The 68,784-nt window shown below is 29.5% G+C and overlaps 11 protein-coding genes and 1 long non-coding RNA gene across 30 annotated transcripts; 6 read left to right on the top strand and 6 right to left on the bottom strand.

Annotated features, from left to right (window-relative positions):
- The first annotated feature begins 404 nt into the window (after positions 1-404).
- On the top strand, positions 405-3,339 carry LOC112729510 (metal transporter Nramp2). Its single transcript, XM_029291006.2, has 4 exons — positions 405-1,062; positions 1,230-1,366; positions 1,764-2,416; positions 2,867-3,339. The coding sequence occupies exons 1-4, from the start codon at positions 443-445 to the stop codon at positions 3,092-3,094; spliced, it is 1,638 nt and encodes a 545-aa protein (XP_029146839.1). The 5' UTR covers positions 405-442; the 3' UTR covers positions 3,095-3,339.
- A 479-nt stretch (positions 3,340-3,818) lies between these two features.
- LOC112726394 (pentatricopeptide repeat-containing protein At1g69290) lies at positions 3,819-8,290 on the bottom strand. 9 transcript variants are annotated; one of them, XM_025775761.3, is made up of 5 exons: positions 8,136-8,261; positions 7,251-7,367; positions 4,908-7,043; positions 4,496-4,550; positions 3,819-4,163 (listed from the first exon to the last, which is right to left on the bottom strand). In XM_025775761.3, the coding sequence occupies exon 3, from the start codon at positions 6,985-6,987 to the stop codon at positions 5,008-5,010; it is 1,980 nt and encodes a 659-aa protein (XP_025631546.1). In that variant the 5' UTR covers positions 6,988-7,043; positions 7,251-7,367; positions 8,136-8,261; the 3' UTR covers positions 3,819-4,163; positions 4,496-4,550; positions 4,908-5,007. The 9 variants fall into 9 exon arrangements, with proteins under 9 accessions (XP_025631546.1, XP_072066189.1, XP_072066191.1 ...); XM_072210088.1 differs by having other exon boundaries at positions 3,819-4,150; positions 8,136-8,258; XM_072210090.1 differs by having other exon boundaries at positions 3,819-4,150; positions 7,251-7,346; positions 8,136-8,253.
- A 2-nt stretch (positions 8,291-8,292) lies between these two features.
- On the top strand, positions 8,293-11,177 carry LOC112726396 (1-(5-phosphoribosyl)-5-[(5-phosphoribosylamino)methylideneamino] imidazole-4-carboxamide isomerase, chloroplastic). 2 transcript variants are annotated; one of them, XM_072210092.1, is made up of 7 exons: positions 8,293-8,665; positions 9,229-9,400; positions 9,742-9,827; positions 10,013-10,114; positions 10,371-10,504; positions 10,647-10,695; positions 10,875-11,177. In XM_072210092.1, the coding sequence occupies exons 1-7, from the start codon at positions 8,477-8,479 to the stop codon at positions 11,049-11,051; spliced, it is 909 nt and encodes a 302-aa protein (XP_072066193.1). In that variant the 5' UTR covers positions 8,293-8,476; the 3' UTR covers positions 11,052-11,177. The 2 variants fall into 2 exon arrangements, with proteins under 2 accessions (XP_072066193.1, XP_025631554.1); XM_025775769.3 differs by having other exon boundaries at positions 8,316-8,665; positions 9,193-9,400.
- A 6,784-nt stretch (positions 11,178-17,961) lies between these two features.
- On the top strand, positions 17,962-20,641 carry LOC112726397 (tyrosine decarboxylase). Its single transcript, XM_025775770.3, has 2 exons — positions 17,962-18,694; positions 19,536-20,641. Exons 1-2 carry the CDS (start codon positions 18,025-18,027, stop codon positions 20,498-20,500), a joined length of 1,635 nt encoding a protein of 544 aa, XP_025631555.1. The 5' UTR covers positions 17,962-18,024; the 3' UTR covers positions 20,501-20,641.
- Positions 20,642-23,603: 2,962 nt separating this feature from the next.
- Positions 23,604-28,604, bottom strand: LOC112729511 (cytochrome b561 and DOMON domain-containing protein At3g07570-like). The gene is made up of 4 exons (XM_025779686.1): positions 28,184-28,604; positions 27,286-27,566; positions 24,409-24,547; positions 23,604-23,761 (listed from the first exon to the last, which is right to left on the bottom strand). The coding sequence occupies exons 1-4, from the start codon at positions 28,602-28,604 to the stop codon at positions 23,604-23,606; spliced, it is 999 nt and encodes a 332-aa protein (XP_025635471.1).
- Positions 28,605-30,712: 2,108 nt separating this feature from the next.
- LOC112726398 (cytochrome b561 and DOMON domain-containing protein At3g07570) lies at positions 30,713-39,563 on the bottom strand. 2 transcript variants are annotated; one of them, XM_025775771.3, is made up of 6 exons: positions 39,290-39,563; positions 38,452-38,860; positions 35,984-36,192; positions 34,556-34,961; positions 31,864-32,150; positions 30,713-31,056 (listed from the first exon to the last, which is right to left on the bottom strand). In XM_025775771.3, the coding sequence occupies exons 1-6, from the start codon at positions 39,470-39,472 to the stop codon at positions 30,811-30,813; spliced, it is 1,740 nt and encodes a 579-aa protein (XP_025631556.1). In that variant the 5' UTR covers positions 39,473-39,563; the 3' UTR covers positions 30,713-30,810. The 2 variants fall into 2 exon arrangements, with proteins under 2 accessions (XP_025631556.1, XP_072066195.1); XM_072210094.1 differs by having other exon boundaries at positions 39,286-39,422.
- A 283-nt stretch (positions 39,564-39,846) lies between these two features.
- On the bottom strand, positions 39,847-43,867 carry LOC112726399 (ribonuclease 2). Its single transcript, XM_025775772.3, has 9 exons — positions 43,192-43,867; positions 42,796-42,824; positions 42,299-42,372; positions 41,840-41,941; positions 41,727-41,730; positions 41,306-41,397; positions 40,831-40,992; positions 40,594-40,684; positions 39,847-40,180 (listed from the first exon to the last, which is right to left on the bottom strand). Exons 1-9 carry the CDS (start codon positions 43,437-43,439, stop codon positions 40,128-40,130), a joined length of 855 nt encoding a protein of 284 aa, XP_025631557.1. The 5' UTR covers positions 43,440-43,867; the 3' UTR covers positions 39,847-40,127.
- A 2,118-nt stretch (positions 43,868-45,985) lies between these two features.
- On the bottom strand, positions 45,986-48,235 carry LOC112726400 (uncharacterized). Its single transcript, XM_025775773.2, has 4 exons — positions 47,922-48,235; positions 47,454-47,665; positions 46,862-47,129; positions 45,986-46,470 (listed from the first exon to the last, which is right to left on the bottom strand). Exons 1-4 carry the CDS (start codon positions 48,168-48,170, stop codon positions 46,171-46,173), a joined length of 1,029 nt encoding a protein of 342 aa, XP_025631558.1. The 5' UTR covers positions 48,171-48,235; the 3' UTR covers positions 45,986-46,170.
- A 1,187-nt stretch (positions 48,236-49,422) lies between these two features.
- LOC112729512 (uncharacterized) lies at positions 49,423-49,958 on the top strand. Its single transcript, XM_025779687.1, has 2 exons — positions 49,423-49,619; positions 49,790-49,958. The coding sequence occupies exons 1-2, from the start codon at positions 49,423-49,425 to the stop codon at positions 49,956-49,958; spliced, it is 366 nt and encodes a 121-aa protein (XP_025635472.1).
- Positions 49,959-52,797: 2,839 nt separating this feature from the next.
- LOC112726401 (TMV resistance protein N) lies at positions 52,798-59,662 on the top strand. Of its 9 annotated transcripts, XR_011869000.1 has the most exons (8): positions 52,798-53,137; positions 53,937-55,497; positions 55,979-57,071; positions 57,217-57,762; positions 57,866-57,905; positions 58,010-58,067; positions 58,278-58,539; positions 58,808-59,662. XR_011869000.1 is itself a non-coding variant. In XM_072210096.1 (7 exons), the coding sequence occupies exons 2-7, from the start codon at positions 54,986-54,988 to the stop codon at positions 58,968-58,970; spliced, it is 2,778 nt and encodes a 925-aa protein (XP_072066197.1). In that variant the 5' UTR covers positions 52,798-53,137; positions 53,937-54,985; the 3' UTR covers positions 58,971-59,662. The 9 variants fall into 9 exon arrangements, 8 of the variants coding, with proteins under 8 accessions (XP_072066197.1, XP_072066198.1, XP_025631565.1 ...); XM_072210096.1 differs by having other exon boundaries at positions 57,866-58,067; XM_072210097.1 differs by lacking the exon at positions 57,866-57,905.
- Positions 59,663-64,376: 4,714 nt separating this feature from the next.
- LOC112726403 (uncharacterized) lies at positions 64,377-65,872 on the top strand. Its single transcript, XR_003165251.2, has 3 exons — positions 64,377-64,560; positions 64,999-65,302; positions 65,389-65,872. It is a non-coding gene; the product is annotated as an uncharacterized lncRNA (long non-coding RNA).
- Positions 65,873-66,341: 469 nt separating this feature from the next.
- Positions 66,342-68,313, bottom strand: LOC112726404 (uncharacterized). Its single transcript, XM_072210098.1, has 5 exons — positions 67,703-68,313; positions 67,441-67,525; positions 67,153-67,328; positions 66,882-66,951; positions 66,342-66,616 (listed from the first exon to the last, which is right to left on the bottom strand). The coding sequence occupies exons 1-3, from the start codon at positions 67,850-67,852 to the stop codon at positions 67,270-67,272; spliced, it is 294 nt and encodes a 97-aa protein (XP_072066199.1). The 5' UTR covers positions 67,853-68,313; the 3' UTR covers positions 66,342-66,616; positions 66,882-66,951; positions 67,153-67,269.
- Between the last annotated feature and the right edge of the window lie 471 nt (positions 68,314-68,784).

Consider the following 68,784-nt stretch of genomic DNA (forward strand, 5'->3'; position numbering starts at 1 on the left):
TGGTGCGATTTATATATTAATAGAGACAAGAGTTTTAAAATTTGGTTTAAGAGAATCTGGAAATATTGATTCCTTTTATTTAATTTAAATAAAAAAAAAGTCTTTATTTCTAGTTTTCTACTGCTACTACTACCAAATTTTTGTTGAATCCTATATATTTTGCCCAAATTTCGTTACTTACATTCAACCACACAAGAACTGAAATCACGCCACAAAATAGCATAGGATGAATTGAGAACTTTATCAAGAAAAGATAACATATATACTATAATTGAATCATGTTACAAATATAGGATGAGGTTTGCATGATTGCACTAAATTTTCTCAATCTTCTTCTCCTACCTAACATCAAACCAAGATCATCAAAGATAACAAGAATCAATAACCTTAGTCACATTAAGTCAAAGATTATTATTATTATTATTATTCAAGAAAAGAAAAAATGAGTACTCAGTCACAACAACAAAAGAAACCACAATTTGAAGATGAAGAAGAAGATAATGAGTTGCTACATTCGGACAGCGAGACAATGCCATTTTCCTCACCATTCGCGAAACAATCGGCGGTTTTAGAGGATGAAAATGCAGAATTTGTGTATGCAGCCAAGGATAAGGTCCAAATATTCGATGTAGAGTCGGCCAGAAGTGGTGGCGCCGGGTCCATGGTGGTGCCACCGTTCTCATGGAAGAAACTCTGGCTCTTTACAGGGCCAGGGTTACTCATGAGCGTGGCATTCTTGGACCCGGGCAACCTAGAAGGTGACCTACAAGCTGGAGCAATTGCAGGGTACTCTCTGCTTTGGCTTTTGGTCTGGACAACCATCATGGGAGGGCTGCTTCAAGTCCTTTCAGCTCGGCTAGGGGTCGCCACGGGGCGCCACCTGGCCGAATTGTGTAGGGAGGAGTATTCCAATTGGGCAAGGTATGTTTTGTGGATCATGGCAGAGATGGCATTGATTGCTGCTGATATTCAAGAAGTTATTGGCAGTGCTATTGCTCTCAAGATCCTTAGCCATGGGATTTTACCAATTTGGGCTGGTGTGGTTATCACAGCCTTTGATTGGTATGTTGATCAAGTTAATAATATTGTATATATGAAATCTTTTAATTTTTTATTTTTCGTTCAAAACCATAGGTACCTTCTTATCAGAGACAATTATGTTCTAGTCGAGTTGGACTACTTGGATGACAAATGTCTTAATGATTTATTTTGATTTTCTTGTTGAACAGTTTCTTCTTTCTGTTTCTTGAGAACTATGGAGTGAGGAAGTTGGAAGGTGTTTTTGCAGTTTTCATTGGGACCATGGCATTTTCCTTTGCATGGATGTTCTTTGATACAAAGCCTAGTGAAGAAGAACTTATCAAGGGTACAAAATTATCCTTAGTCATACAAAAATCTAAAGACAAATTTTAATATTTGAAAATGACAAATTCATCTTTCAATATTCAACTGACAAATTTTTCTCTTTCACAAAGTCCTATATAGACAAAGGGTAGAAATTCAGGTGCAGTCGACTTCACGTGAAGTATAGGTGAGAGCCGATAGATGGTTTGACTGATTTGACTAAATTTTCATCTAACGGCTCTCACCTATTAACTTCACGTGAAGTCGACTGCACCTGAGTTTTCACCATAGACAAATGAAAAATCATAGTTGGATCATGTTTGACTAAACTGCTTAAGATAATACGTGTCAAAATCTTAACTATCATATTTATGCACATATTATTGCTTCTAATTAACATATTTTGATGGTTCTTGCAGGCATTTTGATCCCAAGAGTTAACTCAAAAACTCTTCGCCAAGCTGTGGAACTCATTGGATGTGTTATAACACCACACAATGTCTTCCTCCACTCTGCATTGGTGCAATCTCGGGAAATCGATATCCGGAACAAAGGCCAAGTTCAAGAGGCTCTAAACTACTACACAATCGAGTCATCGGTGGCGCTTTTCATCACATTGGTGATCAACCTCTTTGTGATAACAGTTTTTGCCAGAGTGTTCTATGGAACAGAACAAGCCAATGGAATAGGACTAGTGAATGCAGGGCAATTCCTTCAAGAAAAGTATGGAGGAGGTTTGTTTCCAATTCTATATATATGGGGAATTGGTTTGTTAGCAGCAGGACAAAGCAGCACAATTACAGGAACATATGCAGGACAATTCATAACTGAAGGGTTTTTGAAGCTAAATATAAAGAAGTGGTTAAGGTCATTGATTACTAGAAGTTGTGCTATTGTTCCAACTATGATAGCTGCTATAGTTTTTAATACATCAGAGAGTTCTTTGGATACTATGAATGAATGGCTCAATGTGGTTCAGTCAATTCAGATTCCTTTTGCACTCATTCCACTTCTTACATTGGTGTCTAAAGAAGAGGTCATGGGAACTTTTAGAATAGGTCCTATTGTAGAGGTAAGCTTTGTTTGCATTCTAACTTTGAAAAATAAATAATTCTAAATATATCATGTTATATATAAAAAATCAGTCACCAATTAAATTACTATATAAAAATACGTAGTTTTAATAAAAAAAATTATTATGCTACATTAGGTTTAATTATTTTGATAATTGATTATTTTGTTGAAAAAATATATAAAGCAATATGTATGAAATATACACAAATATATAGTAATTGACTTTTTTGAATATTTTTTTAATTCGAAACTTTTGTTCGAGTTAAATCGTCAGGATGACGTGGCATAAATATTGATCATTGGACCAATGATTTGGTCAAATCACATTTTTAAATAACAATTGATTTATGTCAAAGATTCTAGCTATATTTTTTTGTTTGTATATTTGTTTGGAAAGACAATTTATAAATTTCTTATTGATAACTTTGTGTCAATTTTTGTGATGCAGAGAGTTTCTTGGTGTGTGGCTGTACTAGTGATAATGGTGTATGGATACATGTTGTTAGGGTTCTTCCTCTCTGAAGTGAAGGGATTGCTGTTTGGTTTTCTTGTATGCATTGGCTTTGTAGCATGGATATCATTCATTGCATATTTAGTTAAACATGGTGGAGCCCTCTCTTCCATCATGGTTAGGCCCCCAACTTCAAGAGGCTTTACCCTAACCACTAACAATTAAGTATTTGGTCCGATCTAACTTGACCAGTGTTGTTAGGTTCGTTTAAAAGCGTAGGGTGAGTTTGGATTAGGGTTTTTTATTCTTTGAGAAATAGTAGAATTTCTCGTCTCAAGTGATTTAGACATGTGAGAAAAAGATTAAGAGAGCATCCAGTTAGAAGGGTATAGACAAGTCGCGAATAGTAGAAGAAACCCAAAAAGACCATATATAAGGTGATCAAAGAAGATTTATATATAAACAATCTCTTTCGATCTATGTAGCCGATTCTTTCTAATGAAAAACAGACCATTATTGTATTTTTCTTTTTCATAAAATCTTTTAAACATAAAATATTAAAACTAAAAATAGAAAATATTTGTTCAAATTATGTAGACATAAATTATCCTTTTATGCACAAGAAGGTATCTTAATGTGTAAGAAACTTAGCCCAATTAGTAGAGTCAAGGTAGATATTAGTACAAATAATAACAGTTGAATTGTTAAGAATTGCAAGAGAATCATGTTGAGAATGAATAATTTAATTTTCTCCAACTGATAGTCTCTAATCTCTCTTTGATTCAATACCTTTTTCTCACTAATACACTATTTTCAGATACTCGTAATATCATTGTAATATGAGGTAGCCTAAAATTACTTGTATATTTCTAAAGAGCAATAACACATTTTTGAAAAATATATGTAACTATTCATCTTATTTTTTTGACAAATTAAAGCTTTTAAAACATTAAAAACAGAACAAATGACTAAATATTATTAGAATACACTCTAAACATAATAAACTTGTCTCAATCAAATGTGATTACTATGAAAGCATGTAAGATATGAAGTCATTTGTTTGCTTCAATTTGTAAACTTAACATGGGAGAGCACAAAGATAGATAAATCTAAATTCCTCAGCTCTCTCAAACTAACAGAGACACACACAACACGACGACTCTGAACCTCAGCGTCTCTCTCCTCTGTCCCTTACTCGTTGCCACCGCATGGTCGGTCACCACCTCGTATCCGCCCTTCTAACCGGCTCCTCTATCTGGCTCGTCTGTGCGCTGCCAATCTCTGCTCGCATATGCTTCAATTAAAGCTATCATTAGCTCTCTACATAATATACTCGATACATGAAAGAATAAATGAGAAGAGGAGGGGGAGCCCCATCATAAAATGTCCATACATATTTTTGGGTAGTTTTCATCTCAACTAAAAGAGTACTAGGTTTTCAGCTTCAAAACTGTAGATAAAAAGGAATGAATGATGATGTATCCTCCTAATTTTTAAGTTAAAACTAACAATTAAGTCATTGGATTGTCTGAGTATACTACCAATAAATATGATGATCAATTGTGTATTTGTTAAAAATATGCCGAATTTAACAGCTATTTAACAACCGGTTCCAGCTTTACTCACTTTATATTGCCATTATCCATTATAACATCAGCATTGCAGAAACTCATCATCTTGCCTGCAACAGAATATAAAAGATTTCCACATCAACACAAGATTAAGAGATCATTGATCTCTAGTCAATCCACTACCGCACTACGTATGGCAGTATATAATGTGCCTTAAGAATAAGGCACTTCATCCTTCATATTTCATAACAAGAATATTATTCTTAAGGAATAATTAAACCACATACACATAAGCAGCCCATTGATTCAGAGAATTTACGCAAATAGCTATGAGAACAAATTTCCAGATTAAGTTTGATAATAGCAGCCAAAACACACTTGCATTTAACCCAAAATATAATGAGATAAACTTATTAATGAAAGATAATCAGTTTGTTTAGTATAACTTGTGAAATCAAGACTCATACCTTTGAAAGCTCAAATCCTTCCTCGACAATCTTTTGAGTTTGGTTCTTCCAGATGAGAAGAAGGTAAATGCCTGAGAAAGTAGCTGCCAACATTTGAAGTTCATGAATTTAAGCCAGCCCAATTCTTGAAAGCAATGACTGCTTCCATTTTTCTGGAATTTCTCTTTCTTAGCTTCGCAACTTTGAGCTTTTTGTGAGTCTCCAGGAATGCTTGCTTGTATCTCCATTTATCAACAAATATCTTCATCTCATTGGACTTCTCGACCACCTGCATAACTGCATCGAAGAAACCTCCTTTGACCATAGCATACAAGAATGCATCAACAAGGCTGTGGTTAAATTTGATCCCCTTTTGTGCATCTCCCGATAGCTTTCGCTTAACCTCATTCCACAACATCAGAACATTGAAATATTTCTCTGCCAAGACATACCCATTAATCAGTGACAAGTATGTCTGATCGTTTGGCTGAAACTGCAAGAATATCATTCTTCTAAAAGTCCTTCTTGCATCTTCTAGTCTCCCAGCTTTGCAAAAAGCATGAATAATGGAGTTCCAGTCATGCGTACCTACTTGAATCCGAGGATCCTCAACCACCTCATCTAAGAAAGCTGCCATCAACTCAGGACGATGATGCTCCATCAAACACGTCATGATAGTTAAGTAACTCCCTTTCAAGTCAGGAACCCTTGCCTCTCTCATGTCCCTAAACAGCGAAAAGGCTGACTGAAAATCTTGGATGGATATGGATGCTTCTATGAGAGCATCATAGGTTTCAACATCCAACCTAAGACCTGAACCACTAATGTCCATCACCATTTGAGTAGCCTCAGCAGTTCGACTTTCTTTGCAGTAAGCCTTCAAGATTGGTACATAAACCCCCAGACCAACAGAGCCACCCAGAGCATTCATTTCATCAAGAATGCTGTGTGCTTTATCAGATAGTCCAATACTAACACATGCACTAATAATACCATAACCTATAGAATTATCAACTACAACATTTGAAGGCTCGAGCTTCTGAGATTCAATAATTAAATTAGCTAATCCTTTAATATCTCCCTTCTGAAGATACCCCTTAACCACTGCAACGAATGTTTCCTCACCAAAATTCCATTCTTTACCATCTTTAACATTCAAACTACAGAGAATAGATGACTCAACAGAAGCTAAATTGCCCGACTTAACATACCCACTAATCAAATTAGAATAGAACCCCTTCTTGGGCAAGAAACCAAACTTTCTCATCAAAACCTCCAACTCATCTATCTTTTCATGTGATCCCTTCAATGCATACAAATAACCAAGAAATCCAAAACTGAATTCGTCAGGTATAACACCCAAATCTGACATCGTCCCAACAACTCGTTCAGCATCACTCACTGACTCAAGCTCACAGCAGCAAGCTTCCAGTGCTGCATTGCAAGCAGTGACATCAGGCTTCATGAACTCCAACTTCTCATCCAAGACAATCCTACAGTTCTCCTCAAAGACTCTCAAGAAAGCAACAAGGCTATTGTTTTCCCTGCTGATCTCAACAAGGACACTCCCCCACACATTGAAAGGGACAAAGAACCTATTCTTGAACATGCACTTCACAAGGGCAAAAGCAGGCACAACAGTTTTGGCACCCTTCATGGAACAAAGCATGGAATGGATAGTTTGAGACTCCAACACCATGGGGTTCCTCTCCAGGACATAGACAACAGAGGCATAGGCCCTCTTGAGGTTAAGGCTATCCCCATGGGAGGACAGGTGAGTTATAAGGCTATTGGTGAGGGGCTTGCTAGGGAAGGCATGATGGTTGGTGAGTGATTTGAAGATCTTCCAAGCCTCGTCAGTGTTACTGGTGATGATGGACTTGTGTAGGGTGGTTTGGAGGGTAGCAACCTGGCTCGGGCTTAGGGACTGTGGTGGGGAAGTTGGCAGGTTAATGGACTGTTCATGTAGGGAAGTGGTTTGGTGGTTGTTTTTGATGGAAAAGACTGAAGGTTGGAGAAAGGAGTAAAGAGAGGGAACTTCAGGAGTAAATGCAGTGGAGAAAGGTCTGTGGGGAAGAATGCACAAAGCCTTCTTTGTCATTGATGATCAAGCTCCTACATACACTTTCCTCTCAACGACTCTATTTTGTGTTGTACCTAATAAAACAAACATGATGCACAATCTTAGCATGAAGCTGTATGTCAAGATAGAACAATCCAAGACACTAGTCAATCCACCATTGTCTGGACTTGCTTTCAATAATACAGGGTAACTGAGTGGCTTATTTTAGCAACAAACTAGGAAAACACAACCCAGCTCAACTCACAATTCAGAGGGTAGATTAAGCCATTGAGGGATTGTACCTGTGAAGCAGGGGTGTGTGATGAGTGACAGCACCACAGAGAGAGAGAGAGAGAGAGAGAGGGCAAGTTCAGATTTTGGCATAACAGTTTTCATCCCTATCACATTAGGAATCCCAACTACATGATTGGCACAAAATTAAATTTCCTGATTTCATAGAAGTAAACTTTCTAGTTTCTTCTCGATTCAATAATAAGCAGCAAAGAGCAAATTATATAATTAATTAACAAAAATAAAATGGATTACAGAACACCATAAACAGATAAATAAATAAATAAATTGTAACAGAGCCATTGCCATTGAAAGGGGCAAAAAAGGGGACAATTGTAACAACTCAATAAGCAGTCAACTAAAAAAAAAGTATAAACAGTTGAACCAAATTAATTAACATAGCCATTTGCCATTGATATTTTTGATAATAATGTAATAAAAAGTTAATTAGTAAAAGTCTAATTGTTGCTGAGTTTTTTCAAAATCCTAACATCAGAAAGTCACATTAAATTTAAAACCCTAAACTAATACATTCAATTAAATAAAAAAATTCAATCAATTGCATATTCATAGAACCTATTATCTAATCACACTATCACATGACCTATTAATATCACTAATTCATACAAATACAATCAGCATTACATTGAACAAAGGAACTCAAAAACACAGTGACTGACAATAAATAAAGAGAGAGGAGGAAGAAGAACAGAAATCCCATCCTGAATCTAATTAAGTGCAACAAAACCAATACTTCAATGATCCTTTAGTCACAACAATAGCATCAAAAGAGAGCCAACCAGAACCAAATTAAGCCAATTCCATGGTATAAATCAATGCAACAACCAAGTATGAAAAATTAATATATAATAACTAAAAAAAATAAAAAAACTCACCCCTATCTGAGCTTATTCCATGTTTCAGAGTCCTTGTGTTGTATGTGAGTTGAAGTTGGGAAGGAAAAAGCTGCCCTTTTTTCTCGAGCGGTGATAATTTAATTGCTTTGTTTTCCTTCTTTCTTTATAAGTAAAAGGGGAGCAACTAATATAATAAAGTTTACATTTTTGGACAAGTTTACCCTTAACATTTTCTCAAAATTCCAAATTTATCCTAAACCACCATTTTAACCATTTTCCTTCCCTTCTCCTTCTTCTTCTTAGAACATCGCCGTCTCAGCCTCACCTCTCACCGTCGTGTCGCCGCACCCTCGCCATAGCCGCCGCAATCATCATCGAGAATGCGCATTCTCCCTGCAACTCGAACTTGTTCGTTCCACCCACCTTCCATAAACAGAAACTCATCACTCTCCTTTTTCAGCTCCCCCAATCACCTCCGTTTTCTTCACCCTTCACATTCCGCTGCTGCAAAGTTTTCAAATTCTATTCAATGTGTCGTTCGATTCCGACCCTGTATCGATATACACAAGGTACGCCACCCCTTTTACTTTCTCAAGTTTTTTCTTTTTTATTTTGTTAAAAATTATGTCTTTTTTTAAAAAATTATTATTTTGCCTCATTGAAGTTTTCAGTGAAGTTTTGTGTGTGTGTGTGTGTGTGTGTTATATAGATTGAGAAATTGTAGCCTTAATAGTGTTTGGTAACTTGTGCAATGATCAATGAGCTGGTGTTTCTTTTAAATTAAGAAAATATATGTGATTATGATTCTGTGGAATGCTGTGAATGATGGGGTTTTATATGATTGAGGCGAACTCTTTTACTTGATCAACGTTTTTGCTTCTCCTTTATGTTAAAAATAGTATCTTTTTATCACTCTATTCAAATTTGAATGAAGGTTGCCATGGCTTTTGGTTATAATGATTGACAATTTGTAGCAATCATAGTGTTCAGTAGCTTCTTTTTGTATAATTTGTTTTCCCAAATGTGATTATGCATTCTAGGGGGTGCTATCTAATGCTGGGGGTTCAATTCATGTGATATTTTACGCTTATGGCAGGGGAAAGTGAAACAAATTGTTGGTTCAACCCTTCAGGATTTGAAGGGAGATGGGTCGAATCCGGTGACAAATTTTGAATCTGATAAGTCAGCAGCTGAGTATGCTATTCTTTACAAACAAGATGGGCTTACCGGCGGCCATGCAATCATGCTCGGCTCAGATCCTTTGAGTAAAGCTGCTGCACTTGAAGCATTGCATGCTTATCCAGGTATTGTTATGCTTTTTTCATTTGCTACTGGTTAGTGCCATTTGTGTTTTCTGAAAGAACATATTTACTAAGATGTTGTGTTCTTAATTGTTAGTGAGAACTGAGAATGGTTGATATTACATGATTTTTTGCTGCATGGATGTTCGCTTGACGTGAGACCTTGAATGGCCGGCTAATGCCTGTATTCATAAACATTAAACATGTCACGTTGAAATATCCATCTTAGTAATGTCATTTGGTTCAATGTTAGCATTCTTTTTGTCCTATATGGTTGATCATATGTTTAAAACTTACAGAATTTTTCTCTGCTGAACTTACTGTGGAGGACTGGTAAAATTTAGGCGGTTTGCAAGTAGGAGGGGGAATAAATTCGGACAATTGTTTGAGTTACATTGAGGAAGGAGCAAGCCATGTCATTGTTACATCCGTAAGTTATTCCTCTTTTGCACTTTGGATTTTTCCCCTTTTAACTGCCATTAACTTTCATCCATTCAGAAAGCATGTTGTATTAACTCACTCGACCAATTCTGTTATTCAAGAATACCAATTATGTGTCATTTTTAATGGAAATGATTTAGCCATATTGTGTTTAATTGATTTCTCTCTTTACAGTATGTGTTCAAGAATGGTCAAATGGATCTTGAAAGACTAAAAGATCTTGTTAGAATTGTTGGAAAAGAGCGACTTGTGTTGGATCTCAGTTGCAGAAAGAAGGTACAGATGGTTATCTTTCTATTTCAAGAAAAATTGTTCTAGAAGAGTTATACCTTAAGTTTTTCAAGTAGTTGGCTTCAAGTTGCAAATATTCAAGAGAAATCCCATGTAATCTGAGGGAGGGAAAGTAATCAGGAAATATTTTCATATGTTAATAATTTATTTTCAAGTTAAGGTGCTGCACTTATCACTTGTATGTTTTTGAGAAATCCCAACTTCATGCATTTAATTTTGCTTATAAGGTTTCTCTGTTCAGGAAGGTAAATATGCAATTGTCACTGATAGATGGCAGAAGTTCAGTGATGTGTATCTTGATGCTGAAGTAATGCAATTTCTAGCCAACTTTGCTGATGAGTTTCTAGTTCATGGTGTTGATGTTGAAGGGAAAAAGTAAGTCACAGTTGTCCAATAAAATATTGTAAAATCCAACTTAAAGGGCCAACATAATTTATTTATTTATATGCAAATGAGATAAACAGAACTCCATGTCATGCATCAAAATACAGCTGATAATATAAGCTTCTCATTGCAGGCTGGGAATTGATGAAGAACTAGTAGCTTTGCTTGGCAAGCATTCACCGGTTCGTAACTTTCTTAAGCTACCTTGATTTTATCTTTGCCTACTGAAGTTTTAGCTTGCATCAAGGGTTTTGAATTGCCTGGATTCGTAATAATAAGGATTTGTGTGCGTGCGCGCATGCTTGTGTGCCTGAAAATTCATTGAAGTGTCCATAGTACTGATGCATTTTGATTATGCCAGATTCCTGTTACATATGCTGGCGGCGTGACTGAAATGGACGATTTAGAGAGGATAAAAAGGGCGGGGATGGAGCGTGTGGATGTCACCGTGGGAAGTGCGTTGGATATTTTTGGGGGGAACATGGCCTATAAAGATGTTGTAGCTTGGCATACCCAGCAACAGGCCTCCATAGTTTAATTACATTATGATTTGAAACTTGTGTTAACTTGCAGGGTCTGGTGAACTTGGACTTTTGAAATTGTTTCTCAAGTTTGTAACCATGTATTTGGTGATGTTTCTGTCAATGTTTTTCTTATGATTTTAGCATTTGCCTCATTATCAAAGTTGAGCATCTACATAACATTGTGCACAATAAACTTTATCAATGAATTTTAAGTGCAATTTATGAGACCAGAAAGGAAGCAAAAGAACCTCACATAAGACTAAACAAATTTAAAGTCAAAACAAATAAAGAAGAACCAACCTGAAAAACTTATTTAAATCAATGAACCTTCAAGTCTTTAACAATATACACACACAAACTCTCTTTTTCAGAATCTATTTATATATATATATATATATGGGTTTGCTACCATGTAGATTCTAAATTCCATCTAGAGGTGTAGAGGACATGTTTCGGCCGTCTAACAATGTACATTGCGACACATGTGGGATCTTAGTAGGTTTGTTTAATGTTTAAGGTTAGTTTATTAAATAAGTATTATGTTAATCTTTTAAAAAATATTAAAATATTTTGTTTTTGGTAACAATTAGTACTTTTCGTATAATAATACACACTTGATGAAAGAAAATAAAATTGTGTTAACAAATTTTCAGATAATACTCAATTTGGTCCTGAAATTACACGCGAGTTTCAATTTAGTCTCTGAAATTTCAATTGCATCTATTTAGTCCCCAAACTTTGTGAACATAACTCATGTTAGTCCTTGAAACAATTTTCAACGTACAAACCTTAACGAAACACTGTCGTGACAGCCGGATGCAACACTAAACTTTGTAAAATGATGTCGTTTTGGTTTTGACACTCAAATAACCTAAAAACAACATCTTAAATGGTGTTTATTAAAATTTTACCTAACAAAATAAGTAATACGATGTCCTTTTTGAGCTATTTAAATGTCAAAACCAAAATTGTATCATTTTACAAGTTTTAACGTGACATGTGATAGTCTACAACAGCGCTCTATTAACGTTTTTATATTAAAAATGGTCTCAAGGACTAATATGAGACATGTTTATAAACTTCGGGGACTAAATAGAGACAATTGAAATCTCAGGGACTAAACTGAGACTCACATGTAAGTTCAGGGACCAAATTGAGTATTATCTCACAAATTTTAAAATAATATACTTGTTATATATTTTAACCCAAAAAGGGTTAATAATAATAATAATAATAATAATAATAATAATAATAATAATAATAATAATAATAATAATAATAATAAGTGTCAATGATGTAAGCAAAAATAAATAATTAATATAAAATTAGTTAAACTATTAAATTTATATTTATTTATTTTTTTTGCATTAATACGGGACTTAGAGTTTGAAAAAAAAATTAGATATAAACTATGCCGAATAAAATAATTTATTTTTCATCATCATTCAAAATGCTATTTAATTCTAGAAAGGTAAATCTCAAAATACAAAATCATTCTCTAACAGCAAGTGTTTAAAATGTTGACTATATATAGGGTGGATAGTCCATGTTAAAACTCCAAAAAATACTAGATATTTAATTAAAAAATATATTTAAAATATTGACTATATATGTATATAAAAAGGTGAATACTTTTATAATACTATTCTCATATAAAAATAACATTATAAATTATTAAATGACTTAATATATTTAATTAATTATTTAATAATTTATAATGTCATTTCTATATAAAAATGTCATCCTATGAGTATTATCCGCATGAAAATTCATGTTTGGAACTGCTTATCCTTCAAAAACGGCTACATCAGTGTATATTATTTTGATTTGATGAGTGTGAGTATATGTTCTGAGATTGGGATCCTAGTTCCAAAGCTAATAACAAAAGCACAGAATCTCCAGAAGTTTCAATCTAACATATGCTAAACCGAATTTTAAATTTTTAACTGTATGGAGGTCACGAAAAGTCAACGATGTTAAAGTATACTATATAGGCTCTCTTCTCTCTTTTTATTTTATTTTATTGAGCATTGTATATATATTATATAATATATATATATTCACTAGTTAAAACTCTTAAAATAGTTTGTAAATATTAAACGAAATACATATACTGAAACTTTAAAATTGATCATTATTAAAATGACAAGTGTGTTTTTTTTTCATCTTTCCAAAATTAAAATGCAACAATCTATACCAAACAGTAATGTTATATTAACCAAGCAATTTTGATAATTAAATTTAATTAAATTGATCTAATAATTTATTGGTACAATAAAATTAGTTAAAACGGTAAAAGTAGACCCTTAAAAAAATTAGTTAGAGTTAGTTACAAAAATAACTTGATTAAAAATTATATTACATTACTTTTTTTTTTATTTTAATCATTTTACCTTATACTGTATGAAAACAACAATAACTCTAAACATTATTCAATAATTGTTTCAAAAGTAATTCTCTTCAAAATTAAACCACACAATTTTAGTAATCAAAATAATGTTTACAACTTTTTTAGAAGAAAATAGGGACTCTCTCGGAAAGAGACGTGTTTTTCTTGCTAAGAACATTTAATTCTTAAAGAAGACAAACTTTTAAGTTTTTAATATAGTAAATAAATTAAACATGAACATTTTTATCCTTTTGATATGATACTTTTGTAACTTTAATCCAAGCAATGCCACACAATGACTATCAGGATGTACATTTCTATTTTAGTACTATTTTTTGGAAATTGTTCTGATATTCTTTTGAAATTAGAAAATAATTTATTTTTTCCATATATTATTATATAATAAATCTGTTTTTTTACATCTTTAACATATGAGATAATTATGCATTAATCAATTCAACACAATTATACTCTAGGATTTTTTTTTTATCATGATAAAAATGATACTGATTTTATTTTATTAATTAATTTTAATACAAATTTTAATTCTAAATAAATTCACTTCTTAAAAAATATCAAAAATAATATTCTAAAAGTAATTTATTAGAAATGCTTTTAGACATTAAAATAAACAATAAAACGTGGAACAGATCAAAGTAGGCAATTTCAATTGGCATGAATGCAATCGTTGGCAGTTGGCACCAAGAAATACCTATCACTCAAATTCAAATCCTAATTAATTTTGCCAATTAAATGTCCAGCAAGAAATATTAGGTTACATTCTCGCTGGATAACTAAGAGACAGTCAACTCCTGCCATCTCATCACTCATGGGAATGGGAGAGCGACACTCAAATTGACGACCTCCTAAGCAAATATAGAAAAATTGTATCATTTGAGTTATAATTTATTGGTATTTATTATTAGTTATTAATTAAATAATTAATAATAAAATTAAAATATAATCAAAATATTTTAATTTTTTTTTAAAAATACATGTTGCATATAATTATTATATATAAAAGTCTTATAAATATAAGTATTTTATAATATTTCTAGTATAATTCAATTTTTTAGGATAAACTAACTAATTCACAATGTTAAAAATATTAGATATAACTATTCATATATTTTTTTTATATCGGTTTAAATTTTTAGAAATAATTTTATGATATAATATATTGGTATCAGAATATTTTATGATCTAATAGTTTGATCTTTATTTAAAAAAATTAGTATAAAATAAACAAAAAACAAATATTTATACAAAATTTTTTTAATTTCAAATTTCATAATTAGTAATTTACACCCATGCACAAAGAAGATTTTTATTTTTTAACAAAATGAATAAATAAATAAATTTTTCCATTTTTTCTCCACTACAACCATTTTTTTCGTTCTCGGACTGCATTTGATCTCCATTCAAAAGTAGCTTTTCATATCATGCGCTAAACTTACTTTGTCACTATCTAAGATTATAGTATTTGTTGCAAACTTTATTGTATTTGAATGTTAAAAATGGTGGACTAATAAACTTCGATTATAAACATTGTGTAAGAATATATAGAGGAGTAATAGTGTAGCTTTGAATTATTATTCTATTATTCTATATATTGTAATTAATTATTCCAGTATTAATGTTAGATATAATTATTTTTTTAATTTTTAAAAATAAGTGAATTTTATAATATAATATTAAATTTTATTGTAAAAAAATTTTAAAATTCAATTTTTATTGTTCCCAGAACAAATTTAAGCATGATCAAAAATAAAAACAAAAAAAGGTTTATGCATAATAAATACATTTAAATACGAATATAGACTCTTTTTATAAGAGACTTAAATATATAATTGTTCATATATTTTTAAGTTAAATTTTTAGGATAATTAATTTCACAACAATTTAGATGGAAGTAGTATTAGTAATATATTATAGAGTGGAATAATTTAACTCCAAACATCTGAATTGTTTATTAATTGGTAATAATAACCCTAAAATAACAATGCAATCAAGTTGTGAACTGAAGAAGCCAACATATGCTCTAAAAAGCTTGTGTTGAAAACATGGTGAACGTCACACTTTTTTGTTTTCCTCCTCGTGATATATACCATCCAATGCAACTTTGATTGCAGACTGGTCCATCTATTCAATTTTGACAATTAAAATTGACATATGCCTCGACATGTTAGTTAAAGTTTCTCTTAAGTAATCTTAATCACTCACGCAAACTTACATTTTGAGGATTTAACATCCGACAGAGTAAAGTAATAATTAGGTTAGATTAATTAGTCTCTTAAAGACAAAACAGTACTAATTTATTAAGTTTACTTTTTTTCTTCTAAAATTAGAAATAAGATTTAAATTTAAGATTTTTAGATGAGAAAAAAAATTTAATAATTTATGTTATTTGAATTATAACTCGTTTATAATTTATTAAGTCTTTTATAATAGTAAATAATAAATACATTATAAATTTCAGTTCATTATCATTGTGTAAAATTTAACGATAGTATTTATGTGTATCATTAACTATAATAATATATCTATATGAAAGATCGTCATGAAAAAAATAATTTAGAGTAAAACTTCACCTACTTTATTAAAAAGTAGTTGATGAGGTCATACAAAAACTTAGAAATTAACCAATACTCTACTCTTTTTTTTTGTGTCAAAGAATAAGAAGAAAAAAAAAAGAAAACACACTAAACACTATGGACGTAGTTCCGTTGCAACAATACTATTAAATCTTTTTAAAACTTATTCCATTTCAACTGTTGTATGCAATTAGATGTTGCATATTTAGCCAAAGCATCAGCAATTTAGTTGACATCTCTTTGAATTAGATTGACTTCTACTCTTCAATTGCAGCTTAAAACCTCTTTAATTTTAGTCACTAAATCATTATCAGAACTTTGCACTTGATTGTTTCTATCATTAACAAGAATAAAACATCCAAACAATCTATCTCGCAAGTGAACTCTTTAAACCCAACTTTTCATGCTAGAATTAGCACTCTCCAAATTGTAAAAAGTTTGCTTCGAAGAATAATAGCAAGTGGTAAAGAACCAGCACAACCACGTAGTCAAGAGCCATTATAGTCACGCAATACACACCCAAAACCAGCAGATTCGCCAAATTTACTAGCATCACAGTTTACTTTGACTAAAAATTAGGTAGAAAGAAACCAAGAAAGTAGCAAATAAGGAGTAGACACATAATGCATAAATAAGAACTTATGAAGTTCATATTGGGAAGCATGAATAAGAGTTATAACCTTACCCATTTTCCATGGATTAGCTGGATTAAAAACATCATTGTTACGATCCCTCCAAATTTACCAAATAGTCGCCGAGAAGAGGAAGGCATTAGAGTTCGTGCCCCTGTGCAACCATCAATCTAACTGTTGATCGTGAACTTCGAAATATATATGATTTTTTGTTAATTTTTCTCTACTTAACTTAATAATAATTAATTTTTTTTAAAAAAAACTCTATTTTTTATACGATGCCATTATTAAATCTAATTAAATTATTTAAATTCAGACTAAAATAATAACAATTTAGTATAGAAAAAAAAATTTTAAGAACAACAATTTTTAATATTTTTTATCATCATTTAATCAGTACAAATACTAAAGGTGAAGTCTACCATACCCTCTTTAAAATAAAGGATAAATTACTCCTCGTGATATATATAGTGATTATTATAAATTATCTTTCCATCAGAGTTTTAAGATTTACTTTATCTTTTCTTTTCTTTTCAATTGATATTATGTTTCTCTTAAAATTTGATGACAATATCATTATATTTTTTAAAATCTTTACACATAGTACCAAAAACATTGCCTGACAAGACAGATTTTCCTACTGCAGTAGAATTGAGGGATGAAGTAGCGTTTACAAGATTATTACTATTTGGACCATTGTCGCTACCGCTTGAGTGAGTCCATCTGGGGGACTCAGAACCGTTTGATAAATTGCGGTCACAACGAGAGTAGTAACTACCATGACAGCGTTGCGTTGATGTTCCCTTATTTACATTCTATCGCGATCCATTAGTATGAAAACAAGTGACCGAAGTGACTTAAATTTTAGTTTGTCTTCACGGTTGTAATCATCATCAACTGATGCACCACGTTTTGCTTTAACTTTCAATAATGTTTTTGTAATTGTTGGTAAAGCATGAGCTTTAGCTAAGTCTAATCACTGTATATGTTGTAAGAGGTAATTTACCTTTTATTTTAAAGAGAATAGGGTAGAATTCACCAATACTAAATTATCTTTAATAAATAAATTTTATTAATTTATATGTACAAATTTTAAAAAATATAAATATAAACTATATTGATTCATGTAAATTCTGATAAATATATATATAAATTATATATTTTTTGTGTATAAAATTCTTATAAATATAAATATAAATTATTATTGATTAAGTGATGACAAAAAATAATAATATTTGCTAATTAAGTAGTATTACTCGGTTATATATACACCTTGTGAGCAATGCATATAATTATTCATATACATGACTAAGCATATAATATAGAACTAACCCTAGCTTACATCAAATTACTTGCATCCGAACCATCATATATGGAGATGAACACATTGAATAATAATAACAATAATCAAAGTGATTCATCATCACCACCACAAAGAAAAAGGGTCATGAACCCTGTTGATCCTGAAGAATTCAGGAAACAAGGTCACATGATCATTGATTTTCTTGCTGACTACTACACCAAAGTTTCAAACTTTCCGGTTCGAAGCCAAGTCGAACCGGACTACCTTCGAAAACACTTGCCAGATTCAGCCCCATTAGTCCCCGAGCCAATCGAATCGATTCTTGAAGACGTTCAAGAACACATCATACCAGGAATCACACACTGGATGAGCCCTAATTACTATGCCTATTTTCCGAGTAGCGGAAGCGTAGCTGGATTCATGGGCGAGATGCTGAGTTCCGGACTCAATGTGGTTGGATTCAATTGGATTTCATCACCAGCAGCTACTGAGCTTGAAACCATTGTTATGGATTGGCTTGGTGAAGTTCTAAAGCTTCCACAACAATTCCTTTACAAAAGTAGTAATAATAATGGTGGTGGGGTTTTGTTAGGGACCACTTGTGAAGCTGTGTTGTGTACACTTGTGGCTGCAAGGGACAAGAAGCTTAGCCAAATTGGGAGGAACAACATAGGGAAGCTTGTTGTTTATGGTTCTGATCAAACACATAGTTCATTTGGAAAGGCAGCACAAATTGCTGGTAAGGGTGTTTACAGTTCGATTTGGTTTAATATGAAAGTTTTATTATTTTGTTAGTTTTTATAATTTACCAAAATTTTAATTAGGTTGTTATATATATTTTAATTAAATTTTTATATTATTTTTAATTTTGCAATTACATTTTTTATAATGTAAAAAATATTAGAGTTAATTGAATATTTTTCTATAAATTAAGGTTATCTAACTATAATCAAGAATAAAACTTAATTAAATCTTTGATCACATATTATTTTAGAGAAATATTCTATTAATTTTAATATTTTTAACATGAAAATGACCTAATTATAAAATTAAAAACAGTGTATGTAGGGCTCAATCGAAAAAAAAAATTACAGAAATTTAATTGTAAATTTAATAAAATTATAGGATCAAAAAAGTAGTTAAACCTAATATAAATTATAAATTTTATTTTGATTATGTTAAAACAATGGAACCAAATTTGATCAATTAAAATCAAAATATTGATTTAATTTGATTTTTTTTCTCTTTGTTTTTCTTTTACTTTTATAAAGTTATTAAAGTAAATGAAAGATTAGTATTTTTTAAAATAACTATTATAAGTATGAAATCTAGATAAGCTAGAATAATGTCTAAAAGTAAAAAATAATCAAGAAAATATAGCTATAAATGTGTAATACATAAATATTAAATGTTAATAGTATATTGATATACTATGTTTTCTTGATTCAATATAATATTAATGTTTATACTTATGTTAGTTATGTATCTCTTAAACATATAGTAGCTATAAATGTGTAATACATATATATTACTCTTGATGATTGGTTTGATAAATTTTTTAAAAACTCTAAAAAATGCAGGTATTCAAAATGTTAGGGCCATCAAGACTAAGAGATCAAATTCATTTGCTTTGAAAGCTGACTCACTCCTTTCAACCATTCATTCTGATGTGAAAAATGGGTTAATACCTATTTATTTATGTGCCACCGTAGGAACAACCGCCACAACATCTATTGATCCATTAATGGAATTATGTGATGTGGCAAAAGAATATGAAATTTGGGTCCATGTTGATGCTGCCTATGCTGGATCTGCTTGCATTTGTCCTGAATTTAGGTCTTGCATTGATGGTATTGAAGGTGCTAATTCTTTTAGCTTCAATGCCCATAAATGGTTCTTGACCAATTTAGCATGTTGTTGCCTTTGGGTAAAAGACCATAATGCCCTTACAAAATCCCTCTCAACTAACCCTGAATTCTTGAGGAACAAGGCTTCTGAGTCAAAGCAAGTGATTGACTACAAAGATTGGCAAATAACTTTGAGTAGGAAATTCAATGCACTCAAACTATGGCTTGTTCTTAGAAGCTATGGTGTTGAAAACCTAAGGAATTTCTTGAGGAGTCATGTGAACATGGCAATGACTTTTGAAGGGTTAGTGAAATTGGATAAAAGGTTTGAGATTGTTGTGCCTAGGAAATTCTCATTGGTTTGCTTTAGGGTTTCACCATCAACAATTGCTAGATCCAATTATTATTATTATCATGATAATAATAATAATAATAAAAATAATTGTGATGATAATTACCATAATGGACATGATGACTATGGGAAATTAGTGAATGATGATTATTTAGTTAATGAATTGAATAGAAAATTGTTGGAATCAATCAACAATTCTGGGAAAGTGTACATGACTCATGGTGAAGTTGAAGGTGCTTTTATGATTAGATTTGCAATTGGTGCTACCTTAACTGAGGAACATCATGTGATCATGGCATGGAAGTTGATTCAAGAGCATGCAGATTCTTTACTAGGTTCCTCCTAAAACTAAATATAAAGGTTATTATTGTAATTTAATAATGAATGTTTTTAGTTTCTTCAATAAAAGTTATTATTGTACTTCAATAAATCTTTATTTTTATCATTTCATATATATAATAACATATATTCACTTGACCCAAGTTTATTTTTATTTTGTGCTAAATTAGATTTTTAGAATTTGTTTTTGGTATCTAAAAAATATTAGTCAAAATTTATCATTTTTATTTAATATATTTTTGTAATAAATAAATAGGTTTAATTATTCTGTTGGTTCCTATAGTTTTGCAAAAGTTTTAATTAGGTCTCTATATTTTTTTTCCTTTTAATTGGGTCCCTGCACCAAAAAATTTTTTCAATTGAGTCCCTACACTTTTTTTTTCTTTTTATTTAAGTTTCTGCACCAATTTTTTTTAGTTAGGTCTCTATACAATTAAGCCAATTACTATCAAGAGGGGCCTAATTGAAAAAAAATTGGTGTAGGGACTCAATTAAAAGAAAAAAAAAAAGTATAGAGACCTAATTGAAAATTTCATGAAATTATAGGGACCAACAGAGTAATTAAACCAAATAAATATTAAATAAAATAAATTTAAATGGTTTAGACTAATTATTTTTTTATTTTTCTAGTATTATTATTTTTTTAAATGTCACCAATTATTTGATATATTAAAGATAGTACAATAATCGAATATTACAACCAGCACATCATATACTCAATGTTTTATATATATTTTATTTTTGGGTATATCCCTTCATATCTATGGTAATTAATGCAGCTATGATCCCCAGAAAACGATATGCTAATGTGTTTTCTTTTTGTCCTTGGTTCAATTTGTATATACATTATCTATTAGCTCCGACCAAATTGATTGGCAACTTTATTAGATTAATAGATTTATTCTCTTCTGTGATTGTACGTGATTTCTTCTACTTTTGAAATAGCTAGCATTGTTATAGTTCCATTTAATTTTGACCCATACTTTCATAAATACTAAACGACATTTCTAGAGGCAAGAAATCAAACAAACAATATATATATATGCCAATAATCTTTTAGTTCAATAATTGAAGCTAATAAAGATATAGATTTATTCATAAATTTCCACACCTAAAATTGTTGAATGCACTAATAAGCTTTTTGCTTTCATAAATTGACGACATTTTTTAGGAATTATTAATTTTATTTAACATTATTCATACATAAAATACTATTCACTACAACAATTCCTTAAGATAGCGACGGTTATTTTGCGGCGGTTGTGTGAAACCGTCGCGAAACGACAACCTGCGGCGCATATAGCGGCGGTTAGGGTTGGGGCTGCAATCAGGCCGACATTTAGCGGCGGTTTTGCTTGAACCGCCGCTATATTTCAATCAGGTTTGCATTTCGCGGCGTCTTTTCGAAAACCGCCGCTATATGTACCCCTGGTGAGTTATTGTTTTACATTTTGCGGCGGTTTTGTTTAAACCGCCGCAAAATGTGTATTACCACATATTGTAATGTTTTCTTTAGTAATAACCATCTGGGTACAATCTAGTTAAGTAAACACTACTATCTTAAGCTACATATGTTTAAATCATTGTTACATCAATTTATATATGGTCCAAAAGTATATAAAGAGTACAATGAAAAGTACATTTAATAATACTCATAATAAATATAATAAATAGTACATTCAATAATAAATAAAAATAATAATAATTATAAATATTTTTTATAAATTATTAAAAATCAAATATTTTCTAAAAATAATAATTATAAATATTTTCTATAAATTATTAAAAATAATAATTAAAAATATTTTCTAAAATCATTAAAAATTCAAAATTTTATAATTTTACCAAAATTATCATTTTAAATTTTAAATTTTTTATTTTAATGATTTGTTGAGCATTTATTAAAATAAAAAATTTAAAATTTTTATTAATAACAATTATTCTTAGATATAAGAATTCATAATAACAAAATTTAAAATTAATTAATATTTTACTAAAATTAAATACTAAATAGAATAAAAATATTTTTATATAAAATCCAATTAATGATCTGCATATTATCATGGTTAATAAATTTAATAATGCTAACTGACTAACAAATATAATATTTTTGGCAAATATTTCACTAATTTTAAATATTAAAGACTAAATTCTAAATCTTAATAAATATTTTTAGAAAATGTTAGATTTTTAATAATTTATAAAAAATATTTATAATTATTATTTTTTATTTATTATTGAATGTACTCTTTATTGAATTTATTATGGATATAATTAAATGTACTCTTTATATACGCTTGGATCATATATAAATAGATGTAAATTAATTCGATCTACTATGGTCCAAAATTAATTCGAAATAGACTGATTTGAATTACTAGGGACGACCTAACATGCATAATTTGAATCACCCTAATTTGAACTCTCCTAAAATTACATGCAAGCATAATTCGAATTGGACAAATTTGAATTACAAGCATCACTACTAATTCGAATTAGTGTTGGTTTGTCTCATTCGAATGGGACTGATTCGAATTACATAAGAATGTGCTTTTGGGATATCCTGGTAATATTTTTCAATTTGGTAGAATTGTGTAATTTGGTCATCCATTTAGTTTAATTGTGCATTTTGCCCAATATATAAGGTGCCTATAATAACTATGATTAGATATAAAGTATACAACAAAAAATTGTGTTGCAATCAAATGTGTTCGTATGATATACATAATTATTAGCACTATATATCGAAGAGTCATTTGGCTTGGTGGCAGCATGACATTGTTAAAGCTTTTCCTTCTTCCAGGTTCAAGGTTCGAGCCCTGCCTTATTCATTTGTGGAAGGCTTTACATAGTTGATCCACACGTTGTGGGTCCATTGATGGAAGCGTGGGTTTAATTGGACCACTAGACGCGTTGTGGGTCCATTGATGGAAGCGCGGGTTTAATTGGACCACCAGACGGTCCGGTCCAATTCCAATAACTATGAACGAAAATACTGAAATTTGGCGGCGGTTTAGAACCGCCGCAAAATAAGTGTGTTACTTTCGTTTATTTGCTATTTAGCGGCGGTTATTATAACCGCCACAAAATCTATTCACATTTTGCGGCGGTTATTCCAGCGGTTGACTAAAACCGCCGCTATCCGTTTTGCCGTGCCCTATTTTCCGGCGTTTTGTAAAACCGCCGCGAAATGTTTTGCGGCGGTTCAAAACCGCCGCTAAACGGCTCCAGGAACCGCCGCTAAATGGCGTTTTTGTTGTAGTGATTTCTGATATTTGTGTAAAAGTATAGTGTTATTAATTAAATTTATATTTAAATTATTTTTAATTAATAAAAAATATTTTAATTATTAAGAAAATACTAGAATAATGTTAAGATGGAAAATAAATTTCTAAGAATTTATATTTTGGACAAATTCGTTTCTAAAAAAAAAAAAGTATTAACAATAAAGTCTTTTAGGATAACAAATAAATTAAAATATTTTACCCTAATTATATAGAATAATTTAAAGGTAGTACGTTCACATCTCCTATTTTAGAAGACTTTATTAATTTTTTTTAATTTAAAAACTAATCTGTCCAAAATATAAATCCTCGAAAATTTAATTGTCATTTTAATCAAAATACTATATCATATATATAACATAATTGAATTTTATTTTATTTTTTCTTTGAAGAATTAATTATATTAATTATTAAAAAATACAAGAGATTATTATAAAAAGAAGTTACAAGTGATTATTGTGGAATCAAACTAATTAAGTTTGGTAAGCAAATTCCAAGGATTGAGGATGTGATGAATTATTTGTGGACTGAGTTTTTCTTCTCGCAATTATCCACATTCTAACCTCCAAAATTATGTTGATGATAACTAAGATGGAAATAGAAACTCCATAAGCAAGAAACCATTTAGAACCTTCCTTTGCTAAAGAGAGTCCATAAATTGCGTTTGCAATGGCGAATATAATCAAAATTCTCCCAACATAATGATGGTACCAATTCCAATACTTGCGTAATTTTGATTCTGGTTTTGGCCTTAATATGATTGCAAATACCTACATACAATGTCAAAGAACATGTAAATGTATTAATTAATCAATTAAAATAATCTATTATATATATTACCAATTTTATAAACAAAATATATTATATATTACTTTTTTATTATAATTAAAATTATTTTTTTTAATTAAAATTTTTTTTCTTCTCTATTTGACTAATTATAAATTTAACAATTAAAATATATAACATGATATTCTCTAATTATTATTAAAATTAAATTAAAATATCGAAATTAAAATAAAAATATAATTATATTATAATATATTATATTACAAATCTAACAATCAAAATGTGTGACAAGATACTCTCTCATTAAAATTGAGATGAAATATTTTTTTCTAAAATTAATAAATTTCTTTTTTCTATTTTCTTATCTACCTCTCTCTTTTTCTCTCTATCCTTCTTACTCTATATATAACTTATAATTTATATTTTATATTACTAATTTAACAAACTAAAATGTGTCACAATATATTATTTTTTATAATTAAAATAAAATATTTTTCTCTAAAACTAACAAACTCTCTCTCTCCTTCTTCTTCTTTATCTTTCTCTCTCTTTTCTCTCTCATTTTTTATCTCTCTATCTTTTTATCCTATAAAAAAATAAAATTAATAAAATATAATTCTAATAAATTTATAAAATAATAAAAAATACACTAAATTTATAATTAAAAAATAATTTCATAATGTTATTTACATAAAAATATTATTATTGTTATTATATACATATTTTTTATTTTTTTCATTTAGTTTTAAATTTTCACCGTTTAGAATTTGATCTTTTAAATTTTGGATTTTCACTTGAGAGGGTAAAGTATGATCTTTTATTATTGAATGATTTTTCTCTCATATTTTCTCTTACTCCCACCTATGAAATAAATAGTGGAAGATCACACTTTATCCTCTAAAGTGAAATCCAAAATTTAGAAGATCCAAATCTTATTTTTTGAATTTAAAGAAAAAAATAATGTTATAATTAATAATTAAAATCAAGATTCAATTATTTTTAAAAAAGTTAATTTTGAGTTAATTTTATAACTATGGATATAATTTTTTTATTCTAATATCTAATTATAATTTTATATATATAAAGAAAAAGAATATTATTTTTAAATAACAAGTAAAAAAATTAATTATTTTTATATGTATAATAGATTTAAAATTTAATTAAATATAAAAATATACACATTAAATTTTTTTAAATTTTAGATAATAAATATTAAAATTAATTAGTATAAAAATTTAACTCTTTTACATACAAATAATAACTAAAAAATTTATTATTTAATTTTTTTTATTTTTATAAAACATGATCTTTATAACCGACAAAACTAAAACTTTTATTTTTTATGATTTTTTTATAAAAGTAACATAATATATAATATTAGAATAAATTAACATAATTTTAAAATATTTATATTTTTATAATATTATTACGGACAAAAATACTAACAAATTAATAATTGTGTAGTCTTGAATAAATTTGCCAGCTATTGTCAACTCCATGCGAACCACTTATTAATTGCTAATGGAATATATGAATGAATTTAAATTGGACTTAAAAAAAACATTTTTTTGTGATAGTTCCTTATCTTCTAACTGAGCATGTGTTTTAATTATATTTTTTTTTATACTTGCATGTGTTTTTATTATATTAATTTAATTGTAATCCAACATTACAATATTACAGCCTATATATATTAGTTCCAATGTTATTCCTTAGAATTTATGGCTACACAAACTGTTAGTCTAAGATGAATTACTACTATAAAGATTTTATTGAAACTATTAACACAATTAAAAAATTATTTAATACAGATAAATTTACAAATAGATTTAGTTTTTATTATAGGTAAATTTTGGTTACTGGCAAAATTATCAATGAATTTTATCTCTTTATAAAAATTTTGTCGAAAATTATTTATTGATAGATTTTTTCCGTCGATAATTTATTGATAGATTTTTACCAACTATTGACAGATTTTCCTTCGATAAATTCTCCTTTTTATTTCTTTGGAACGTCAAACTTTTCGATAGATTTTTCGTCGGTAATTAGAGACAGATTTTTTGATGGATTTTTTGTCGATAATTAGAGATAGATTTTTCGACGGATTTTCTGTCGGTAATTAGCAATAGATTTTCTGACAGATTTTTCGTCGGTAATTGGAGCTTGAAAAATCATTCCAAACTCTAAATACAGACAGAAAATCTGTCTGTAAATCCGTCATTAAGGTAAAATAGAATTCTTTTTAGATTTTTCTATTGCAAAATAAACCTAATTTCATACAAAATAAATAGAACAAGCTCATTTGATTAGTGTGGTGTGAATGGAGCTCGACAGGATGGAGGCAATGCTAGGTTTAATTCAATTTTTTCAATGGAATATTTTAAATTACAGACAGATTTTTTATCTGTAATAATTTAACAAAATGCAGCATTTTTGATCATTTAAATACACACGAATTTTTCGTCGGTAATTATTTTTCACAAAAAAAATTAATTTTTTCAATAGAATTATCAACAGATTTTCCTTTCCGTCTGTAATTTATGCTAATTCATTTTTTTTTATTTTCAACAAAAATTTCCTCGTAAAATCTATCTATATTCCTGTAGGATAAAATCTATCGAAAATATTTGTCTCTGTAATAAATAGTTTTTTAGTAGTGTAAATTCAAAATATGGTAAAGTACAATATATAATATATAATTATATATTGAAGAAATATTTACCTGAAGGATTCCAAGGACAAGAATGATGATAGCTATATTTTTGTGATTATTGACATTGGCATCAACTTTCTTAGACAATGCATAACCAATTAAAATTCCAGCTGTGCCGGCAAGAAAGCTAATTGTTTGAATTGAAGCATGCAAATAAAACCAAATTGGATCCCATTTCTTGAAATGCCTTGCAATTATGTAACCTATTATCATTAGAATGCTCCATGATGTCATGTTGATTACTCCATGGCTTCTTCGGAGTTTTAAGTAAGAAACTTCACTAGTTACACCTGTAATATATTAATTACATATGAGAACAAATTAATAAGTTTAGAATAATGGAAGAAAACAAATAAATAAAGAGAAACTAATGAGAAATAACAATAATATATTATATTATATTATATTATTCTATTTAATAATCAAATTATTCATGAGTGATGCCATTTAAATTAAATATCTAACATATAATTGAATGTCTACAAAAAGTTCCTAATAAAATATAAGAAAGATGGGTGAAAATTTTATGTATGGAAATATTTTTGGCCTAGTACTCTAAAATGGGGTATGGGGTGAAACTCAAGAAGTATTTTTTATTTCTTTTAAATATATTGAAATAAAGGTTCAAAAAACAAATAAAGGTATATATAAAGGTTCAAAAATTATTTAATAATACAAAAAAATTAACTCATCAAAAAGAAAAAAACAAATAAATAAAAATATTGAATCGAATTTTTTTTATACGTATTATATTAAATAATTTAATTATTAAATACCTCAATTATTTAATCGTTTTTAACTATTATCTTTATACAAAAATATCGTTATTTATCATATATTCTACATATATCTGAATTAATCAAATTCTTTATTATACATAAGATTAATTAATTTTTCATTCACTAACCTTGTGAATAATCTATGACTGTGGATATAGCATCACTATGTTGTTGCAACTTGCCTTGAGTATCAGGAAAAACACCATTAGGTCCAATTGAATATATAAGCTTTGAAGAAGGTTGGTTAGTTTTCAACTGAAAAATCATGTACACTATTGAAGGATTAGGTTGAATAATTGTTTCATTCATGACATAGAGGTCTCCTTCTCCGGGAACCACCTCGCCGTCCGATAATCCGCCTAAATAGTACTGGTTCATTCCGCCGCCGTTGAGGCCGGAGATCCACCCTACTATTGCACTTGATTTTACCATTTTGCCATCATTGGAAAACCCTATGGCTGCATAGGCATTTATGCTTGATGGGAATGAGAAGATGAAGCTCCATACATTTGATGAAGCCCTACCATACTTCAATATAATGTTATGCATGCAAATAAGTGATTATTAGAGACCATCTCATAAAAAAAAAAAAAAAAGGTGAAAACTCAGGTGCAGTTAATTTTACGTCAAGTTGATAGTTGACAGCTGTTAAATGAAAATTTAGTCAAATCAGTCAAACTATCTAACGACTCTCAGCTATCAACTTCACGTGAAGTCGACTGCACCTGAGTTTCCACCATTAAATAATTAGATAGAAATATATGAATAGTTATATATTTAACAGAAACGACTAACAATGACTAATTCGCTTAGTTAATTTTATTAGCAGCGTTTCGTTACTATTTTAAAATAAATAAAATAAAAATATTGAGGACATAAATATGTTTGAGAAAAAAATAGAGACAAAACTTTAAAATTTTCTTTATCTTAAGATGGATTTTAAGATGACATGATCCTTTATACTTTTCAAAGTAAATGTACACATTTTAGTATCTCAAATAAAAAAGATTTTAGTTAGAGATACTTTAATTTATAACTATGCGAGCATCTCTTTTGTTCTTAATGTTTTACTAAAAACAATTGTTTACTAAAATGATGTGATGATATACAAATAAGAGAAATGAATATAATTCTCAAATTAAAAAACACACTTCTATTAATTTTATACTCTCTTACTCTAAGGATGAAGTTGTGAGGCTCCCAAACAGAACTGCACTTGAGAATAGTTGTATCAAAAGGATAAGGTCGATCTAGTTGTAACACTTTAGAGGAACATGAATCTTGTGAACTCACAAGAGTACTTGTTGAGAGCAATATTACTAGGCAAAGGTGTGTGATTATCTTCATTATTAATTGTGTGCAATAATAATAATGAATTGGAGGACATAAAAATCAAAGATAGATTGTAGCGTATATATATATATAGCTACTTAATCATTTATTTTTGTTAATTTATATATAGGAGTTATCGAAATGGTTGGATTATTAGCCGGTTAGAAAAATAACAAAGTAGATGTATATATTATTGTTTGACCAAATACACTGCGTACGAAGTTTCCTAATTAATTAAAAGATAGATAATAACGTTTGTGAGATTAAGAATGTTTTGTTGGAACTACTAGTGTTTTATGTGCCTAGTTTTTTTTTTTTTTTTACAACATTACTTAATTTGGCAGAATAAAAATTAATTTGTTACAGATTAAAATTTTATTTAAATATTTGTCTTTGACTAATAAATTATTGTATATACAAAACATAATTTAAACTCTTTAACACTTATTTTTTTTTTGTGATTTATTTAAGTAAATTAATAAACTAATTATTAAACCAACCCAACTTATTTTTTTTGTATGTCCCTAGCTAGCTAGTAACTACTTTCTTCTTGGTTGTGCTCAGTGGGCCGGGTTTGCATATGTAGAAAAATGAGTTTGGAATTAAATGATAAAAAAATTATAATTCTTGTATCTTTTAGATTTATACAATTAAGTAGTATTTGGTATGGAATATAATCACTGAAAGATTGAAATTTAGTATTGTATTTTGTGACTAAAGACTGAAACTAAATTTAAATTTCAAGATACAAATTTCAATTTTTTCAGTACCTTCAAAAAATAGGACACAAAAAATTAAAATTTTAAAGACAGAAATTAAAACTTTAATAATTTTTTTTTCTCAAATGTCATCATTTAAAATTTTATATTTCAAATTTATCATTTAAAATCTCTCCACTACCAAACCCTCACCTCACCCCAATCTTACTCCACCTCTTACCCCATCATCGGACTTCTGCCATCACCAAATTCTATCAAGGACAATAATAATAACAAGAAATAACAATCTCATCAACATATATCAAAATTATATTTAGCAAGAGAATTTTAAAATCATAATAAAAAAGAGAAAAATAGTGAAAAAAATTGAGGCGTCACAAAACTGAAACTGAGGCGGGGCGACAAACACAATAAGAAACATATTTTAGTAATTTTAAATATTTTAATCTATATTTTTTTAAATTAAATAAAATATTAAAACATAATTTAGTTCTATATATTTTACATAATACAGAGACTTATTTTAATCTCTATTTCTTAATTTCTATCTCTGTTCCAAACGCAACTTAAAATTATAAAAATAATCAAAAATAAATAAGGACTTAATTAGCTTCCATCAAATAACAAAAACTTAATTAATAATGATGAGAAGAAATAAACAAACAATTTCTACAAAGAAATAAATTTGATAATAAAAATTTAGTTTAGTCATCATCTTCTTCTAAACTACTCCACATGTTTATCTCAAAAAGGAATCCAATAAAGAGTAAAATGGCAAGAACAATTCCATAGCCTACTTTCCATGCATTTCCTTCTCTGCCTAAATGAATTCCATAGAAGATGTTAGCAATGGCTAATATAATCAAAACTGTTCCTGTGTTGTGATGGTACAAATTCCAATACTTCCTCATTTTTGATGCCTTGTTAGGTCTAGCTAGCAAAGCCATCATCTGCACATGTAATATACATAATGATAAAAAACAAAATAATACAAATTACTATTCTATAAATCTTAATTATTAGGTTCATATATATAAGTTAATATGACTTGTTTCAAACTATATGCCCAAATCTATATATCTTTAGTCTATGATCATTAATTGAAAAAAAAAAAGATTGGAGATATATTCTATCTTAACACAACCACTAACTTTTTTATTTTATTTTTTTTGAAAATTATATTATTTTTATTTGCGCTGATATTAGAATCTTTATAATATAATATCAAAATTTTTATTATCTCAATCTTTAAAATTCATTCCTTATTAACCAAAAAAAATATTGTATAAAAAAATATTAAAAATATAATCATTCATTTATACGATTTCTCCTATCAACTTAGACTTTAATTTTAGGATAAATAATTTCAAGATGATATGTACTTGTTTTTATTATCAATAATATTAGAATTAGTATTAGGCTTATATTTTACTTAAAAAATTAGGCTATAAATTAAATAAGAGTATGAAATAATAGTGTGATATGCATAATGTAATTAAAAATTCTAATTTCTTTCTTGACCCTAATTATTCTAGAGATCTTTATTATATTCTTTCTGATTTCTATCTAATTCTTTTTATCTCTTGATATGATATCGTATCATAATTATCAAATTTAAATAAAAATATTATTAAATTATTAATTTTTTTAAATTTTCACATAAAATAATTATATTTTTTAAATTAACAAATTACTAACAAGTAATAAAAAATATATTAATTAATTAAAAAGAAGGAATAAAGTAATAAAGAATATACCTGAAGGCAAGCTAGGACAAGAATGATGATACCAAGAGCCTTGTGAAGAGAAACATCAACTTGGAGTTGATTATTAAGAACAAGCCCACTAATTACACCAATTATTCCAATAATAAAACCCAATGATTGGACTGAAGCATGAAAATAAAACCAAAATGGATCCCATTCCTTGAAATAACGAGCAACTATTGCTCCCATTATCACTAAGATACCCCATGCCACTATGTTCAACAATCCATGGCTTTTCTTCAAGTTCATAGAAGGGTTTTCCGATAAACTACCTGAACCTGGTTTTGATTAAAAAAAAAGGATAAAAATATTAATAATGAATTAATTCTGTGATTATATAAAGGAAAAAATTTGATGATGATATTTAATTTAATTTTACATGAATCCATAAATAAAGCTTGGGATTGATTTATTAAATATTGAGAAATTCTAGCGGAAACTATATTTAAAAAAAAAAAAAAAAAAAAAAAAAAAAAAAAAAACTATAATGTGATAACTGATAAGTGACGGAGCTACCTTAATGGAAAGGGGCAATGGCCCCAAAATTAATAATTTATATATATATATATTAAATTTTTAATTTTTTTAATTTAATTTTTTTATTTTTAATTTTTTAATTTATATTTTTTATGTTGATATTTTCCAAAAAAAATTTTAGATTCGTCTCTGGATGTGATTAGACTATTTTACGGGCAAAGATATATCTTTAATTTATAACTAATTCATTTTAGAAAAATATTAAAAAATTAGTAAAATTTATTATTTTTAACCAATAGCTAATCGGTAATATTTAAAAAATATTGGCTAAAAATATGTTATTAAATTATTAGACTAAAAAAATTAAATTAATAACTAAAATTAAAATACTGATTAATAACTTTTTTCCTTCATTTTATTCTCAATTTAAGTAAAGATATATGTGTGGACATCTTCTTGAAATAAATCATTCTAAAGTTATAAGCACATTCCTTAGCTTGCAAACCTACAACTACTCTATATTCCAATTAAAGAAGTTTAAATGGGTAAAATTTTTTAAAAAGGTGGTTGTATTTTTTAAAAGCACAAACGCCAATATATTTAATAAAATTAAACACTCTTCTTCATGTTACTTAGGAAAAAAAAAAGTGATATAATAATGTATTAATAGAAATATCTTATTTAATAGAGAAAATTAAATGAAAAAGGAGGAACAACATAATGTATTAATAAAAAAGGCACCAAATCCATGATATTAATAGAACTATAGATAATGTAGGTTGGTTTTGGTAGAGGGTCGATTTGGATCTTACATTCTAACCTATTTTAATTACAGCAACAATATGGTTATTAATTAGATCAGAAAGTCCTTTCATCAACAACCAAAATTCAGTTTTGATAGTGACAATAATGGGCCATCGTGATCATGTGCCAAAGTTAACCACGTGAACTACTTTAGAATATATAGTTATAATTAGAAGCATCTTGATACCTATATATTTTACTATGCACCATTATCATTCCAATATTGATAAATTATGAATAAATTTATCATAAAAATTAAAAGTATATATGGAATAGAGTAATTTATTCTTGAAACTTTTTTAGAAAATAATCAATTTTTTCTCGTAACAACATGCAATAATACGCTTATTCTTTTTCGTATGGGAGAGAGAAACGTATATCACAAAATGATGTGAGAAGAGAAGTGTTTTATGTTGTTATGGATTACACAAATCGGTACCTCCGATTTCTTTGTATTGTTTTATTTTTAAACAAACAATCACAAATCGGACGATCCAATTTGTGTTTTTGAAAATTAAAAAAAAATTAATATTAAAATCGAACCATCTGATTTTTATTTTCAAAAATAAAAAAAATTAAAAATACAAATCGAATCTTCTGATTTGTAGTTTATTTTTTTTTTGTTCAAACAAATCAGACTGTCTGATTTGAATAATATCAATTAAAAAAAATGCCATATAAAAAAAACACCTAATCTTTTAATAACAACGTATTATACATATATTTAATCAATATAAAAAAATAGCCGCAATAATAAACCATTTTTCTATAGAAAATAATACTAAAGGAAAGAAGTTTACATGAATTATTACTCATTTTATTATAAGACTTATTCGTTGTAATTTACATCTAAAAACCTTGGGTTAGATAAAAAATAAAACAAACCAATTATAATAATTTAAATTTGAAAACACCCTTTTTCACTCCTTTTTTTTTAATTAATAATGTTGACATCATCATGAAACAATCAACTCCATTACCAACCAACCAACCATTCAAATCCATTGCACAAAATTAATATAATAATCTCACTACTAGATTACAAAATTGACCATTAATCTTCCCATTAACTAAGAATTTGTCATTTTCCTCTATCTAGTAGTTAATTACTATATTAATCAATCAATCAATAAATAGGATCATCATAAAAGAGAAAAGAACAAATTAAATTAACTCACACAAACACACATGTATATAATGATACGACCATATTACGTGCGCATTAAAATTAGTCATCACAAAATCAGTCATCGGTATAAAATATATTAAAATATAAATACATATTAAAAATAAATTAAACCACACATATATTTATACAAAAATATATTAATAACTAATTTTAGTGGAAGGAATAACATTAATATATAGTCACCAAAAAAACATATATAATGATATGACAAACCTGTTGAGTAATCCAAAGTCATGGAGAATTTGTCTTGGTGCATGGAAAGTGCAAAACTTGGGGATGAAGGAAAGGTACCACTTGGTCCAATGGCAAAAATAACCCTTGAAAGAGGTTGGTTAGTTTGTAATTGGAAAACCATGTACAAAATTGAGGATTGTGATGTGATTAAGGTTGAGTTGGTTAGAATGACTAAATTGCCCCTATCTGGAACAACCATGTTAGGTGTTGTCCCTGCTAGATAATATTGTTTCATGCCTCCACCAGCTCCATTTGTTGAGATCCAACCAACTATGGCACTTGCACCAACCATGCCTCCATTGGGTGAGAACCCTATTGCTATGTAGGAATTAGGGTTTGGTGCTGAGAGAATGAAGCTCCACGTGTTTGGAGAACTCTCATAATACTGCATATAACAATATTCATATACACATTTATATGATTAATTAGGTTTATTATGGAATAATTAATTTGTGTGCAATGGTTAATTAATTAGGTTTATTATGGAATAAAATAATTTGATTCAATTAATTATCTATCAATAACTTAAAATTTTACAAACATAAATATAAAAAAATAAAACTATTTTAAATTTTCAGTATGTAACAATATAACTCTTAATTAAATTAAATCTATTTTATTAGTATGTATATATATTATATTGTGTAATAAGTTTTGTATATTGTCATTTAATCAAGCATATTATTTGTTTAGTAAAAATATCATTTTCCCCTTTCATATACTATTGTGAAAATTTATTACGTCTCTAAATTACATTAATTAAAAAATTACCAAAACTTATATATATACACAAATAATAAGTGTCGACATGGGAAGAAATTCATATTTCATCAACTAAGAAAAAATAATGCTATTATCAGAATATATTAGGATCAATTAGTATTTATTAGAATTATTTAATATATTTAAATATTTATTATAAAATATTACGTTTTTATTATTATAATTATAATTTTTTTAACACCTATAAATACTTTTTTATATTGTATTATTCTAGACAACTTGAATACACTCAATAATATACAAATTCTTTCTCCAGTTTAGTCTCTTGTTTCTAACCGCTACAATACATTAAATAAAAAAAAAAATATGTTTTACACTCAAATACATAAATTTTGTTGATATTCATTGTGCCTTACTTTTTCTACATTTTTAATTAGTTCCAAAAAAAATTAAAAAATTGTAACAAATATAGTATAGAATGATAAGCACCACCACTTTCTTTAATTTCTTATTTCAATAATATTGTAACTAAGAATTTCTCTAATATGAGGTATAGCCTATAGGTCATTTTTATCAGTCATATGATGGAATTGATAGATATTGCAAGAAGGAAAAATATGAATTATATATGAAAATTTGTAAAGTTAGAAGAACAAAAAAAAAATCCAGTGTATGTGCACTTACCCTAAGGATGAAACCTTGAGTATTCCAAACAGGAATACAAATGAGCTTTGTTGTGTCAAAGAAAAGAGGAGCATTTAGGTTTAGGTTTGAACCACATGAATCTTCTTGTGATGATAATGAACCATTGCTTCCATTATTTCCATTTGCTTGTGATGATGAAGAAGAAGAAGAATTAGAAGTACTATCACCTTGTGAACTTCCAAGTTTTGCTGAAAAATGGAAACAAATAGTTAACATGATGAATACTACTATAGATGCCTTCATTTCTATATCTCCTTAATTATTCTCCCTATAGTTTATGTTTAATTTGTATGCAAAAAGTATTAATTTGTGGCTCATGATATTTTTTTTTCTAAGTTAACAAGAAAGAGGTATATATTAATATTGGTATTAATATTTTAATAATATCAATGATTGTTTTCAACAAACATATATGGTATATTAGTTGGTGGAAGTTAACTTGCACCATTAGTCAAACATCCATGAATAATGATATATTAATAGTTATTTGATCAAGGAAGCAAAGCAATTATTATGTTAATTACTAAATAATAATTATTATTATGTTAATAAAACCAGGGACAATTATTAAAAAAATCATATATTTTGTTGACTTAATGTGACCATTAGGAGGAACTTCCACTTTGTATTTTTCCTTTTCTTTTTTGAAGTATAGGGTATCATTAATCATTAATTTAATTTATACCTTAATTACTTTCATAGTTCCTTCCATGGATGATTATTGAAAATAATAACTTGAGAGTAAATAATTAAAGTTCTTGATTATTTTTCCCATTGAATGAATGTGAGAGTTTAAATATTAAATAGAACTCTATTATTATTATTATTATTATTATCCACAACAATGAAATTTCAACTAATTAATTAATTAAGATACCCCATTATTTTTTTTGGGTGTAAAAAATATTCATATACCATGTAATAGTATAGTATATATATGCGCTTACATTAAAATTCTCATTTTTTTTTATTATATTAAATTCTATTTGTTGTTAAATAGACATTCACATTTTTAAGTATAAAAACAACATAGTTTCTTCCCAATAGTATATATAGTCAAAGTTGTAATCAATAATTGTTTTGCTTCTTTACTTTCCCAAAAGTACATGCCTTCAGTTTCAAGACTCCAAGTTATGTGTTTTATTTATTTATTTATTTAAATCTAAAAAACTAGGTTCTTTCTTTCATTATTTGTTCTCTTTGATAAAAACCCCTCACCAACTCTATGCATGTAAAAGCCCTACAAGTTATTTAGGTGAATGCATGATTGAATAAAGAATATTATTAAGCAATTAACATTATTCCACCACAACCATAATAATGAGCTATGATGACGTGTGTAATTGGCCTTTAGCCACTAATCTCATATTCATACTTATGTTAACCTTGAATCAAATCAAAAGAATGCAATCCAAAAGGGGAAAAAAGAAGAAAAATTTAATGTGCTATCCAAAATCCATATACTAGTCAATTAACAAACATGGCATGTTACCTTCTCATACTTTGCTTTACAATAAAGCAAAAACAAAGCTAGTTATTATTTAAGACTTTTAAGTGAAAATACTTTATTTTAAGAGTTTAATTTTGATTTATTATTATTATATAAAGTTAAATATTATTTTAATCTCTAATATAGAGTTTAATTAACTATTTTTCCAAGATATCAAAATATTTATTGCATTTACTTTACTTTATTTAGTATTTAGCAAGATGCTCTATCATCACTCCAAATTACTAAATCATTATCTTAAAATAACAACAATTTAAAAGTAATAAATAAAAATAACAACACATTAATAAAAATAATATAAATTATGATGTACGGACACTGACACGAGACACGACACAACACGAGACATGTGGATATATGAATTTTAAATTTTTCTAGGACATAGGACACGACATATATATATATATATATATATATATATATATATATATATATATATATATATATATATATATATATATATATCATATAAAGTATTTTTAGATAAATTATAATGATATTTTATATTTAATGATATTAAAATAAAAAATAATGTTTTAACTATTTTTAATGTATTTTTTAGTAATATAAAGTATTTTAAATCATTTTTGTTTTAATAAATAATAATATATATTATTTCTAAACTCATTTCAAAAATACAAATTAAAAATAACTGAATTAGGCTAAACACACTAACACGTAATGGTATTTAGATGTGTCCAAATATATCTGGAGAAGAATTTTTTATTTTTTATTAACCAAAAACACATGTATCGAACGAGTATCGATGAAAATCAAGTCCAAAATTTGTCAGATATGCGGATACAACAACTAACGAAATATTCTTACTTCGTAGATATGAATGAATACTTCAAAAGGAGTTATTAATAGAATAATCCATATATATATAATAAAACCACTTCTTAAATACTTAAAAAGAGTTAAAACTCATACTAACCTTTTGAATAGTCAATTCTTTGGGAAATCTTGTCAAGGTGTTTTGTTAATGCAAAACTTGGTGCTTGAGGGAATAATCCAATGGAACCAGTGGCAAATATGATCCAAGACAAAGGTTGAGTAGTAGTTTGTAACTGAAACACCATGTATAAATGATTGGACTCTAAAGTGATAAAGGTTGAGTTGGCCACAACATTAAGGTTCCCTTTATTAGGAACCACTTGGTTTGGTGCATACCCTCCAAGATAATATTGCTTGATCCCTCCACCTTTTCCTCCTGATATCACCCACCCCACTATGGCACTTGAACCTACCATGCCACCATTGGTTGAGAACCCCATAGCAATGTAAGAATTTGTATATGGGGTTGAGAGAATGAAGCTCCAAGTGTTTCTAGAAGTTTGAACATACTGCTCAAAAAAAAATAAAATTGCATGTGTAGTAAATGATTAATAATATTATAATGTTTTCGTAAAAAAAAAAAAAAAAAACAGAAAAAAGATAATATAAAATATCATCTGAAACCTAAGACATGAATGTTTACATTGCTCTTATTCTGTCAGAATATAGAAACATTTGATGTGTTGCTTTTAATTTCAGAAAATGAGAGACATGAATATATTTGAAAATGAAGTTAAGTTAAAAATACTATGTCATGTGAACACAAATTTTGAATATTTTATGTAATCTTTTAAAGTAGGGCAAAAAGGACAAGATAATGAAACAAGTTTTTATTATAGAACGAAATGTTGCCTTTAAGTACTAGAGAATTCGTCTAGAATTGACCATACTTGTAGGAAGAATATGTATATGATGAAGTTTAGAAGTAGTGCACCTACTCTGAGGATGAAACTCTGAGAATCCCAGACTGAAAGGCAGTGAAGGTTTGTTATATCAAAAGGGATAGGAACTTTGAGGTTGAGATTGATGTTGCATGAGTCAGATTTTGGTTCTGAAATTGGAAGAAAGAATAATCCAAGAAAAGTTGTAGTTACCAAGAGGAGTGGTAGAGATGGCTTCATTTGTTTCTCTGTTATGGATGTTGCTGTGGTTTTAGATTGAAAGAAAAATGTGTTGAAATGAGGACATAAGATCTATATGATAAGGTTTAAAATATTACTGTTTCTATTGAAGCAGAAAATCAAAGAATGTAATGATTGCGATGGTTCAACACTTCATCTAACTTGGTGCTGGGGCATTCTCAATTATGACCATATAGTAACACATTAAATTATTGTTCAATAATGTGTCTTTTTTTTTTCCCCACTAGGTGACACTAATTAATTGGTGGGTTGTGTATCAAATAATTCTGTTTTTTTTTCCCTGTTTTTTCCCAAAAATGTAAAATGTATGTAAAAAACAGAGATGTATGCATATTATATAGTAAAGTATATGATGATACTAATTTAGAATAAGTATATTATTCCGAATTGCTTGTGATACATCAACATGGTTTATTGTACAAAGGAAACAGATGAAAGCCCTGCTTCCATATTGTACAAAATAATAATTTTCATCCATTTCTTTCACTTTTCTGGCTAACCTAAGGTGGTTTAAGGTCTCAAACCAACCTTCCAGTTCTAAACTAGAATCCAACTCTGGTACAACAACATTCACACATATTTATTCATGTGGCCTTGTTCATTTGCAAGGTACAAGAAGCAGCATGCCATGGCCTCAAAGAGCAGCAGCCAATTCCGATCTTTCAAGTCCATCTTCATAGCCATGTTCTGCACATGCATAATAGCACAGATGATTAGAGAAGGGAAATGGAATGAGTTATTCTAATTGAACTTCTGTCGAATATGCTAGATATTAGATCGAGATTCCCATTCAAGACTACCAAAAATGGGCTAATGTTGAGACTTGAGAGGCTAATACAAGCTCGTTCGGTTTCTATTTTTGTATTCCATGTTTTGGTTTTAAAATAATGTTAAGAAAAAGATGAAAATACAAAATTCGTTCATTTCTTCTTGTTATCGGTTTTTTTCTTCACAAAATCTAAAAAAATAGACTAAAAATAATAACATAAAACAAAAAAGGCCCTAATATGTTTCCTCCAATCAGTCTGCTCATATGCAGAATTTAGAGAATTATTTTTTATAGTTAAACTGGTATAGAGATGAAACAATAATTGACTTACCCAATGAATTAACTTCTGGCAAGCTAACATATTGAGGACAGGATTCTGATGAAGTAACCATTCGGTTGGTTTGAAGAACGCAATCCCTTGGCTGAAAGAAAATAATTAAAAATTGTGTTTGAATAGGATACATGGCAATTACAGACTTAGCTAGTCATTCTAAATTTTGCACAAGATACTTTTGTTTTTCTGTTTTTCATATGCTGAGTATATTACAGACTAGAATCCAATACCAACCTTAAAATCCTTGTAGAAACATAGTCGAATTTCCTTAATAGCATCTTTTTGGCATATTACTGAAGGAGTTAAATGGAAAGCATTCTCAATTGCAGCAATAATGCCTCCGACTGGATACTTTTCTGAATTAGATGGAACATATCCTTCTTCATTTAGAACTTTCTGCAACAATGTTTTAAAACAAGAGAGAAAGAAAACACGAGTGAGAGTACGCTATGATGTAAATGTAACCATGCATTCAATCTTTACAATCAAAGGTATAAATAAGTCTTGTCCCACTAACTAGAGTTAGATTCTCTAATTTTACGGCCACAGGAGGGACCCTTAATCTTCAAAGTACATTGTTCAGTAAAACAAGTTTGATATCTTGTCCGGCAGGAAAAAGATTAACTTATCGTTGCATTTTGATTATGATATTATTTCATAATAAAGGAGTTTATGGATACCAGAAAAAGAATATGCCCAATGAACTTACTGTAACATTATAGTTGAAATAGAGGTTCAGCGTTATCAAGAAATAATTATATTCGTCTAGGATCACAGGTTTTGCACATGTGCCATGCTTCTCTGCAAGAGAAAGTACAATATTAGAAAGCTGGAATTTTATTCAAGAAAATCATAAAATTCTGCCACAAAATATCAGGAAGAATAAAATAAAATAAAATATAAATACACAATGTTATTGCAAGGAAAATTATGTTATTGTTTAAGGTATATTTGAAACTATGAACACCATTTGTGTACCAATTTAATGTTGCAAGTAACAGACTCTATCCAAATGTACCAGACCTTTTTTTGGAAAACAGCTCAATTATTACAGTCAAAAGCAAAATAGTATTGAATATCACTAAACATGTTGAATTGTGTAAGTCAGCAAAAGAGTGAAAGATTATTACCCCACTGCAAATGCGCAACACGGCAGCCCCAGGAACATAGAACAAAAGACACACTATTAGATTCCATAATGACTGGAGTTTAAACAGGAAACTAAGTAATTTTCAGTGACAACCTCATGACCCCAAAATGTGCCTTTTCCGCCATGGCAATTTGATGTTTTGCTACAGCTGTACGATGGCCAATATCGATCTAAAGCACTCTGCAATGCCTCTACCTAAACAAAACATGGAACAAAAGGAATTAGAAAAAAAGTGAAAATTGAAGATAGCAATGCTGATAGTAGAGTCCAACAAAAGAAGTAAAAGTAACATCAACATAACCAAAACACAAATGTATAACCAGTAATAGAGGTCAAAATTGCAGTTGCAACAAAAAAAAATGTAAAAATGTCTTTCCTTTCTTCAATCAATACAATTGCTGTAAAAACATTTGCTACAACTTTCTAATATAACTTGGCAAGGTAAGGTTAATCAGGTTCTATTCTTTTCAACCAGCTGACAGCTAATCCATGAAAACAAATATAATTGATTTTTGATCAAATGGTTTGTAACTCAAGGTCACATAACCATACCTCTTTTGGATTAAAACTCGGTCCATTGCAGCATTCTGGCCATGTTCCATCATTATAGTCAGTCCAGAGTCCATCTGTCATACAAGTAGATAGGAACCCGTAAAATATTCGTTTTAGAAAAAAACTCCAGAGTTTTTAAGAATGAAAAACAATTTTAAAAATCCAAAAGACACAGCATAATTAGGGTGCTTTTGTTTCCGGTTTTGTTTTTTTTTTCCTGCTGAAAAAAATAAATAAGTTTTGACATAATTGTATAATCAAAATTCAGTTTTCAACTATTTTAACAACAAAAAACCATACAGAATAGCTTCTGATTAAAATTTGTTTTCAGCTTTTTAGTTATACAACAAACTCAAGTTGTAAAAGCACTTCTCACAATCAGAAACAAATGCAAGTCAACTTCTCAGTCTGTGTTCAAAACATCATAAGAATTTCCCAATGGTCAAGATTTGCAAAAGAAATAAACAACAATAACTGCAAAAAAACCTCATACTCACGTATGGTGAATACTTGAGGAGTGTCAGCGCTGAAAAGGAAGCCACAAACAAAAATATGTCAGCTACTTCTCAAGTGTTGAATTTGTTATATAAGACAATGAAAACAACAAATATATAACAAGACATCACATTGTAAATCATATCTATATTAAAAGCCATTTAATCACAAGCATTATTCGTAGCCATAAATTGATGTATGCTTAGCTCATCTTCAATCCTATCATTTATTTGTTTCAGAATTTTAAGCTGAGTTCCGAAAAACATTGACTTTTACTTACAAAAGGAAAAATTAAAAATAAAATATATAACATTTAACAAAACGAAAGAGCAATGCTATCAATGATTATCAATAATGAACAAAATTGGAAGAGGAAGAAGAAAAGGGAGAAAATTTACCCTCTGCAGCAACCGTTTTTGGCGCAACATTTCTTGACACCGTTGCACATAGTTCCCGGCCATTGCAACGACAACGCGAAATAATCGAACTCTCTCTGCTTCTTCCCTAATCCTCCTCCAACTACGCTTTCAATTTCATCCAAATCTTCTTCCATCACCGAGAAGCCACTATCGGCGGTGACAACCACCGCGGCGGCGGCGGCGAGGAGCAGAAGGAGAAGAAAAGCTCGATCGGAGGAGCGAGTCATCGTCAATGGCGAAAAAGGAAAAAAAAAATTGTTTGGTTTGTGTTTGGCGCTTTGCAATCGGAATATGCAAAACGTGAATTCGAATGCGATATTTTATGAAAAAGATCGAAGGAAAATAGTCAATTGGTGAAGTTGAAAAAAAAATTGAATTGCGCGAATCTCGAGAATCCAGGTTTCGCACGAAACTCGGAACGGAACTCACCCTAATTGGAATATTCTCTCTTCCCTCCAATTTTGTGATTCGGATATGATTTTGCTCAATAATTGTTTATTAAATCTAATAATAAATTGAAAATCAATCAAAGTCATATCAATTTAAATTTGATTGGATTCATTTTTGATATATTGCATGATTGAATTAGATTTTAAATTTATTTACCAAAATCTTCAAAATGCTAAATATGATCATGTCAAATGGGTTATAACTCAAATGACGCGTAAATTCGAATTTTTTTATTTTTAATAAAAAAAAGTACTTAATATCATAGCATAGTATTATTTTATTATTAAATTTAACAATTTATTTTTAATATTTTTAAATTATATTATTTAGACATTATTATTGTTTAATGAATGTTTTATTATTATTGATTTATTTATTTTATTTACTTAATACTATTTTTATTTTTAATAATAAAATTTTAATTATACCATCCAATAAAACAGCAATAATTTGGATCAAAATTCATTGGATTGGATTGGGTTGGAAAACAAAACTAGATGATACATTTCAAATTTGTATAGGATTGATTTTTTTTCCCCATCAAAACCATGCAAAAAAAAAAAAAAGATTAATCATTGACATATGTGAGCTTTATTATTTTTATTTAATGGTAATTAGATCCTTAATTTTTTTAATTTATCATTTGTCTGAGTTTGATGCAATTATAAGTTTATAACATAGTATTTCTCATGAAATTAACAATTTTTGTTTATTGAAAAGTTAATGTAAATAAAATTAGACATACTTTTATTTGGATATATTAATTTTTAATGCATAAATAACAAAAGAGAGTTAATTTGAGAACGAAGAAATAATAAATTTAGTTTAGGGACCATGTACAAGCTATTTTGTTTTGGGCAGTTCTTGATAATTATTTTTCATAATCAAAATGCGTAATTAAATCAACCAACTAATATGTAGCTCAATTGACAGAATTGTCTTGCTTTTAAAAAAAAAAAAAACATCAAATAAAAAATCTTACTACAAATTATGGATATGGGGTAAGGGTGTGTGATTTTCATCTTTTTAATGTACAAACAAATAATATTTTTGCTCAATAATGCATTTAATAGAAATGGGACCAGATGATTCAATGCACTTCCTTGTTAGCTTCACATTGTTTTCAAAATATTAATAATGATGAAAATATCTCACATTGTTTTCACTTTTCAATAATATTATTTTAAGATTAATTGTAATGCTAGCTATCTTGACAATGGTGTTCGATGTGGTTTTACTTGTGTTAGCAGAGATTAGAAGGGAAGGTGTCAACGAGACTGTCTGGGAACAATTTTGCTATTTGAAGAGGCTTTCTTTTAGCATGGGACTCGAGACAAAGAGACATTATTTGCGAAAAAGATTGTGTGGAGGCTTTTACTATTGTCAACAATTTACAGGATTGCTCTGGGTTTATTGATCCTTTGGTGTTAAAAATTCGAGATATCATGTTTTAAAAATGGCGTGCTGATCTTCGGTTGATTTTGAGAGATGCAAATACAGTATTAGACATCGTGACAAAAATTACAATAAGGATTTTTTTTTTCCCAAGTAAAACTTTGGTTGTCTTAAAAAGAATTTGAGAGTAATATTCAGTAAAACTGTCTTTCTTAAACAGTTTCTTATTTATTTTTTTTAGTTGTTGATTGTTTTTTACTTTTTTTTTTTTTTAAGTCACCAAAAATATCATAATGAAAAAAAAAATCTATTCCTGTTACTAAATGGCCACAAGTTGAATCGTTAATGAGTCAGGCTGAGTTGGCCGAACTTAAATGGACCGATGGAGCAAAAACATTAGGCCCAATTGAATAATCCCTTTCTAAAAAGGACGTCGGCAGAGAAAATGGTTTTGCCCGAATGAGAATACGACAAAAAAATTAAATAAAGTAAGTTATAACTATTTTTAGTTAATTTTTTTTCTAGTTATTAAAATTTGTTGGTTTATTTTATTTCCTTGGATAGAATGCAAAATAGATGAGCATCGCTTTATTAATGTTTCTTTGGTGAGAAAGACAAGATACATATTACCATTTACAATATTCATCTAGTTATGATTAATAGCATGGTGTTTAATATTAATACTTTAATTTCTAACATGGTACACCACCATTGCATATTACTCTCGTATGAAAACTATCTCAAATTTAAGGGCAGTTCAATTGGTATTTTTATTTTTTGTGTTTTCAGTTGTTAGAATTTTAAAAAGAAAAAAATATAAAAAACATAATTTTATTACTTTTTTATAAAATTCTAAATATAAAATAAAAAATAAAAACATATAATACAAAAACGTTTGAATATAAAATTAATTGAACTCAAATATAAATTATGCAAAAATTTATTGTATATAGATAATTCCGTTATAATCTTAACTAAAAATAATTACAATACAACTTATTGAAATTAAATACCAGGCAAAAACGATAAAACCTAAATCTAACCCTAACTAAGCATAACAAGTTAAATTTAAAATGATAACTTATTATATATATATAATACTAACATAATGCACTACTCCTTTTCACGCTCTAATTGTGTTCTGAGAATGGCTTCATTCACTTCCGCCATTAACGGAAACATGTGCCCTGAACCTGGCAATTCATGGTATTTAATCCATGGAATGTTTTGACCAATATATCGTTGTAGCATAGTAGGGACAAGTTTATCTTCCTCCCCTTGCCATAGATGAACTTGTCCTTCATTATTTGGAAAAGGATTTTCAATTTCAAAGGGATCAAAATCCCAATTTCCAAATCCAACGATCATGTCTCGGCAAACAGATTCAGATTCACCTTGTTGTAACACTTGTGACTGCAACCAAAAAAAAAATTTTTAGTATTATTTATGAGTTTAATATTTCAAGAAATTAAATTCAATTTCTCAGACCACATTTTTAAGATTTTAATTTTGATATGTAATGAATGTTAGGGCCAGCAACTTTTGTGATTTGTAACCATCAAATAGTCATCAATGATGATTTTAATGGTGTGAGATTTCATCCAATAGCTCACTTTTCTTTACTAGTATATACTGGCCAGAATTTAATAAAGTTACTGGTCCCTAGACTTTTCCATATATTTATGTAAGACTGTTTACAAAGAGAATACGTTAAAATTAAAATCATGTTTTTATATTAAAACATTTTGTTTTAGGTATTAATTTTTTTTTTAAAATTCGGTCAATGAAGTAGGAAATATATAACCTGATATGGTCTTGGTGGAACGTTAGGAGAAAAGAGCAAAGATAAATCTTGTTGTGATAAAATAGCTGGATTCTGTGACAAAACACTTGATCCTGGAAACCACTTCTGAGTCATCCACCAATATGTCAGCCATGGCAGGTGATGGGCAACTCCAACTGCCCATTGGTCTTGCCTTGGTTGTTTGGAATAAGCCATTTTTGATAACTTGGAAGGGAAGCCACTCCACCAATAGTTAGTCACCGGTGTCATCAATGTTGCTCCAGCAAGCCTGTATTTAATAAAAATACTTTTAATATTTAATTTATTTTAATTTTATAAAAAATATTGATATAATAATTATAAAAAAATTAAAAAATTATCAAAATTTATTATTTTTAGTCATTACTTAGTTATTTCTTTGCTATTGTCATTAAGAACTATTAAGATCAACTCTAATAAATTAATAATATATTTTATCCCATCATTTTAAATATTAATAACAAACTAATAACAAAAAAAATAAATTCTAACGAAAAATTCTAGTTTTACTCCTAATTATATGCTAATATAGCAGTGTCACACGTCAGTATAGAATTACTTGAACATATCCTACCTGTGAGGGATGTACTTGAGGAGACCCCAAACAGCTTGACCTCCCATGGAGTATCCAATGGCATAAAATTTGGGTCCAAGTTGCAGCTTATCAGCAAGCTCTTCAACATCAAAAGCCAAGCTTTTCGGGGTTCGGTTAGGATCCGGATCACTCTCACCATATCCTGGTCTATCAAAAGACACAATGTATGCTCCAAGTTCTTCAAGAACACCCTAATCGATCGTCATTATCATCATCATAAATACAAAACTAACGATTTAATAAGAATAATGCTAGAAAATTATTAAAATTTATTGATTTTGATCATAAGTTAGTTATTAATATTTAAAAGTATATTTTTAAATTACTAAATTAAAAAAAATTAAATTAAAAAATTGAATTTATAGCTAACTGATAACCAAAAATAATAAATTCTGATCGTCTTGTTATTTCTTTAAAAAAAATATTGAATATGAAAGGAAGAAATACCGGGCGAAGGATATCTGCAATGGCAGTATCATGTCTGGAAGAAGCAAAACCATGCATAAAGACGATCTTGTTCTTGGCCAATTCTTTTGGAACACCAAATTCTTTGTACGCCAAATGTCTGCCATCTCTCAGCCTTATTCTTGCTGACGTAATCACCGGAGGTTTTGGAGGAGCTGCCCGGACTGCCCGGTATGCCAACGCTCCGCCTATCAATGGAACCAACAAAAGTGCATTTGTTTTTAATGCCATTGTTTTGGGGATAAAAAATGGAACCACCGTCAATTGAATAATGAATATGGAAAAGTGTGAGGAGTTCAACTGAACCCCTAGTGCATGCTTTTATAGTCGAAGAAAAAATAAAAAATTTCTACGTTTGCAAGGGCTGAGATTCTCTAGAAATTAGGGTTGATTCATTAAAATAAAAGAAAAAAAAAGAATATCTTTTAAAGTTTATCTTTTTATCAACCTTTAAATTTAATTATTTTATTATATTATTTTTTTAATTTTTATTTAATCATACTTTTTAAATTTTAGGAATTAGTAACACTTTTATTTAATTTAAAATTTAAGTTTTAAACACGCAGACAAATTTCCACGTTTGTAGCTACCTCAGATTCCCCAGAAAGTAGTTATTCGTTTTGCTCAGTTAGAACCAATGGGGATTTGACACGTCATCAAATGCAACTTGTGCAGCAAGGTGTAAGAACTTGAACCTTGGCGAACAAGTTCTACATTTTTTGACGAACAAGACAGCAACTATACTAATTTTGTCTTATAGTGGATATTGATTTTTTTAATTAAATTAAATATTAAATAAGAAAAGAAATTAACTACTTAATTTGTTATATATATAATTTTGTAATTTTAGACATTAATGCATACAACAACACTGTTAAAATAATGTTGAATATCAACTTCTATTAATGCTTACAAAGGTACATGTTCTTCATGAAACTAAGGAATAAAAAAAATTGAACTTGCGATTTTGTGAATACAAAATGCCAAACTTCTGTGGATAATAAAAAATAAAAAAGCAAAAATAATAAATAAAGAAAATAAACTAAAATTATAAATAAAGAATTATTTACTTTGTCAAAAGAATAAAGAATAACTATCATAAACCGCATAATAACAAAAAAAAACTAAAACACAATGCTGAATATTAATAATTACACATAAAAATAAAATAACATAAATGAAGTAACTTAAATGATTAATTTTTTAAAAAATATAAAATATAAAAAGGTAACTACTCACCGATGTTAAACATTTATATTTTAAAAATTTAAATTAAATAAAAATGTTAACGGATTGTAGAACTTGATTTTTATTTGAAGTAAAAATGTTACCTTTATTCAAAGTGTTGCTAAACAAATAAATTACACTTTTTAAACAAGGATCATCATGAGAAGATGTTTTTGACATCTTCATGGGAGTAGTTGCCATTATTAAATTTTATTGATTCTTTAACTTTGTATTGGTAATGGTAATGATGATAACGATGGATCAGGGTGTTCTTGAGGAACTGAAGGCATACATTGTATCTTTTGATAGACCAGGATATGGTGAGAGTGATCCGGATCCTAATCGAACTCCCAAAAGCTTGGCTTTTGATGTTGAAGAATTTGCTGAACTTGGACCCAAATTTTATGTCATTGGATACTCCATGGGAGGTCAAGCTGTTTGGGGTCTCCTCAAGTACATTCCTCTCACAGGTAGCATTTGTCCAAACACTTCTATAACTTGCCTTATTTAGCATTTATTAATTGTTGTGACAATTAATTAATACTAAATAAGACAAGTTTTAACTGTTTTTTTTTGTCTACATAGCATTATCCAAATATTAAAAGTATTTTTATTAAATACAGGCTCGCAGGAGCAACATTGATGACACCGGTGATTAATTGTTGGTGGAGTGGCTTCCCTTACAAGTTATTGAAGATAGCTTACTCCAAAAAACCATGGCAAGACCAATGGACAGTTGGAGTTGCACATTACTTGCCATGGCTGACATATTGGTGGATGACTCAGAAGTAGTTTCCAGCATCAAGTGTTTTGTCAAAGAATCCAGCTATTTTATCACAACAAGATTTATCATTGCTCTTTTCTCCTAACGTTCCACCAAGACAATATCAGGTTACGTAAAATATATTACAGGGTTATGCTATAACCCTGTAATTAGTAATTAAAATCAGCCACTAATATAAAATATATGTTGAAATATAAATACACATTGAAAATAAAATAAATTTGATTTTTAAGTTTAAATTAAATATTCTAACTTTAAGGAGATATAATTTTAAATTTTAAATATGTAAGAGAAGATTTGAGAATAATATCTAAAAATAATTATTATAATCAATAATGACTGATTAAAGGATGAATTATGATAGATATTTAGTTATATCGAAAAAAATTGTTGATCGCATACAATGGCTTTTTAATTTTGGTGTTGTAATTCTAGTAGTAATGTTTTTTAATAATAGAAAAATTTAATGTATTTTTTTTTTAGATACTATAAATCTTTTTCCCAAATTTGTGGTTTTTTATTTTTTTTAACATGTAAATTTAAAGGCTCAGATTTGTTGTTTTATTTTAAAAATTTTAAATATACAAATTTTGACCCTCAATTTTTTTTAACATGCTAATAGAACTATTCGATTTGTTTTATAGCGAAAAAAATTTATTTCATTATAAATCGGACACTTCGATTTATACATCATGAAATATGACTCTTAAATTTTTCAAACCTAAAAGTTTAATTTTTTATTTAAAATAAAAAATTAAAATATATATTAAAAAAACCGATTAATATTATTATTTTTTTAAATAAATATAATCAATATAGAATTATTAAAAAGTAAATTTTATCATATTTTTATTGTGGTGCTAAAATTATTGTCTAATTTATTTTTAAAAATAAAAAATAAAATATTTAAAATTTATTAAATATTATCTATTTACTTTTTTTAATAAGTTAGATACAATTAAAAATACTATAGCATTCACCTTATTAAAAACAAATATATTATTTAGATGCATCTTTTTCTTATTTTTCTATTACAACTACTTCTTTATTTTGGTGAATCTGTTATAGCAACTTTAAACCTAATGAACTATTTATGATCACATATTGGTATATTATACTGCCTTCTTTTTAATAATAATAATAATATTATTATTATTAATAATAATAATATACTACCTTCTTCATCTTTCGACTAGTAATTAATAATAATAATAATAATAATAATAATAATAATAATAATAATAATATACTGTCGTCTGACTTCTTTTTTTTCAATAATAATCATAATAGTAATAATATCTTTAATTTATTCTGAAATTTTCTGATCATTACAATAAAAAATCGAATAGAAATAAATTTCTAAATACCTTAATGATAATATTGATGATGTTATTATTATCATAATAATAATAATAATATCTTCTATTTGTTGTTTTATTATATTATAATTCTAACCATAAAATTTCTAATAATAATTTTTTAAAATATTTAAATTTTTAAGGAAAAGTATAGGTAACCAACAATATTTTTAAACAATGTGTAAATAATGTGAATTAATAGGGGTTAAAAGAGTAAATTAATTTTAAATTTAATTAGTAACATTAAATTAGGATGTAGTGTATTTTTATTTGATTGGTGGTTGTTCATGTTGTTCAAAATAGTTATTGTTTACCTAACATTTCCCAATTTTTAAATGAAAAAAACGTGAATTAAAGCATCTTAACCAAACAACCATTTGAATTCAAATGTTTGATTGTGAGTAAAACTGTTTATAAAGAGAATAGTTAAAATTAAATTCATGTTTTAATATTAAAACATTTTATTTTAGGTAGTCACAAAAAAAAAAACATTTTATTTTAGGTATTATTTTTTTTTAATTCGTTAGGTAAATGAAGTAGGAATTATATGCCAATAAATTATAATTCAAATCACATCATCTTTCCATCACTCCATGCTTATCTAAAAATTATATGTCAACGAGTTATAGCTGAATTTTATGACCAACTGTCCATTGAAGCCGCTTCGCCAATAGTTAGTCACTGGTGTTATAATATTGTTCCAACAAGTTTATATTTAATGTCAATGAGTTATAATTTAAATAATATAATCTTTTTATATTCACTTAAAAAATTATGAATTCGAGTCTCTGTATTTAAAAAAAAAAAAAAACTAAGTCTATATTTAATAAAAAAATTTTTAACATTTAATTTATTTTAATTTTATAAAAAGATTGATATAATAATTATATGAATGTGGTGTGTTAGTAGTTACTATAAAATTGTCAAGTTATATCCTACCTGAGGGATGTACTTGAGGAGGCCCCAAGCACCTTGACCTCTCATGGAGTATCCAATGACATAAAATTAGGGTTCAAGTTGCAGCTAATCAGTAAGCTCTTCAGCGTCAAAAGCCAAGCTTTTTGAAGTTCGGTTAAGATTTGAATCACTTCCACTGTATCCTGGTCTATCAAGAGACGCAATGTATATTTTTAATTCTCCAAGAACATGCTAATCGATCAATAGAAAACTAAAGATTTAATAAGAATAATGTTAAAATGCTATTAAAATTTATTATTATTGATCGTTCGTTAATTATTAATGTTTAAAAATATATTTTTAAATTACTATATTAAAAAAATTAAACTAAAAAAAGTTGAGTTTATGATTATGCGAACAAAAAATAATAAATTTTGATGGTCTTTGCTATTTTTATTTTTAAACAATGGTCTCAATATCTGAAGCCTAATTCTATTCCTGACTTCCTGTTACTAAATTGGCCACAAGTTGAATCGATAATGGGCCAGGCTGAATCGGCCGAACTTAAATGGGCCAATAAAGCAAAACATTAGACCCAATTGAATAATCTCTTTCTTGAAACGACGTCGTTTTTCATAGTGCGTTTTCTTCTGCCTCTCTATGGAAACGTCGTTTTTCACAGGGCGTTTTCCTCTCTCTCTGTGTGATTGAAGAAGAAGAAGAAGAAGATGCGAACAAGGTTGCTATGGTCGAGCTTGGGGTTCGTGTCAACAAGTGCAGTGTTCTCTCATTTCATATGGAAGGACCTTTGGGTTGATCGCCACGCGCTTTCCTCAGAAATTGACCACCATTTTCACGCGCTCCAAGCTCGCGTCTCCAACCTCGAGTCCTCTTCATCATTGTCTGGTAATCAAAATCCAGTTTCTGATCAGGTGCTTCCCATTCTACACTTTAATTTTTCCGGAATTGCCTTCAATTTTGACCATTTCCCTCAAATTTGCATCAAAATCGCTTTTAATTTTAATTAAAAATTAGTAACAAACTAACAATACATGACAGAAAAAAAGAAAATGTGAAAATTGACCTATGTAAACACTTGTTGACTTTATGAAATCAATTTATGGTGATAGTCACTTAGATTTAGTGTGCTAAGTGAACAAATTCTGGCAAAAGTTATGATTTCCGATTTTAGCCCTAATTTTAGCTTTATGATTGTGATTGTTGTAAGAATGGTGAAAGGATTTGTGTAGTAGGAGTGATTTTTCTCTTTGATTGTTTTCGAAAACTTGGTTTTGACAATGTTAATGCTCTTGATTCTAGAATAGCTCAAGCTTTGACTATATTCTTATAAATCATACTTTCTCTTAACTATGCAAATCTAGAGAAATCTTGAAGTTCAGGCTATGCAGATCTCAAATCAATTATGCAAACACTATAGTCTATAAGCATGTTGAAACTAGAATCAATTACCCTCGGCTGTGTTTGGTAGCAAGAACATGACAAAACTATAAAGATAGAGGCACAAAAATGTGTTTGGAATTGGAGACAAATATACAAAATCAGTCTCAACATACACATTTCCTGCATTTTACCTTCTTCCAAAAACTTGAGACAGATTTGATTGCGAAAGATTCAGTTGAAATAAAACTGTGTGTGTTGGAAGTGATAGCTTTGGTTTGCATGAAAGTATTGTGTACTGATTAAACTCTTGTCTGTTTTTTTATATGGCAGATTGAAGGCTGTGGCTAAGTATTATTTTCTGCTCAAATGTTGTGTCTTCAAGATTTTGAGAGTGCTTTGCTTCAAAGCAACTGATGAGAAGACCCAAATTTTCTTTTCCCTTTGAAATTAGCAGATAGTGGCAACATTATAATATAACAATTCCGTTCCTTTGGATGTTGAATTGAATATTGGGTATATTTTGGTAACCAAAGAAAACAGCTGAAGTAATATTTCATTGATTGTAGTGATTCATCTCATGAAAATTATTGCTAATTCAGTAAATTGTTTCAATTAGAATTAGAATGGATTGAAATACAACAAAGAGCTACTAGTAATTATTTACTTAAGGAGGGATTTTTTATTAAGTCAGTACCTCCAATACGAATATTTATTAATGTATTTTTTAAGGAATTCCTCTAATACTCTTTTGAAATTAGAAGATAAATTATCTTCTCTCATGTTTTATTATGCAATAGGTATGTTTTATATATTTTAACACTTGAAATAATCATATTTAACCAATCCCAACACATATGAAATATACTTTAGGACTACACAAGTGTTTCTCAAGTTTTATAGTTCTATGAGAAAGAAAATGATGCGATAAGTTAATTATTTAGAATTTAATTCAGAGGTAATGCTCTATATTCAAATAAAACATATGAAAAATATTTTATATCTTAAATACGTGTGTAATTAAACTTATTATGGGATAAGTGATAACATATAAGAAGGGATTATTTACCTTTCAATTTTCAAAAAAATATCGAAATAATTGTCATTTTCAAATATTGCATTTTCTTTGTTTACTTTGTTTTATTTCAAACAATCTGTTTAATGGAAGATGGAGCCTACCAACAAACACTTTCTGAGAAATTGTCCCTTGCCATTGGCGTTTTCTTCAGCCTTCTTCCAATTAGAATTTCTGCAACTGTATCTGAAGTTTCCCCGATCCAGTGATTCCAATTTCCACACACATTCCTACCAAGGCTCTTAAAAAGACCATATTCATACTCTTAACAGTAGCATCAAAATCAAAGTCAAGTCTTGAATCAGCAATGATCACTGATGTACCTTCTTCTTCTTCCTCTCCCTCTCCCTCCGTCAAGACCCGTAGATGGATCAACCATATATTCATCAGTTTCAGGGGTGCAGACACCAGAAAAGGCTTCACAGATCACCTTTATGCTGCACTGGAAAGAAGGGGTTGTATCAAAACTTTCAAGGATGATCATGACCTTGAGAGTGGGGAAATCATATCTGAAGGGCTCATCAAGGGAATTCAAGAGTCCATGTTTGCGCTTGTTGTCCTCTCACCAAACTATGCTTCCTCAAGATGGTGCTTGGATGAGCTGCAAAACATCATTGAGTGCAGGGAAAAGTTCAACCAAGTGGTTTTTCCTATCTTCTATGGTGTAGAATCCTCTGATGTAAGGTATCAGAGAGGAACCTTTGAAGAAGCTTTCAGAAAACATGAAGAGAGGTTCAAAGAAGAGAAGGGGAAAGTCCAAAGATGGAGAGATGCATTGCAAAAAGTTGCAAGTTATTCCGGTTGGGACTCCAAAGATAAGTGAGTTCTCTTGTCATTCATTTTGATTTTTTTTCCCTAGTGATCTGAAGTTTTTTTAACTTTTTGGTACCAAAATGAGAGAATTGGACACCAAACATAGTTAAAGTGATCAATCCCTTCTATATATACTAGTTTATTTTCTTGGCCCATAGTGAAGTATTTCAAGTTGTAATGTTTAGAGACATGCATAACCATCTATTTTCATTATAATGTTTAGAAGTTGTATAAAAATCAACAATGAATGGGTTTTGTAAATGGTTTGAGCACACATCAAAAGTGCAGTAGACAGTAGTGTTCAAGTTTTCGAATTTTCTCTTTGTTCAAATGATAAGTCATCATCGTATATAGAAAATAGACGATATATAAAAATCCAGGTTGTAATCCATTAGTTAATTCTTGAGTACTTAAAAATTAAACTTGAGACCTCTATAACCATGGACATGCGATGATCATAGCCTATATTTTTTCTCCCTCTATGCAGGCATGAGGCAGCATTGATTGAAACAATTGTTGATCACATACAAAAATTACTGATTCCTAAGTTGCCATCATGGGTAGGAAACCTCGTTGGTGTTGAATCAAGGATGAAAAAGTTGAATTCACTCATCGGTATGCAGTTGGATGATGTTCGCTTTATAGGTATACGGGGAATGGGAGGCATAGGAAAAACAACAACTGCCAGATTAATATATGAATCAATCGAAGAGCAGTTCAACTTTAGTTGCTTTCTTGCAAACATTAGAGAGGTTTCTGCAAAAAATGGCATAGTTCACATCCAAAGGGAACTTCTTTCTCATCTTTCTGTAAGAAGTAATTACTTTCATAATTTGTATGATGGGGTAAAAATAATAGCAAACTCTTTGCACAACAAAAAGGTCCTCCTTGTTCTTGATGATATAAGTGAAAGAAGCCAATTAGAGAACTTAGCCGGAAAACAAGAATGGTTTGGTCCCGGTAGCAGAATAATCATCACTACTAGAGATAAGCATCTGCTAATGACACATGGCGTGCATCAGACATGCGAGCTTGAAGGCTTAGTTCAGAAAGAAGCCCTTCATTTATTCTGTCTGAAAGCTTTTAAACAAGATCAACCCAAAAGCAAATATCAGAAATTGTGCAACGAAGTGGTTGAATACACAAGAGGCCTTCCATTGGCACTTGAAGTATTGGGGTCCCATCTTTGTGGAAGAACTCTTGAGGCTTGGCATAATGCTTTAAAACAAATAAGAAGTTCTCCACACCCTGAAATCCAAAATTCATTGAAAATAAGTTTTGAAAGTTTGTCTAGCACAGAGAGAGAAATGTTTTTGGATATTGCTTGTTTCTTCAAAGGCATGAACAAGGATAGAGTAGTAGAAGTGTTAGAAAATTGTGGTCATTTTCCACAAATTGATATTGAAATTTTGATTGACAAATCTTTGGTCACTCTTGGTAGGGATAATATATTGGAAATGCATGATTTACTTGAAGAAATGGGAAAGAATATAGTGTTTCAAGAATCTCCAAATGATCCAGGAAAACGTAGTAGATTGTGGTCTCAAGATGACATCAGCCGTGCGTTGACACAAAATAAGGTTTGTGCCAATTCTTCTGCCACTACTGGATGATTGGTTTTAGATCAACAAAAAATGGCATACGATATTTCTTTTCTTTAAACATTTGTTTTATCTTTTAATCAACAATATTGCACTATTGAGTAATTACAATTCTGAATTTTAGGGAACTGAAGCAATTCAAGCGATAGTAGACTATGCTCGAGCTCAACCATATGAAGCAAGATGGTTCTCCGAACTAATTCAACCAGCAGCACACTATTATCAACTATATGAAGCAAAATGGAGCTCTGAAGAAAGTAAATCATTTGTAGAGTCTGAAGAAATTCAAGCAATAGTAGAATCATATACAGCAAGACGGAAGTCTGAAGAAATTCAAGCAATAGTAGACTATGATCGACCATATAATGCAAGATGGAGCTCTGAAGAAATTCAAGCTATCTTTGAAGATATTCAAGCAATAGTAGCCTATGTTCGACCATATGAAGCAAGATGGAGCTCTGAAGCTTTCTCCAAGACCAGCAACATAAGGTTGCTAAAGATACGTAATGCGTGTTGTCTTTCCCATGGCCTTGATTGCCTTCCTTATGCACTCAGAGTTCTTGACTGGCATGGATGCCCTCTGAAAACTCTGCCACTTACTGATCAACTGGATGTTGTTGACATCAATTTGTCTTGGAGCAAAATTGAACAACTTTGGCATGGAACAAAGGTAAAATCCCTTGGTTAAGTTCTTTTTTCAAACTATGTTTTAGTGATGTTCACAAATCACAATAACATTGAAATTTTGCTTTCACATGTATACTTTTGATCAGATTTTACATAAGTTGAAGTGCATCAACTTGAGTTTTTCCGGTAACCTAAACCAAACCCCTGACTTTGTGGAGGTTCCGAATCTCCAATCGTTAGTTCTTGAAGGTTGTACAAGCCTAACCGAAATCCACTCATCTGTTATGCAGCTCAAGAAACTTGTTCAATTGAACTTAAAAGGCTGCAAAAGGCTCAAAGCTCTTCCAGGTAAAATGGAGATGAGTTCATTAAAGGTTTTAAATCTTTCTGGTTGCTCAAACATGAACACTGTCCCAGACTTTGGGAATTGCATGGGACATCTAGCAGAGCTTCATTTGGATGGAACTGCTGTAACAGAGTTACCTTCATCATTAGCATGTCTGGTTGGACTTGTTCTTTTGCATTTACAGAATTGCATGTATCTTGTTTGCCTTCCAGATACCATTCATAAGTTGAAGTCCCTCAAAGTTCTTAATGTTTCTTATTGCTCGAAACTCAGTAGCTTGCCAGAGTGCCTACAGGAAATGAATAATCTGGAAGAACTTTATGCAAGCAATACTGCCATTGAAGAACTACCTTTATGTTTATGTCATCTAGAAAACATCAAAGTAGTGTCATTTGCTGGTTGCAAAGAGTCAACATCTGAGTTAAATTGCTTTCGAGTTCCATCTGCTGTTTGCCGTCCATCCCTTTTGAGAAGGTTAGATTTAAGTTATTGCAATCTACTTGCTGAATCAATACCAGATGGTTTTTGTGGCTTATCTTTGCTGAGGGATTTGGATCTTTCTGGCAACAACTTTGTTAACCTACCAAGCGACATTTCCAAACACTCTACGCTTGAATATCTTTGTCTAAACTCGTGCAAGAAGCTTCAGTCATTGCCTGAGCTTCCATTAAGCATAAAAACACTCTACTCTCTTTGGAGAATCAAGCGTTCCTTAACTATCGGAAAAAAATGTTATTTTCAGGGGATTTGCTTTCCGAGAACACCATTCGACATGTTTATCACAGGCAATGAAATTCCATCATGGTTTGCACCTCAAAAGTCCTCTTCCTTTGCAGAAATACCATTTCCTCATCCTTCTCCTCCAACTGAATGGCTGGGATTTGCTCTGTGTTTCTTGCTGGTAGCTGATCGGCCTCTGGGCTATTACGATGCAGTGATCAGTTGTTACACGGCAACACAAACATCATTAGAGTCCTGCATACTCGTACCAGATATTCAGGCCAACAAAATAATGGTACGGGATAAAGATGAATGGATGACTGAGACTCACGTGATCAGCAGGAATGTTCCTGTTATGGAGCCAAAACAACCGCACCTTTACATTCTCTTTCTGTCCATTGGAGAATACCTTGAAAGAATGCATACAGGTTATGGGTTTGGTTTGGCGTGTTGGTATGACGGTTCATTGATAGTGCAGGCTGGGTGTCGTCTGGTGTGCAAGGAAGATCTTCAAGATATTTATGGAAATCATTCCCATACTTCCTCTGTAGGGCCTAATGAAAAAAACCAAAAAATAAACAACAACGATGGACCAAGCTCATAACCTTTCTTTCTTTTCCTTCCACTCCAACGGCGCACACAAACACTTCATTGCAGCAATACACACACACACCTCTCACCGCCAATACTACTCTGCTGATTTCCCCTCCCTCGGGTCACTTCTTTAACAATAATTTCATATACTTTTATTTCAATTAATTTCATTACTTTTCTTCTGTTCCAACTCTATTATGTATTTATTGTGCTCTCTTATATTGATTTTTATTTCAAAACTCCATTAAAATAATCTAAACTTAAAGAGAATAATTACCTTTAATTCAAGTATTATCAATTATTAGGACTGTTAAGATAAGAATACAATTAATTTAATGATGATGACAAATATAAATTTATTGGGTTAAACACTTAATTAGTTTTGATAATTCTTTGTAGTGATGTAAGCCCATAAATAAAGAGTGCAACAGCCCAAACAAATTGGAACAAAAAAAATAAAAACTGCTGAAAAATGTCAAATCCACAAAGAAAGACCAAATGAAAGGTAACAAATAAATGAATTGGGCGGAACAGAAAGTCAAGCCAATCCAAGCCCAAGTTGACTCATCCAAGTGGAAACAAACCAAAGCCGAAGCTTATAAGCTTTCTTCGGAGTTTGGACATATTCAAGAAGAAAGAAAGAGAAAAATAAATCAAGAAAGCAAATGTTTAATAGTCCTAATCAAAGCAGGTTAAGCTAAGTTAAAGGATAAAGGTGATTTATTTCTATTTGCATGCAAGTTAGTTTCTTCACTTCTTTTCCTACTCTCTGTAACACCATTTTTGGAAAGAAGAAGAAACTGGTGATAAATCATATCTGTTTTAAATCAATGGCTCAAATAGTTTCTTGGGGCCAAAGCACATTATCAAAGATGCGGATATGGCCAAAGCACATTATCAAAGATGCGGATTTGGGATTGTCACTGAGAAAGCACTTCTTTGATGCTCTGTTAACCTCTCAAAGAAATTGACTCAATCTTAAAATCTCTAATTTTTGGGGTTGATTGAAGAAAGAGAAGTGATAAACTATGAAAGCTCAAGGTCCAAGGAGTTGACAAAAAACAAGGTACAAAAGGAAAAATGTTTCTGGTTGGGGACTCAAGGAGAGAGAACCTGAGAGAAAGAGCAAAGAGTGAATCCTCATTATTGAGTTTGAAGTTTTGGAAGTATTGCACCTGCACTAAAGAGAACACTCCGCCAAGATGAAGAACAAAGTTTGAGTTCATTTGTTGGGTTCAATTCATAGAGTTAAAGCTGTTATTCATCATCTCTTTCTTGTTGTACTGTTTTGTGTTTCAGTTTTAATGTATATCTTTTTTTATTTTCTTTGAGAGGTAAAAGGCAAAAGAAAAAAGAAAAAAAAGGTATCAAGAAAAGACCATTGAGTGAAAAAGGTTGAGAGAAACACTTAAAAAAAAAAAACCAAGAGTGATTTCAAATTTTTTTTTTGTTGTATTTTTTGTCTTGTGTCATGTATCTTAGTGGTGCCCCTTGCTAAGTTGGGTAAGCACTTCGTGTGAAGAGTTTAGGTATTAGCATAAATAAATCAAGTTTAGGTTAAAGCTTGTGTGCCCAGATAGGATTATGTGAATCCTAAGGAATTGGTGTATGTAATACTTTGACTATAGTGAAAATTCCACCAACGTTGTGGTGGAGATTGAATGTAGGTTGCATTGCACAAGACAACTGAACCAAGATACATGACTGTGTCAATTTTCTCCTTTCTGATTCTGTTCTGTTTTCTAAAATTTATAAGACAAAATGAAATTGTCTCCTAAATAATTCGCTGCACAGTTCAAACAGAAATATAGTTTGACTTCCAGTTTCAAAGTTTAATTAATTCAAGCAAAAGAAGGTCATACATTTAACTCCTCTTCTCTAAATCTTCTATAACCTTCAAAGACATTAAAATGATCTTTAGCTTGATAATTACCTATATTTTTTATTTTTAGCATATTTATAATGATGGGTATTAATAAATTCGAAAGTTTAGAGTTAGAATAAGATAGAATTTGAAATTTTTGGGTATATAAGTTCTATTATGTCAATTGATGTTAAGTGATATTAAGTTCTCAAAAGAACTACTCTCTATGGAGTATAAATTTTTTTTTTGAATTTTAGTCTGTAAATAAACTGTGTATCTATAATTAAATTTTAGCATTGTATTAATTTTTCAGTTATTAAAAATAATTTTAAAATTTATTATTTAGTTATTTACTAACTTATTTGTCAATATGATATTTATGTTAAATATTTTACAAAGAAAATTTTACTTGAGACATAATATTTTGTGTTGAAATTAATAAAATTGTCATTTGAGAAATTAGATTATAATGTAAATATTATCTTGCATATACACTTTGAATATAAAGTTAGCATTGATTTGATGATGCACTTATTAATTTGTTTGACAACTTTAACTTGATCATGATTTTATGTCAAAATATTTTGGAAGGTTCTGTGACAGAAACTGCAGCTAGCGGTAGTAATTGCTAGACTTGGTGTACCATGTTAGTATATAATTGTACTTTTAAGTCCATATGAATGAAAAATAGTACTTGCCTATTTCATGTTTATAAAATCAGTAGAGCATGTCTGTTTCAGAATTTACAAAAAAAAAAAAAAACCTAAGTGTGATTTTTGTCTGTTATTTTGACTTTTTTGAATTAGATAACCTTCCTTTTATATTTATATGAAATAAAAAAGTTTGATTATTTGATGTCTATAAGTAATTATCATTATGTTTGAGTATATTTTTGTCATTGTTATTAAAGTAAATTTATTTTGATTAAAAGTTAATTATTTATATAAATATCTCTCGTGGAGTTATAGATGCTCTGTTTATTCACTGAGTTACAAAATTCACTCTATTATTCTTTTATTTTTTTCAAATATGAGCCTTTATCCTAATCCAATTTCATGAGTTTCGTTCTAATTTTGTTTGTGTTGGTGAACCCTTTACTACAAGGACTTGATGTTTTATGTAAATAACTTTAAAATTTTTTAGGCTTGTTAAACTATGTGACACAAATAGAATTCCATTTTAGTAACTTGAGTATGTTATTTTATAAGTATTCTAATAAATAAAATTAATAGGTCATATTTTGTTGTAAATATTAAAGTCAAATTTTATGTAAAAATACTAAGTATGTTTTAAAAATGATGTTAAGAATCTGTTGTTTTTTAGTATAATTAAAAATTTTATCTGTTCTATTTTTTATAATATCAATTTCTGAAAAAAAAATTTTCTAACACTAGTCATGACCAAATTACATATAATCGTGACGCATTTTGATTTTATTAGAAAAATATCAATTGCCAAAATTTAAAGTACTTGAAGATTGTTTCATCCTACGTGGATATCACTAAATAAAGGAAAAATCAAAGGCTTGTGCATTGATCAGAATGCCCTACTATAAACACATGTATATACAATATAGTTTTTAATTAAGCCAAGGACCCAAGGGACAATAGAATGTTAAATTGTTTGTTACATCACTTTGCAACCCCAACGAAAATGTAAAATTCTCACTATCTTTCCATACAGGAATGATACCTGCGCTGCAAAACGTTTCTCAACCCAAAAGATTATGAGCTTTGTAGTAACTTTTTTTTTTATCATCTTCACCATTTTCATTTTTATTTTCATAATTAAGTGGTGGTAGTTTATACAACTCATCTTTTTTATTGTCATTGCTATTATCTTCAGTAAATAAATTATCCATTTTTTTCAACTCATCTGAATTAACTTTTTCCTCAACTTTATTATTTTTCTTACAAGTATTATTTGATATGAGGTCAATTAACAGTATGATAAAAAAAAATATAAAACTCATGCGTGTCTTTATTTCTCAACTTAGCCTGTTGTATTTGGTTGATCCTTGTATTCCTTTTCAATATATGCAACTCTGTCTATATCTTTATTTTTTGGATCGTACCAGTAAATCTTTTTATACGATTGATATTTTAGTCCTTTGAACAACGTGATCAGATCTTTAAAATTGACAAAATCTAAATCCATGAGTGGAAATCTCTCAATTTGACCATAAAAATAGACTAACTCACCGGTAGGTACCCTTAAAAAGTAGCTCCCATAATAGAACACGAAAACACCGAATACATCATCTATCTGTAACATTTTTTCAAAACCAAATACAAAACCAAACATTATTAATAAAATCTCCAAATCCTCACTAAACAATACCCAAAAAATAACTAACCCTACAATTAATTAGCTACTATCCTCACTTACAGTTCCCAAAAATCCCATCATACGACTTGTATAACAAATAAACGGTATAAGCAGAAAGTTTCAACAACAATGTACTTACCACTTTTCACGGCGGACGCAGATAGAATAACTAAGCTTTAATAGAACTGCTTCACGGAACAGCAACGACGACAACACGGAAACAAAGCGTTGTATTTTTTGGAGGAAAAACGTAAGGACTAGGGCTTCTTGTAATTGTCTATGACTGATATAGACATCATTGGCATATCTCATATGAAGCGTTGCACAATGTTTTCTAAAACGACGTCGTCTTAGTGCACAAAGACCAATATGTTCCATAATTTTCTACAACGGACCACATCAGCCCCATTCACAGCATCTTTGCAACACGTACTCACTCTCATGCCACATAAGCGTCATGTAATCTGAGTCCATAACGTGTGACAAAACAGACAGAAGGACCCATTTTCAATTCGATTTTGGTTTGTTTACTAAACTGGATTTTGTTGTTTGTTGGATAATTGTGAATAATTTTGAATAATTTTGGATGTTGTTTGTTGTGAACTTGAGAGTTGAGATTATTGGGTTGGATTGTTGGTCATGTTTAGTACTTTTGAATAATTTTGAATAATTCTGGTTTATGTAGTACTTTTAATTTGAATAATATTTTGAAGTTTAGATTAGACTATAATTATATTTTCATGTGTTTATTTATATTTTATTCACTATTTTATTATAAAATGGTTTTTTCGATTCAACCACGATCAAACCGGTTGAACTTATAAACCAGTAAATCAGTAGTTAGAGCGGTTTGATGACCGGTTCGGTTTTCAGAACCTTGCTTCTCTTTGCTGCTGCTCACGGTGGTCCAACCGTTTTCTCCGCTGCTTCTTCTTCTTCTTCAATATTTCTGCGTTTTCGTCTGTTCGTCTTCGAATCTCAAAATTTAGGTATGCTAAGAATTTTCCTCTGTTCGTCTGCATGATCTCATAAATCAGCTTAAAGGATCACAATCCTTTTTAACAAATTCACAATTCTTGCATGTCTTAGGGTGTTTTCCTAGTTCTGATTTTTATTTATCTTGTTTCCTCGGTTTGTTGCTGTGTGAGAAGGGTTTCTTCGATAATCATTTTCTGCAACTTCAGCAGCTGCAATATTATTGAAATTGTGTCTCTCTTCTTTGAAGATTCTCAAAGATCTTTCGAAACAGAATCTTGAAAAACTTATAGAAAATTCTTTATTATAATTATCTACATTCATCAGTTATCAATATATTTTTTCTTTTTTATCTCTTCTTGATTTGAAGAATTGGTTGATTCTGTTCTGTTTCAGCGTAATAGTAGTTTCCTGATTTCTGATTTCTGTGTATTACTTTTCTGTATATTAAGATGGCTCAGCAGGTACAAGAACTTACAGTGATAGCCCCTGATCAAAATATGGTACATTATAGGGTTACTCGTGATACCACAGTTGCTATTGTAAGATCCGTAGTAGCTTGTTTAAGGGGTTTCGGAGAGGCAGAAGTGGAAGCAATGCTGAGCGTGGGCCCAGATTATATACCTGTTCCGGACCATCTGCATCTGTGGGAGCCGGCAACAAGTCAATGTACTCTGGTTTTCCAGCAGCCGGGACGCATCCCCCCGATTCGTGGACAATGGTGATGATGCCGATGGTGACCAGAAGAGGGCAAAGGTTAGAGAAGAAATGAAAATTCATAGCTAGGTAATAGTTGAATAGATTATCTTGGAATACTTATTGAGCTAATGATGATACACTAGGTTGTTTTTGTCCATGGAGGCGAGGCGTTCAAGTCGGTGCTGTTAAGATAGATGAAGCAGCTGGAAGCATGGAACAGTTGACAATATAATACATTGCAAGTTCTAGGATCTGTCAGATAGGTTTCTGAATCTGCATTCTGTAATCAATTTCCTGTCAAATATACATTTTCAACTTTCAGAATTCCTGTTTTCGCTGATGTTTAGAGTTTAGCTAAACATGATATGCATAGATTTTACAACTGAATTTGTGTTTTATAGTACCAACTGGTAGTTATGGTGACAGTAAATTTGGAGTTTGAGTTGGCCTGGTCTGAAACATTTGATGGTTTTGAGAGAGAACAACTTTTTGAACAACATTATTGGCCGTGTAACTGATGGAATTTATGAAGGTACCACTGAGTTTGAATTCTGGTTTTATCATTTTGATAAAACCAACCACAGTTGAATGCAAGATTTGAGATTGGATATTGATCTTAAGAATTAAGATAATGTTACCATATGAAATATACTTTAGGATTACACAAGTATTTCTCAAGTTTTATAGTTCTATGAGAATGGAAATGGACTTGGAAATTTTGTTGGGTGCATTTTATGTTATCTATATTCTATTTATAATGCTACTAATTAAGGTCTATGATTTGAAAGATTTTTGGAGTCTATTTTTATTGACCTGAATAAAGGAGCTCTCTTAATGATGAACTACAATAATCTTAACTCTATTTTTCTCAAGATTATTGATTATACAAGTGTCACAAGCATATTCTGTTCCAATAATTTTGATTTTAATATGAAAAACTTATTCAATTGCCAAAATTTAAAGTACTTGATGGTCGTTTTATCTTACATGGATAGTATTCTGTTGGAGAATATGTTCTCTTACATGGATTTCACTAAATAAATATCAAAATCTTGTGCATTGATTAAATCAAAATGTCCTACCATAAACACATGTATATACAATATAGTTTTTTATTAAGCCAAGGCCCAAGGGACAATAGAATGTTAAATTGTCTGTTACATCACTTTGCAACCAAAATGAAAATGAAAAATTTTCACTATTTTGAAGATATTAATCATTCTTTCCATACAGGAATGATACCCTGTGCTGCCAAACGTTTTTCAACCCAAAAGATTATGAGCTTTGCAGTAACTTTCTTTTCATCAACAAGAAATGGCTCAACAGTGCTTGGTCCTGAGTTATATGATGACAATGAAAACCCCTTTGGACCTGTTCCAAGCCAAAATAAATAATATCATATTACATATGCATGTTCCTTAATAGAAGACAACATTCGATAACTTTGACAAGATATAAATACAGAGACAGAGAAATACAAAATTTTCGTCTTAAAAGTTACTATTCTTTATACTGATCTCTACTCTAAACATAACTTTGTGTCTCTATATCCATGTATTTATATTAAGTCTGCAGTTAAAAAATGTAGTCGTATAACCCTACACTTTTCCAGTGACACAAAAAAAATGTTACCTACCAGTTATGCCTGTGGGAAAGAAGGCCCAAAATGAATATGGATTTCCCTTTTTCAAGAATGAACTTTCCAACTGTCAATCAAGACACAATCAAATATTAAGATTTAATCAATCATGAAAATTTTTGCAAGGTGTGAGCACAATCTTAATCAACTACACTAGTTGAATTTTGGTGAATTTTGACAATGTTACTAACAAATAGTTCTAGTCATGTAGCATTATATTACACTCATATGAACAATAACATAGGTGCCATATAGTCACATTACTAACCTTATTGTCCTTAAAGACCAACTCAATCTCAGAAATCTTTGTGCTTCAGTATTCTTTAAGGATACATCTCCTCATCTGAGTAGCGCTGACCGTGCTTTAGCCGAGCTTCTTCGCTGCTCAGCTTTGCGCTGCTGCCTTTACCTCTTTTGTTTCGGACTCCTTTGTTTCAGAAGTAGCTATGAACATAAAAATGATAAAATGAAATTAGAGTTTTTTGCTTAGACTAATCATTAATAAATAAAAGAAAGATTCAACCATAGCTTTTATTGTGTTAATGCATGAACACACCTGCTGTAGTAGTAGATGATTCTTGAACAGCAGAACAACATGTGATCTTGTTTTTTCTGTTAGCTGATTTTAGTTTACTTACAATCTGCAACAAAAGAAAATCAAACATTAAAAGAAAGTGAACTTTTATATTGGAATAATCTTAATCCAAAACTAACATAATAAGGATCAAAAAAGGTGTAACTACATGTGCAATAAATTCCATAAACTCAATCCAATAGAAGACATCAAAATTTTCTTTATTGATTCGTATAAAGCATACCAAAGGTGGAATTGCTGATGATGATGATGAAGAGGGTATGGAATTCTTAGAAGCATGCAAAGAAGAAGAAGAAGGTGAAGTAGTTAATGACCACAAACGAAAGCTAGAATCACCAAGTGTTCCTCCTCTTAACAAAATTGCCATTTGCATTATTCTCCTATGTTAAATGCTTCCTTTTTTTCCTTTCCTTTTTTTTCCCTAATTCAATCTCCAACCATTTTCTTTTTGTTGTCACTGGTTTGTTGATGATGGCTTTAGTGAGAAAAATAGAAACTAGAGTGGGAGGAACAAAATGAAAGAATCCTCTGATCCACATGGTTTTTTGAAACAATATGTACCACTGATTTTTACGACTTATATTTCTATCTATCTAATATTATATGAAAAAAATGAAATTAACAAATAATAACAAACTTGTTGGAAACACTAGAGTACAAAACTAGAGTAGTGACAAAGAATGAATGTGTGTTGAGTTAATTTCAACCGCATATTGAACTTGCCAAGACAAACTAAAACTCCTTTTAACTCTTTTTAGGAGATTTTTCCCCATATCCACATGTTTCTCTTATAGTTATTTTAACCCTCTTTTTTTTTTTACTTTATGAAAAATCCAACAAAAAACATGCACTATTTGATTTGAACAATCTTTTGCACGGTTGAAAAGTTGGTTAAAATTTTATAATTAGTTTTAATCGAACATCTCATATTTTCTCTGGATTTTTTTCTAATATAAATTATGAAAAATATTTATTTTTCCAAAATCTATTTCTGAGTTTTATTTACCGAAATGCACATTTTTTTTTTGTATTTGGACGCCGGGGAGTAAGGCAAATTTGCTAATTTTTATAGAGTTCGCCGTGGGGTGCGATGAACTTGCCCAAATAAAAAAAAAAAAAAGTGCATTTCAGTAAATAAAGCTGGAAACTAGGTTTGGTGAAAATAAATATTTTTCATAATTTATTATAGAAAAAAAAAAATCCTATTTTCTCTTCACCTTTTGCACTCTATAATATACATTTTTTTACTTTTATAGGACAGCTAGTTTAATCCCTTTTTTTTTGGGTGAGATTCTTAAGTTTGTT

This window comes from Arachis hypogaea, chromosome 12 (genome assembly GCF_003086295.3).
Source record: "Arachis hypogaea cultivar Tifrunner chromosome 12, arahy.Tifrunner.gnm2.J5K5, whole genome shotgun sequence".
In the NCBI taxonomy this organism is placed as follows: domain Eukaryota; kingdom Viridiplantae; phylum Streptophyta; class Magnoliopsida; order Fabales; family Fabaceae; genus Arachis; species Arachis hypogaea.

Bases quoted from the DNA above. Each gene is read 5' to 3' on its own strand.
- LOC112726398 (XM_025775771.3), bottom strand. From the start codon at position 39,472: ATGAAGCCATCTCTACCACTCCTCTTGGTAACTACAACTTTTCTTGGA. The intron at 36,193-38,451 runs GTTAGTATGAGT...TCCATTTTTCAG, and splicing joins AAGAATTGACTATTCAAAAG to CAAAACTTGGAAGTTCACAA. The intron at 34,962-35,983 runs GTAAGTGCACAT...TGTTATATGCAG, and splicing joins CTCAAGGTTTCATCCTTAGG to TATTATGAGAGTTCTCCAAA.
- LOC112729510 (XM_029291006.2), top strand. From the start codon at position 443: ATGAGTACTCAGTCACAACAACAAAAGAAACCACAATTTGAAGATGAA. The intron at 1,063-1,229 runs GTATGTTGATCA...CTTGTTGAACAG, and splicing joins GTTATCACAGCCTTTGATTG to TTTCTTCTTTCTGTTTCTTG. The intron at 2,417-2,866 runs GTAAGCTTTGTT...TTTGTGATGCAG, and splicing joins GAATAGGTCCTATTGTAGAG to AGAGTTTCTTGGTGTGTGGC.
- LOC112726401 (XM_025775774.3), top strand. From the start codon at position 54,986: ATGATCACTGATGTACCTTCTTCTTCTTCCTCTCCCTCTCCCTCCGTC. The intron at 55,498-55,978 runs GTGAGTTCTCTT...CCCTCTATGCAG, and splicing joins GGTTGGGACTCCAAAGATAA to GCATGAGGCAGCATTGATTG. The intron at 57,763-57,865 runs GTAAAATCCCTT...ACTTTTGATCAG, and splicing joins AACTTTGGCATGGAACAAAG to ATTTTACATAAGTTGAAGTG.
- LOC112729511 (XM_025779686.1), bottom strand. From the start codon at position 28,604: ATGCATAACATTATATTGAAGTATGGTAGGGCTTCATCAAATGTATGG. The intron at 24,548-27,285 runs GTAAATATTTCT...CATTGTATGTAG, and splicing joins TTGTCCTTGGAATCCTTCAG to GTATTTGCAATCATATTAAG. The intron at 23,762-24,408 runs GTTCTAAATGGT...CACAAATATCAG, and splicing joins ACTCTCTTTAGCAAAGGAAG to AAATCACTACAACAAAAACG.
- LOC112729512 (XM_025779687.1), top strand. From the start codon at position 49,423: ATGGATCAGGGTGTTCTTGAGGAACTGAAGGCATACATTGTATCTTTT. The intron at 49,620-49,789 runs GTACATTCCTCT...TATTAAATACAG, and splicing joins GCTGTTTGGGGTCTCCTCAA to GCTCGCAGGAGCAACATTGA.
- LOC112726399 (XM_025775772.3), bottom strand. From the start codon at position 43,439: ATGACTCGCTCCTCCGATCGAGCTTTTCTTCTCCTTCTGCTCCTCGCC. The intron at 41,942-42,298 runs GTATGGTTATGT...TGTTTTGTTTAG, and splicing joins CGAGTTTTAATCCAAAAGAG to GTAGAGGCATTGCAGAGTGC. The intron at 40,181-40,593 runs GTAAGTCAATTA...ATGCATGTGCAG, and splicing joins GCCAGAAGTTAATTCATTGG to AACATGGCTATGAAGATGGA.
- LOC112726404 (XM_072210098.1), bottom strand. From the start codon at position 67,852: ATGCAAATGGCAATTTTGTTAAGAGGAGGAACACTTGGTGATTCTAGC. The intron at 67,526-67,702 runs GTATGCTTTATA...CTTTTGTTGCAG, and splicing joins CATCAGCAATTCCACCTTTG to ATTGTAAGTAAACTAAAATC. The intron at 67,329-67,440 runs GTGTGTTCATGC...TTATGTTCATAG, and splicing joins ATCATCTACTACTACAGCAG to CTACTTCTGAAACAAAGGAG.
- LOC112726396 (XM_025775769.3), top strand. From the start codon at position 8,477: ATGCGCATTCTCCCTGCAACTCGAACTTGTTCGTTCCACCCACCTTCC. The intron at 9,401-9,741 runs GTATTGTTATGC...GGTAAAATTTAG, and splicing joins AGCATTGCATGCTTATCCAG to GCGGTTTGCAAGTAGGAGGG. The intron at 10,115-10,370 runs GTACAGATGGTT...TTCTCTGTTCAG, and splicing joins ATCTCAGTTGCAGAAAGAAG to GAAGGTAAATATGCAATTGT.
- LOC112726400 (XM_025775773.2), bottom strand. From the start codon at position 48,170: ATGGCATTAAAAACAAATGCACTTTTGTTGGTTCCATTGATAGGCGGA. The intron at 47,130-47,453 runs GTAGGATATGTT...TATTAAATACAG, and splicing joins CTCAAGTACATCCCTCACAG to GCTTGCTGGAGCAACATTGA. The intron at 46,471-46,861 runs GTTATATATTTC...TTTTGGTTGCAG, and splicing joins TTCCACCAAGACCATATCAG to TCACAAGTGTTACAACAAGG.
- LOC112726394 (XM_025775767.2), bottom strand. From the start codon at position 6,987: ATGACAAAGAAGGCTTTGTGCATTCTTCCCCACAGACCTTTCTCCACT.
- LOC112726397 (XM_025775770.3), top strand. From the start codon at position 18,025: ATGGAGATGAACACATTGAATAATAATAACAATAATCAAAGTGATTCA. The intron at 18,695-19,535 runs GTAAGGGTGTTT...TAAAAAATGCAG, and splicing joins AAAGGCAGCACAAATTGCTG to GTATTCAAAATGTTAGGGCC.